The sequence below is a fragment of the Balaenoptera musculus genome, chromosome 1 (assembly GCF_009873245.2).
Source record: "Balaenoptera musculus isolate JJ_BM4_2016_0621 chromosome 1, mBalMus1.pri.v3, whole genome shotgun sequence".
Taxonomy (NCBI): domain Eukaryota; kingdom Metazoa; phylum Chordata; class Mammalia; order Artiodactyla; family Balaenopteridae; genus Balaenoptera; species Balaenoptera musculus.
Window position 1 is genome coordinate 181,186,443 of NC_045785.1, and position 72,089 is coordinate 181,258,531.

Consider the following 72,089-nt stretch of genomic DNA (forward strand, 5'->3'; position numbering starts at 1 on the left):
GCCTTGAGATGCCCCATTTCTTGGCCTTTTATTCCAGTTGGTGGGCTGCATGGTAGCCTTTTTTCCTCTTAAGTTATACCTGCGTGCAGTATATAGGTAATCTCTAGAAAGTACTTAAACAGTTATCAGCACATGCTAACAGCTAAATAAAATAAGATCTATTAGTATTACTTCCAATCTTGCTCTCCAATTTTGAGTCTCGTTTTTTAATTTCTTGTTGGATATTTCGACTTGGTTGTTTTGAGATGACTTCACTTTCGGTATGTGTAAAATAAAACTGTTTATCTTCCTCACAAGCTGTATTTTTAGGTTCCCCTTTCTCTGATAATTACATTATTTTCTTATTTAAGCTTCATTTGACTCATCTTTAACTTAATTCTTTTTTTTGTTTGTTTGTTTGCAGTGTTTGAGTACACCACTTCTCTTGTTATTAAGCTTTCCTTATGTATTTCCTTGGCTTTCTCAGCATTAATACCTGTTGATGCCCATATGGTAATCTGCATATCTTTTTTTTTTAATTGTTTTTTTAATTGAGGTATAGTTTTTTTTGTTGTTTTGTTTCCTTTTTTCTTTTTTTTTTTTTGGCTGAGCCATGCGGCTTGTGGGATCTTAGTTCCCCGACCAGGGATGGAACCTGGGCTCTGACAGTGAAAGCCCATAGTCCTAACCACTGGACCACCAGGGAATTCCCCTAAATTGAGGTATAGTAGACTTACGATATTATATTGATTTCAGGTGATCTTTAACTTATTTCTATCTATCATGACTAATAACCTACTAAAGCCATGTAATATTATTCAGAACTCCTCAACAGTTTTTCTTTTTTTCCCCAATACTCAGCCTAGTTCCGACTCACAATTGTTCATACTGAGATTATTGACAAATGTTAGCTGAATGTAAGATTTTTCTCCACCTCATATTTAGAATTCAGACTCCTGAAGATAAGTCTTTCTTAAATACAGTTTTTATTCACAATATTTTTCCACTAAAAATTATAATTCCACTTATCTAACAATAGAAAAATACCAAAATCCGCAAAAGCGCATGTAAAATAATTTGTCAAAATTATGGTACAAATTAGAAATAGTTTAAATTTTATGCAAGTCTTCTTCAAACTCCTTCTCCAGTGTTTTATTTAAGCTTTAATACTTGCTGCCAAATTCAAAGAAACTATTATTAAATGATAAATACTAGAAAGCTTTTCATGTTCAATTTCTGTTTTTTAATATGTAATCTTTTTAAAAGATTAGCACATCAAAAATTACTATATTATCACCTATAATTGTCACAGAATAATACTGGTTTTGGGAGGTCACATTTACATCTATGCAATTCACCACAATATCAAGAAACATTTGAGATGAGATAGAAAACCCAGGAAATTTTACTCTAAAATGAGCTTATTGGAAAAGAAATTCTCTCTCAGAAATAATAAAGATCGCTTTTAACTGGACAAAGTTCAATTTCCATATTTTAATTTCTATGCTGTTGTCTTTCCTCTTTTTTTCTTTCAGTGTTAGGATGATACTAGAGACTCCATATTGATGAGTCATGATTCTCGGTTCAGATCTTTTTTATTTTCTGTGACAGCCAAGTCCTGAGGGATACAGGGTACCTGACAAAAAAATAAAAAATAAAAAAGAAGGGATGCTGGACGGTGCAGCATCTCTGCCAGGCAGAATGTGGTTGAGACCAGAGGCCCCAGCAGGAAAGCAGGGTCTCCAAAGCAGGATGAAGCAATTCTCAGCGGATCTTATTCTGGACCGCAGAGACCATTTGGCCAGCCATTTCCTCTTTTAGACTTCAAAAACTCCAAGATTGATTTAATCCATTAACATATAGCTATTATCAGCTGTAACATAGGACTATGGATGGACGTTTTGCAGCAGGAGTGCAAGTCTGAGAATATAGAAAATTTTATCACCACCTGGGGTACTTGGTGTGTTGGGAACCTGGGAGTGAAAGCATCCAGAGGAAGGAGGTCTCGAAAAAGAGAGAAAGGAGGAGGAATTCCCCGGCGGTCCAGTGGTTAGGACTCTGCGCTTTCACTGCTGAGGGCATGGGTTCAATCCCTGGTCGGGGAACTAAGATCCCGCAAGATGCACAAAAAAAAAAAAAAAAAAAAAAAAAAAAAAAAAAAAGAAAAAAAAAAAGAGAAAGAAGGGAAGGAACAACAGCCCAGGGGAGGAATTGGGGCAGCCCCGAGTAGCTGATTATAGGTAACTTTCCAGGTAAGAAAAAGAAGAGCTCTGCCTTGTATAGGGTGAGTGAGGGAGGTGGTCATCCTTGGGTTGCTCTGCTGTCAGGGGTTCTTGGGTATAAGGGGAACAGGACATCATAGAGTCCCTTGTCAAAGTGACACTGCTTTTAACCTTTATGGTGAAGAAGGATGCATTTCCCCATAGCTTGTTATCCTAAAAGGGATTCAGAAGCAGCTGTGCCCTCTTCAGGCTCTGGGATGAAAGGGTAGAAAATACTGGAGCAAGTCCTATCCACCCACCTGAACGCAGGGGGCTCCCGGGGCTGTGACGGGGGAAGAAAGCACAGGAAGAAGAAGCTTTGTGCAGTGAGGGAGGAAAATGGTATAGAATCTGGCTGGCGTGGGAAAACAGAGAGAAGCAGACACAATAGCGGAAGGTAAATAAGAGGTTGTTCCCGAGAGCAGCGAGGAGAAGAGGGATGGAGAGCCCTTCAGGAGATGGAGCTTTTTGTCTGAGGCCAGGACGCAAGCACAGGGGCAGCATCATCGTTGTAGGACTGAACTGAGGAGAGCAAAGCAAGTGGGAATAATAGGTCTGTAGATGGGACCCAGGCACGGGCAGAGAGGAAGGGAGTGGGTGCACCTCCCCTCAACCCGGGGAGACCCTCATGCCTAAGAAGTAGAAAGGAAATGAGCCTTCAGAGAATTGGACCCAACATTTTATCAATATGGAGCTAGGACAGCATAAAGTAGAAATATAATCTAATACTTCAGAAGATGGCAACCAGTGATAACAGCCTCTGAAATTCTAGAAGCAGAAAAACATGGTCTTAATGTAATACCAATCCAAAGGCTGGATATGAGGAGTAAGATTTATTTTAAACTGAGGTCTTGATTTAGGATTTCTAAGTGGCCAAAAAATAAGAGGTCCCTTCTGGGCAGGATTACCGGCTGAAGAGGGATTTTTCGGGATGTGCATGCAGAAGACGTGTAAGGGCTGGCAGAGTGGACATCCTGGTGTCCAACACTGAATCCTCCCAACCGTGGAGAGCAGGAGGGAAGCACCTCTAGTTGTTGCAGTTTTCTAAAGGAGCAAAGTGAAATTGCAAGGTCATGGAGCACGTAGAGCCGTTTTGGTGACGTTTTGCAGAATTACACACATTCAGGCTTACATCCCAGTTCCTGGCTCTGTGACTTTGAACAAATTGCTCAGCCTCTCTGAGGTTTAGTTTTGTCACCTCTAAAATGGGGAGACTGGCACTTTCGAGCTATGTTTGTGACAAAGACTGAAAATACTGCTGTGTAGAAAGAACCAGGTTCTGTGCCTGCAAATGCTCAGTGCTGCGTGGGAGGGTGATTTTTGTTGCTGCTGCTTTATGTGTTGTTGAGAATGTGCGGTCAGTCCAGGACTGGAACCCGACTCCACTCCAGAGGGCTTCCTTCCACACCGGACAGCTAAATATGAGAGTGGGACTGAAAATGCATTTGTGGGTGTGATCTAGATGAGCGAACGTAGGACTCTGGGATGTGGGACGTCGTGTTTGGAAAAGCGTGGGAAGGTTTTTCAACTGGACGCAGGAGACAGTGATAGGAAGAGTCCAGAAGTAGTCAAACGTGATCCGTGGATTTAAATATTTCCAAGGGTGTGAAGCAGGGTTGGTCACTACTTATTTACACACAATCTGGTGCTGTAATTGTTCCAAATCATTCAGCCTATTTCATGTTTGTGTTTATTAAAACAAGCCAAAGCTTTTGTGTGTGTGTGTGTGTCTGTAGTGTGTGTGTCTCTGTGTTGTGTGTGTCTCTGTGTGTCTGTATGTGTTGTGTGTCTCTGTGTGTGTTGATGGGGACATTTGCAAAGTGCAACCTAATTGTTATAAATAGGCAATGCAGTTTTGCCCAAATTGTCAAAATTTTAAGAACAAAGCAAAACCCAACCACTATTTAAGATGTGAGCAGTTATGACAGGGTAGATGTAGATTTTTAACCTCTAAGCACCTCCGCATGTCAGGAAGTTAATAATATTAACTTTGTTTTAACACTCAGAGTATTTGGAACCTCCAGCATTTTTCTAATTCATCTCAACCTTCTTCTGGACAAGCTTCACATTTTCAAAATGCGCCTTTTAATCCTGAATCTAAACATCCCTAATTCGTCGTTTTAGTTATGTTTGTAGGAAGACCTAAAAGACAAGACAACCTCTGACATCCCTGTATCCCAGATCATAGAAATCACAGTTGAACACTCAGAGCCAAACTTGTGATGCATCATGGGACTTCCCTGGTGGCCCAGTGGTAAAGAATTCACCTTGCAATTCAGGGGATGTGGGTTTGACCCCTGGTCGGGGAACTAAGATCCCACATACGGTGGGGCAAGTAAGCCCGTGTGCCTCAACTAGAGAAGAGAAAATCCGCATGCCACAACAAGAGAGAAGCCCTCGCGCCCCAATGAAAAGCCCGCACATTGCAGCAAAAATCCCACATGCCTCAGCCAAGATCCTGTGTGCGGCAACTAAGACCTGACCCAGCAAACAAAATAAAAAAATAAATAATAAATATTAAAAAGAAAACAAACTTGTGATGCATCAGATGTACACAGCACCACCCATGTTATTAGTTTCATTGTAATTTACCAGAGACTTTAAGGGAATGTTTAGGTTAAACCATTGCACAAAAATGAAACCATATTTGAGGACATTTTGAATAAAATATTATTTTATTTTATTTTATTTTTTTAACATCTTTATTGGAGTATAATTACTTTACAATGGTGTGTTAGTTTCTGCTGTATAACAAAGTGAATCAGCTATACATATACATATATCCTCATATCTCTTCCCCCTTGTGTCTCCCTCCCACCCTCCCTATCCCACCCCTCTAGGTGGTCACAAAGCACCGAGCTGATCTCCCTATGCTATGCGGCTGCTTCCCACTAGCTATCTATTTTACATTTGGTAGTGTGTGTATGTCCATGCCACTCTCTCACTTTGTCCCAATTTACCCTTCCCCTCCCTGGGTCCTCAAGTCCATTCTCTATTAAAACATTATTTTAAAGTGAAACGTTCAGATTAAAGGAAAACTTGACATGATGGTGTCCTGAAGAAATACTGACCATGAGTTTTACAAGGCCAGGCTATGACCGATTCTTCTTACTAAAGAGAAAAGGGGGCTGTTGAACGGGTAGAGATGGTAACAATAGTGGAAGAGTCTTTCTCCCCTAAAATTAATGTTTCAAAAGCTTGAAACCCTGGCAGACACCTATGGAAGATGAGCAAATCCTTGTTAAAACGGGAAGACATCAAGAATAATCCAGAGATGAGAAGTCTTCCTAAGACACCAGAGAAGATTGGAGGCGGGGGGAGCAGGAAATACTACGCTGTAAAATAAGAAGCTAGAGAACATTCTAGAAAGGAGGTAGGGACATCGCTGGTGGTCCAGTGGTTAAGAGTCCACACTTCCAATGCAGGAAGCATGGGTTCAATCCCTGGTCAGGGAACTAATATCCCACATGCCACGTGGCAAAAAAAAAAAAAAAAAAAAAGAGAGAGAGGAGGGAAGTTAATGATTAAAGAGCAAAATAGACACGAATAGCTGCTGAAGGGATTATAGGAGGCAGTCCATGTGTAAGTTGGATCAGAGATAGCAAAATGCAATAAATGCTTGTAGGATAGAGTTAAGGTCACATATGGAGTTACAGTGTTCAAACAGGGATTCAGACACAGCCTCCAGGCACCCGGAAGTATTTGCGGTGGTCAGTTTATGGGATTAAAACTGATAGACTAAGAAAGAGAAATTGTGGATAATGGAAAAGTTCTCTAGAGCCTTGTTCAAGAGCAAGAAAAAGAGGCTCAGACAGGAAAGAAGGTGGCTTAATGCCTCTTCGAAGCATCGAGAAGCAAATGAATGGACAGAAGGTCAGGACAGGGGGCTTTGATGGAGACGGGATGTTTGCTGGTCCCAAGTTCTCACTTTCAATTCTACGCACTTTCTAGCACCAACAGGGGCAGCTTTTTTGGTTGAATTTTTCATGGAAGATAAACGGGGAAAGGTGAAGTTGATTGGCAGAAGTAATAGTTCATGATATCTCTAAAAGGCAGGGTAGAGAACATAAAAATTGAATGTTCGAATGTCAATGAAATAACAAACTATTCTGTTGGATCTTGCTTATAAAAAAACAAAGAAGCGCTAACATGATAAAGAGGCCTGCCCTTGTTGGACATACCTTCCCTGCTCATAGCAGCAAATCCCTCCTTAATCTTCGAGGGCTGCTCCAACCTTCTCTGAGATGCCTTTCTTTCCTTGCTGGGGCCTCTCCCCACTGCACCGCCGCAGCATTGCACCCATGATGCTGAAAACTCGGCCTCTGTGCACCGCTGCCGCATCAAATCTCAGAGACAGAGTTTTGAGTGAAGTAGAAAAGAGTAGCTTTATTGCTTTGCCAGGCAAAGGGGGACACAGCGGACTCGTGCATCTCAACACTGTGTGTCCGGACCCGGGAGGAGTTGGTGAGGAGTTTTATAGCAATGGTTCAAGGGCGGGGTTGCTGATAAGATTGGGGTGTGTGCGTACAACACTGAAGTTATATGACTTCACTCTTCTACTCAAATCTGGCAATGACTCAGCAGTTAATTCAGCGTAAAGAGCTGGATTTCCTACGATAGACTGTAGGGCCCTACATGATGTGCCCCCTTCTTGAACACTTCTCCTACTAATCTCTCACTTGCTAGCTGTGCTCCTACTTTTCTGCCCTCTTACTGTTCCTCAGAGGGACCAGGTATGCTCCAGGCTCAGGGCCTTTGCTTAAGTTTTTTCTTCTTCCTGAAAGCCCTTTATTATATATCAGTCAGAGGAGAACACCAAAAATCAGTGGCATACAAAAACAAAGATTTGTACTTTCTAAAATGTTCGTTGTCCAGTGCTTACTCTGAGTTGTGTTATTCTCAGATCCAGTTGGAAAGATCACCTCTTATCTGAACATTACTGATACTGTGACAAAGGAAAAGGAAATATGGGAAGAACATTCAAGAACATGGCTCCCAAGCCTTCTTCTTAGAAATGGGGACATAATTGCACTCACATTTCTTTAGTTAAAGAGAGTCATGGCCACTCCTGATGTCAATTGGTCAGTGATTTATAATCTCAAAAAGAGAGGCAAGATGTATTTGGACAAGGATGCAATCTATCTATCACTCTCCACATATCACCCTGACCAATTCCCTCACCTTCCTCAGGTTTTGCTTAAATCTTATCTTCACAATTAGACTCATCATTTTAATAATACAATCTGGTCTATCTTATTCTACTTGTTTATAGTACTTACACCTTCTAGTTAAACCCATTCCAGCTGCTTCTCAAAAGTATCAACAGGAAAAGTATCCTGATAATCTCTAGGTCCATCCATGTTGAAAGAATGGCATTATTTCATTCTTTTTTATGGCTGAGTAATATTCCATTATATATATATACATTTTATATATATATATATATATATATATATATACACACACACTCCACATCTTCTTTATCCACTCATCTGTCAATGGACATTTGGTTGTTTTCTTCTCTTGGCTATTGTGAATAGTGTTGCTATGAACATAAGGGTGCATGTATATTTTCTTTTCTTTTTTTTTTTTTTAAACATCTTTATTGAAGTATAATTGCCTTACAATGGTGTGTTAGCTTCTGCTTTATAACAAAGTGAATCAGTTATACACAGACAATATGTTCCCATGTCTCTTCCCTCTTGCATCTCCCTCCCTCCCACCCTCCCCATCCCACCCCTCTAGGTGGTCACAAAGCACCGAGCTGATCTCCCTGTGCTATGCGGCTGCTTCCCACTAGCTATCTATTTTACATTTGGTAGTGTATATATGTCCATGACACTCTCTTACCCTGTCACATCTCACCCCACCCCCTCCCCATATCCTTAAGTCCATTCTCTAGTAGGTCTGTGTCTTTATTCCCGTCTTGCCACTAGGTTCTTCGTGGCCTTTTTTTTTTTTTTTTTCCTTAGATTCCATATATATGTGTTAGCATACTGTATTTGTTTTTCTCTTTCTGACTTACTTCACTCTGTATGACAGACTCTAACTCCATCCACCTCATTACAAATACCTCCATTTCATTTCTTTTTATGGCTGAGTAATATTCCATTGTATATATGTGCCACATCTTCTTTATCCATTCATCTGTCGATGGACATTTAGGTTGCTTCCATGTCCTGGCTATTGTAAATAGAGCTGCAATGAACATTTTGGTACATGACTCTTTTTGAACTATGGTTTTCTCAGGGTATATGCCCAGTAGTGGGATTGCTGGGTCGTATGGTAGTTCTATTTGTAGTTTTTTAAGGAACCTCCATACTGTTCTCCATAGTGGCTGTATCAATTTACATTCCCACCAACAGTGCAAGAGTGTTCCCTTTCCTCCACACCCTCTCCAGCATTTATTGTTTCTAGATTTTTTGATGATGGCCATTCTGATTGGTGTGAGATGATATCTCATTGTAGTTTTGATTTGCATTTCTCTAATGATTAATGATGTTGAGCATTCTTTCATGTGTCTGTTGGCAATCTGTATATCTTCTTTGGAGAAATGTCTATTTAGGTCTTCTGCCCATTTTTGGATTGGGGTGTTCGTTTTTTTGTTATTGAGCTGCATGAGCTGCTTGTAAATCTTGGAGATTAATCCTTTGTCAGTTGCTTCATTTGCAAATATTTTCTCCCATTCTGAGGGTTGTCTTTTGGTCTTGTTTATGGTTTCCTTTGCTGTGCAAAAGCTTTTAAGTTTCATTAGGTCCCATTTGTTTATTTGTGTTCTTATTTCCATTTCTCTGGGAGCTGGGTCAAAAAGAATCTTGCTGTGATGTATGTCATAGAGTGTTCTGCCTATGTTTTCCTCTAAGAGTTTGATAGTGTCTGGCCTTACACTTAGGTCTTTAATCCATTTTGAGTTTATTTTTGTGCATGGTGTCAGGGAGTGTTCTAATTTCATACTTTTACATGTATCTGTCCAATTTTCCCAGCACCACTTATTGAAGAGGCTGTCTTTTCTCCACTGTATATGCTTGCCTCCTTTATCAAAGATAAGGTGACCATATGTGTGTGGGTTTATCTCTGGGCTTTCTATCCTGTTCCATTGATCTATATTTCTGTTTTTGTGCCAGTACCAAACTGTCTTGATTACTGTAGCTTTGTAATATAGTCTGAAGTCAGGGAGCCTGATTCCCCCAGCTCCATTTTTCGTTCTCAAGATTGCTTTGGCTATTCGGGGTCTTTTGTGTTTCCATACAAATTGTGAAATTTTTTGTTCTAGTTCTGTGAAAAATGCCAGTGGTAGTTTGATAGGGATTGCATTGAATCTGTAGATTGCTTTGGGTAGTAGAGTCATTTTCACAATGTTGTTTCTTGCAATCCAGGAACATGGTATATCTCTCCATCTATTTGTATCATCTTTAATTTCTTTCATCAGTGTCTTATAATTTTCTGCATACAGGTCTTTTGTCTCCTTAGGTAGGTTTATTCCTAGATATTTTATTCTTTTTGTTGCAATGGTAAACGGGAGTGTTTTCTTAATTTCACTTTCAGATTTTTCGTCATTAGTGTATAGAAATGCAAGAGATTTCTGTGCATTAATTTTGTATCCTGCTACTTTACCAGATTCATTGATTAGCTCTAGGAGTTTTCTGGTAGCATCTTTAGGATTCTCTATGTATAGTATCATGTCATCTGCAAATAGTGACAGCTTTACTTCTTCTTATCCGATTTGGATTCCTTTTATTTCTTTGTCTTCTCTGATTGCTGTGGCTAACACTTCCAAAACTATGTTGAATAATAGTGGTGAGAGTGGGCAACCTTGTCTTGTTCCTGATCTTAGTGGAAATGGTTTCAGTTTTTCACCATTGAGGACAATGTTGGCTGTGGGTTTGTCATATATGGCCTTTATTATGTTGAGGAAAGTTCCCTCTATGCCTACTTTCTGCAGGGCTTTTATCATAAATGGGTGTTGAATTTTGTCGAAAGCTTTCTCTGCATCTATTGAGATGATCATATGGTTTTTCTCCTTCAATTTGTTAATATGGTGTATCACATTGATTGATTTGCGTATATTGAAGAATCCTTGCATTCCTGGGATAAAACCCACTTGATCATGGTGTATGATCCTTTTAATGTGCTGTTGGATTCTGTTTGCTAGTATTTTGTTGAGGATTTTTGCATCTATGTTCATCAGTGATATTGGCCTGTAGTTTTCTTTCTTTGTGACATCTTTGTCTGGTTTTGGTATCAGGGTGATGGTGGCCTCGTAGAATGAGTTTGGGAGTGTTCCTCTCTCTGCAATATTTTGGAAGAGTTTGAGAAGGATAGGTCTTAGCTCTTCTCTAAATGTTTGATAGAATTCACCTGTGAAGCCATCTGGTCCTGGGTTTTTGTTTGTTGGAAAGTTTTTAATCACAGTTTCAATTTCAGTGCTTGTGATTGGTCTGTTCATATTTTCTATTTCTTCCTGGTTCAGTCTCGGCAGTTTGTGCATTTCTAAGAATCTGTCCATTTCTTCCAGGTTGTCCATTTTATTGGCATAGTGTTGCTTGTAGTAATCTCTCATGATCTTTTGTATTTCTGCAGTGTCAGTGGTTACTTCTCCTTTTTCATTTCTAATTCTATTGATTTGAGTCTTCTCCCTTTTTCTCTTGATGAGTCTGGCTAATGGTTTATCAATTTTGTTTATCTTCTCAAAGAACCAGCTTTTAGTTTCATTGATTTTTGCTATTGTTTCCTTCATTTCTTTTTCATTTATTTCTGACCTGATCTTTATAATTTCTTTCCTTCTGCTGGCTTTGGGGTTTTTTTGTTCTTCTTTCTCTAATTGCTTTAGGTGCAAGGTTAGGTTGTTTATTCGAGATGTTTCCTGTTTCTTGAGGTAGGCTTGTATTGCTATAAACTTCCCTCTTAGCACTGCTTTTGCTGCGTCCCATAGGTTTTGGGTCGTCGTATCTCCATTGTCATTTGTTTCTAGGTATTTTTTGATTTCCCCTTTGATTTCTTCAGTGATCACTTCGTTATTAAGTAGTGTATTGTGTAGCCTCCATGTGTTTGTATTTTTTACAGATCTTTTCCTGTAATTGATATCTAGTCTCATAGCGTTGTGGTCAGAAAAGATACTTGATACGATTTCAATTTTCTTAAATTTACCAAGGCTTGATTTGTGACCCAAGATATGATCTATCCTGGAGAATGTTCCATGAGCACTTGAGAAAAATGTGTACTCTGTTGTTTTTGGGTGGAATGTCCTATAAATATCAATTAAGTCCATCTTGTTTAATGTATCATTTAAAGCTTGTGTTTCCTTATTTATTTTCATTTTGGATGATCTGTCCATTGGTAAAAGTGGGGTGTTAAAGTCCCCTACTATGATTGTGTTGCTGTCGATTTCCCCTTTTATGGCTGTTAGTATTTGCCTTATGTATTGAGGTGCTCCTATGTTGGGTGCATAAATATTTACAATTGTTATACCTTCCTCTTGGATCGATCCCTTGATCATTATATAGTGTCCTTCTTTGTCTCTTGTAATAGTCTTTATTTTAAAGTCTATTTTGTCTGATATGAGAATTGCTACTCCAGCTTTCTTTTGATTTCCATTTGCATGGAATATATTTTTCCATCCCCTCACTTTCAGTCTGTATGTGCCTCTAGGTCTGACGTGGGTCTCTTGTAGACAGCATATATATGGGTCTTGTTTTTGTATCCATTCAGCCAGCCTGTGTCTTTTGGTGGGAGCATTTAATCCAGTTACATTCAAGGTAATTATCGATATGTATGTTCCTATTCCCATTTTCTTAAATGTTTTGGGTTTGTTATTGTAGGTGTTTTCCTTCTCTTGTGTTTCTTGCCTAGAGAAGTTCCTTTAGCATTTGTTATAAAGCTGGTTTGGTGGTGCTGAACTCTCTCAGCTTTTGCTTGTCTGTAAAGGTTTTAATTTCTCCATCGAATCTGAATGAGATCCTTGCTGGGTAGAGTAATCTTGGTTGTAGGTTTTTCTCCTTCATCACTTTAAGTATATCCTGCCACTCCCTTCTGGCTTGCAGAGTTTCTGCTGAAAGATCAGATGTTAACCTTATGGGGATTCCCTTGTGTGTTATTTGTTGTTTTTCCCTTGCTGCTTTTAATATGTTTTCCTTATATTTAATTTTTGACAGTTTGATTAATATGTGTCTTGGCGTGTTTCTCCTTGGGTTTATCCTGTATGGGACTCCCTGTGCTTCCAGGACTTGATTAACTATTTCCTTTCCCATATTAGGGAAGTTTTCAACTATAATCTCTTCAAATATTTTCTCAGTCCCTTTCTTTTTCTCTTCTTCTTCTGGGACCCCTATAATTCGAATGTTGGTGCATTTAATGTTGTCCCAGAGGTCTCTGAGACTGTCCTCAGTTCTTTTCATTCTTTTTTCTTTATCCTGCTCTGCAGTAGTTATTTCCACCATTTTATCTTCCAGGTCACTTATCCTTTCTTCTGCCTCAGTTATTCTGCTATTGATCCCATCTAGAGTATTTTTAATTTCATTTATTGTGTTTTTCATCATTGCTTGGTTCCTCTTTAGTTCTTCTACGTCCTTGTTAAATGTTTCTTGCATTTTGTCTATTCTATTTCCAAGATTTTGGATCATCCTTACTATCATTATTCTGAATTCTTTTTCAGGTAGACTACCTATTTCCTCTTCATTTGTTAAGTCTGGTGTGTTTTGACCCTGCTCCTTCATCTGCTGTGTGTTTTTCTGTCGTCTCATTTTGCTTATCTTACTGTGTTTGGGGTGTCCTTTTCACAGGCTGCAGGTTCGTAGTTCCCGTTGTTTTTGGTATCTGTCCCCAGTGGCTAAGGTTGGTTCAGTGGGTTGTGTAGGCTTCCTGGTGGAGGGAACTAGTGCCTGAGCTCTGGTGGATGAGGCTGGATCTTGTCTTTCTGGTGGGCACGTCCACGTCTGGTGGTGTATTTTGGGGTGTCTGTGGCCTTATTATGATTTTAGGCACCCTCTCTGCTAATGGATGGGGCTGTGTTCCTGTCTTGCTAGTTTTTTGGCATAGGGTGTCCAGCACTGTAGCTTGCTGGTCGTTGAGTGAAGCTGGGTCTTGATGTTGAGATGGAGACCTCTGAGAGATTTTTGCCGTTTGATATTACGTGGAGCTGGGAGGTCTCTTGTGGACCAGTGTCCTGAAGTTGGCTCTCCCACCTCAGAGGCACGGCCCTGATGCCTGGCTGGAGCACCAAGAGCCTTTCGTCCACATGGCTCAGAGTAAAAGGGAGAAAAAATAGAGAGAAAGAAAGAAAGAGGCTATAATATAGTGAAGTAAAATAAAGCTATTATAAAGCAAAGCTATACAGACAAAATCTCACCCAGAAGCATATACATATACACTCACAAAAAAAAGGAAAAGGGGAAAAATTAATATATCCTGCTCCCAAAGTCCACCTCCTGAATTTGGGATGATTCGTTGTCTATTCAGGTATTCAACAGATGCAGGCACATCAAGTTGTTTGTGGAGCTTTAATCCGCTGCTCCTGAGGCTGCTGGGAGAGATTTCCCTTCCTCTTCTTTGTTCGCACAGCTCCTGGGGTTCAGCTATGGATTTGGACCCGCCTCTGCGTGTAGGTCACCTGAGGGCGTCTGTTCCCCGCCCAGACAGAACGGGGTTAAAGGAGCCGCTGCTTCGGGGGCTCTGGCTCACTCAGGCGGGGGGAGGGAGGTGTACGGAGGAGGCGGGGCGAGCCTGCGGCGTCAGAGGCGTCGTGACGTTGCACCAGCCCGAGGCACGCCGTGCGTTCTCCCGGGGAAGTTGTCCCTGGATCACGGGAGCCTGGCCGTGGCGGCTGCACAGGCTCCCAGGAGGGGCGGTGTGGAGAGTGACCTGGGCTCGCACACAGGCTTCTTGGTGGCGGCAGCAGCAGCCTTAGCGTCTCATGCCCGTCTCTGGGGTCCGTGCTGATAGCCGCGGCTCGCGCCCGTTTCTGGAGCTCCTTTAAGCGACGCTCTGAATCCCCTCTCCTCGCGCACCAGGAAACAAAGAGGCAAGAAAACGTCTCTTGCCTCTTCGGCAGCTGCAGACTTTTTCCCGGACTCCCTCCCGGCTAGCTGTGGTGCGCTAACCCCTTCAGGCTGTGTTCGCGCCGCCAACCCCAGTCCTCTCCCTGCGACCGCAGCCCGAGCCTCAGCTCCCAGCCCCGCCCGCCCCGGCGGGGGAGCAGACAAGCCTCTCGGGCTGGTGAGTGCTGCTCGGCGCCGAGCCTCTGTGCGGGAATCTCTCCGCTTTGCCCTCCGCACCCCTGTGGCTGCGCTCTCCTCCGCGGCTCCGAAGCTCCCCCCTCTGCCACCCGCAGTCTCCGCCCGCGAAGGGGCTCCTAGTGCGTGGAAACCTTTCCTCCTTCACAGCTCCCTCCCACTGGTGCAGGTACCGTCCCTATTCTTTTGTCTCTGTCATTTCTTTTTTCTTTTGCCCTACCCAAGTACGGGGGGAGTTTCTTGCCTTTTTGGAGGTCGGACGTTTTCTGCCAGCATTCAGTGGGTGTTCTGTAGGAGCAGTTCCACGTGTAGATGTATTTCTACTGTATCTGTGGGAAGGAAGGTGATCTCCGTGTCTTACTTTTCCGCCATCTTCTCTCCTCTATATTTTCAAATTATGGTTTTCTCAGGAGATATGCCCAGGAGTGGAATTGTAGGATCATATGGTAGATCTGTTTTTAGTTTTTTAAGGAACCTCCATACTGTTTTCCATAGTGGCTGTATCAATTTACATTCCCACCAACAGGGCAGGAAGGTTCCCTTTTCTCCACACCCTGTGAAGTAAGACAGACAGAGAAAGACAAATATCATATGATATTGCTCATATGTGGAATATTAAAAAAAAGAAGGTACAAATGAACCTATTTCCAAAACAGAAAGAGACTCACAGACATAGAAAACAAACTTATGGTTACTAAAGCGGAAAGGGGAGGAAGAGGGATAAATTAGGAGTTTGGAATTAACATATACACACTGCTATATGTAAAACAGATAATCAACATGAACCTACTGTATAGCACAGGGAACTATACTTGATATTTTGTAATAACCTATAAAGGAAAAGACTCTGAAAAGAATATGTATATATATACTTATATATAACTGAATCACTGTGCTGTACACCTGAAACTAACATGGTATTATAAATCAACTATACTTCCATTTAAAAAAATATATTGCTTTAAAAAAAAAAAGAAAAAGAAAAGTATCCTGGCTCTCAGACTGAACTCAGTAAATGAATGACCTTTAAGATAAGGTGAAGGACACTCTTCCCTGTGCCACAGATGCCTTAGGAACTCTCCTGGGAGCAGCTTCCTCTTTCCTGCACCCCAGGCTTGCTGCAGGTGGAGCTCCGTGTCTGAAGCTGTCTGCATCATGGGCACTGGGTTATGAAATCAATAGGTGTGCATTTAAATTCTTCCTCTGCAAATCAAACAGTTATATAACCTTGTGTGCAATATTTAATCTTTTGGAGCCTCAATTTCTTCATCTGTAAAATAGAGAGACTAATCACTTCCTGAATAAAAGATGGCGTTTCTTCAGCAAAAATAGGAGATGAGGAACAAACATGTAAAGCTGTCAAGGGGAATACAAATTCAGTAAAAGTATAAAAAAGTGAAATGAATGATGAAAAATGAAATATTATTAAAGTTATGCTTGGTTATTAAAGTTATCTATTACATTATTACAGCCATAAAAATGAGAAGAAATAGAAGTATGATGCTATTAAATAAATCAGTAGAGGCTTTTAGTGAGACTGTTCAAATTAGGGAGGAATAAGATGCAAAAGGAAATTAGGAAATTAACATAAGGGAAGAATATATTACTTTTGTTAACAGAGATTTAAGAACAATATCGGATGAATACAATAAAAAAAAGAAGAAGAAATAAGAAGAAAACAAGACGAACCAAAAACAGAGACTTTCATTTATCATAAGAAAATAAAATGAGTGTTCTTTTTTTAAAAACAAATTTCCCTGCACATTTCTTTGTAGCTGGCTTCTGCTATTGTTCTGTATTGTGTACTGACGGGGACATGTTGGTGGTCCAACGGGGCACACGTGTGGCAGGGATGCTGAGAGTGACTAATATACAACTGCTTTATAGTATAATGGGATTCATCTCTAAGAAAAGACAGAATCCCAACAATCCAAGGTCAAGTTTTGCATTCCATTTCCTACGTAATCAGACGTTGGAAATAGAATACTCTACTCAGAAGAAAAGAATGTTTTGAAAAGAAAAGGGCACTTGGCGACCCAAGAAAAAGACATGGCAAAGAAGATGGCAGAGTGGAGGATAAAAGTCAACAACTTGAAAAAGAAGACCTGGATCGCTACAGAGGATGATCAAGGAACTTGATACTGTAAAAACAAAATGTATGTAAGACTTGAGGATAAGGACATTTAGAAGAGATTTGAAAAGTTTGCAGAAATAGAACTCAGAGAAAGCAGAGATGTCATGTGGGATGTCCTACATAAACTGCTGGTTAAAACCAGCAGAGTCCTGAGGTAGGAGAGGGGCTGCCCCCCTTCTCCCCCAACAGAAGGTGAGATCCAGGGAAGTCATCTCTCCTTGGAGCTTCTACTGTGAACCAGGTTCTGGAAGAGGATCTTTATTCCCTTTTCACTTTAATGTTTACAGCAAATTTGTGAGTTGGGCATCATGCGTTCTTCAGATGAGCACGCTGAGCCTTGGAGAACTTGCAGAGGGCTAATCTGGTGGGACAGAGCTGGGTTTCAACTAAGAAGTGTCCAACTTAGTGTCTACTTTGCTGCCTGGTCCTCGGCCATGCCCTGTCAGAGACCACAGCAAAGGCGGCTGGAGCCACTGGGAACGGAAAGAAAAACTATTGGCAAATATATCACAAGGAAAGATGTAAAGGATCTGTGAAGGGGGAGAAAATGAGAAAGACTGAGAATATTAACAATAAAGAAATGGCAAAAAAAAAAAAAAATATACATACATCCTCACATATAAATGAATAACAGACCAAAGAATAAAAACTTACTGTGGAAGAAGAAGAGAAATCAAAAAGTAGGCAAGTCCTGTGAAAATTTTATTGGTTTTGTTTGGTGAGGAAAGAAATACATACTAATATATTTTATAATAAATCTTGGCAGGACACTTTTTTAATAATAGAAAGAGTTCAAGCCCTAAAAAATCAACATGGGCTAGGTATTTTATAATTAATAATTCAGTACATTATTAATAAAGAATATACGACCAAGCATCATCTCAATTTCTTCCTTATTCAATTTTCCCTTCTCAATGTCCCACATTTAACACACTCACACCTGGATTGAATCACATGTACTTTTTTTCTCTCTCTAAATCTACCAAAAGTATCATCCTTCACAAAAGTGTCTTAGGTTGTTGTTGTTGTTTTTTATTGTGGTAAAAATACACATAACATGAAATCTATCCTCAGCAAAAATTTAAGTGTATTAGTATTGTTACCTACATGCACATTGGTGTACAGCAAAGCTCTAGAACATTTTCAGCTTAATGACTGACACTCTACCCATTAAACAATAACACCCATTTACCTCCACCCCAGCTGCTGGCAGCCATGATTCTACTTTCTGCTTTCGAGTTTGACTACTTCAGATGCCTCATGTAAGCAAAATCACACAGTGTCTGTCCTTCTGTGACTGGCTTATTTCATTTAGCATAGTTTTCTCAAGGTTCATCCATGTTGCAGCATATGACTGGATTTTCTTCTTTTTTAAGACTGAATAATATTTCATTGTATGTATATATCACACTTTCTTTATCCATTTATCTATCTTTGGACATTTGGTTGTTTCTATGTCTTGGATATTGTGAATAATCCTGCAATGAACATGGGAGTGCAGATATCTCTTTGAGATACCATTGAATACCTTAAGATAAATACCCAGAAGTGGTGTTGTGGGATCATGTGGTAGTTCATATTTTATTTTTTTGAGGAACCTCTATATTGTTTTTCATATCAACTGCACCGTTTTACATTCCTACTAACAATGTATAAAGCTTCCAATTTCTCCACATCCTTGCTGACACCGTTTTTTTTTTTTTTTTTTATTAATGGCCATCCTAGTAAGTGTGAGATAAAAACTCATTGTGGATTTGATTTTTATTTCCCTAATGATTGGTGGTGTTGAACATCTTTTTCATATATTTGTTGACCATTTGTATATCTTCTTGGGAGAAATATCTATTCAATTTTTTCTCCATTTTTGAATTGGTTTGTTTGTGTTTCTGTTGTTGAGTTTTAGAAATTTTCTATATATTTTGGATATTAATCCTTATCACATATGTGATTTACAAATATTTTCTCCCATTCTGTGGATTGACTTTTTACTTCTTTGATAGTGTCTTTTGATGCACTAATTTTTCTAATTTTCATGAAGACCAATTAGTCTAATTTTTCTTTTGTTAATAGAGAAAGCCCATGTTTACAGAGTCCGTATATTCTATTGATCTAAAATGATACAGAATCCAAATATTCCATGGGTCTATATGTCTGTCTTTATGCCAGTACCACACTGTTTTGATAACTGTAATTTGGTAGTTAGTTTTGAGAGCAGAAATTGGGAGTCCTCCAATTTTATTCTTTTTCAGCATTGTTTTGGCTATTTGAGGTCCCTTGAGAGCTCATATACATTTTAATATGGGTTTTTCTATTTCTGCAAAAAACATCATTGAGATTTTGATAAGAATTGAATTAAATTTGTAGATCTTTGGGTAGAATTGACATCTTAACTATATTAAGTCTTCCAATTCATGCACATGCGATGTCTTTCCACTTATTTATATCTTTAATTTTTTTCATAAATGTTTGTTTCCATTGCACAAACCTCTTTCACCTCATTGGTTAAGGCAATTCCTAAGTATTTTATTCTTTTTGATGCTATTGTAAATGAGACTGTTTCCTTAACTTCTTTATTGGACTGTTCATTTTTAGTGTATAGAAAGACAATTTATTTTTGTATGTTGATTTCATGTCTTGCATCTTTATTGAATTTGCTTATTAGTTCCAAGTTTTTTTTCTGTGGGGTCTTTAGGGTTTGCTTACATATGAGATCATCTACAAACAGAGATAATTTTACTTCTTTCTTTCAGATTTGGATGACTTATATTCATTTTTCTTGCCTAATTTCTCTATCTAGGACTTCCGGTACTATGTTGAATAGAAGTGATAAGGGTGGACATCTTTGCCTTGTTCCTGATCATAGAGAAAAGGCTTTCAGTTTTTCAACATTAAGTATGATTTAGCTGTGGGCTTGTTACATATGGCCTTTATTAAACTGAGGTAATTTCCTTCTATTCCTAGTTTATTGAGTGTTTTTATCATAAAAGGAAACTGAATTTTGTCGAATGATTTTTCTGTACAGTACCTGTTGAGATGATTACATGATTTCTGTTCTTCATTTTGTTAATGTGGTGTGTCACATTTATTGATTTGCATATGTTGAACAATCCTTGCATTCCAGAGATAAATCCCACTTGATCATGTTGTATGATCCTTTTTCGTGTGCTATTGAATTCAGTTTGAAACTATTTTGTTGAGAATTTTTGCATCTATATTCATCAAGGATATTAGCCTATATTTTTCTTGCAGTATCCTTGTCTGACTTTGATATCACGGTGATGTTGGCTTCATAAAATGAGTTTGGGATTGTTCCCTTCCTCTTTAATTTTTTGGAAGAGTTTGAGAAGGATTGGCATTAATTCTTCTTTAAATATTTGGTGGAATTCATGTGTGAAGCCATCTGGTCCTGGGCTTTTTGCTGTTGTTGGCAGGATTTTGATTACTGATTCAATCTCCTTATTAGCTATAGGCTAATTCAGATTTTCTGTTTCTTCATGATTCAGTTGTAGTAGGTTGTATGTTTCTAGGAATTTATCCATTTCTTCTATGTTGTCCAATTTGTTGGTATATAATTGTTTATAGTAGTCTCTTATGATCCTTTGTATTTCTGTGGTATCAGTTGTAATGATTCCTCTTTCATTTATAATTTTATGTATTTGAGTCCTTTCTCTTTTTGTCTTGGTAAATCTAGCTAAAGATTTGTCAATTTATTTGTCTTTTCAAAAAACCAGCTTTTAGTTCAGTATCAAAAAAACAAACAACCCAATCCAAAAATGGGCAGAAGACCTAAATAGACATTTCTCCAAAGAAGATATACAGATTGCCAACGAACACATGAAAGGATGCTCAACATCACTAATCATTAGAGAAATGTAAATCAAAACTACAATGAGGTATCACCTCACACCAGCCAGAATGGCCATCATCAAAAAATCTACAAACAATAAATGCTGGAGAGGGTGTGGAGAAAAGGGAACACTCTTGCACTGTTGGTGGGAATGTAAATTGATACAGCTACTATGGAGAACAGTAAGGAGGTTCCTTAAAAAACCAAAAATAGAACTACTATATGACCCAACAATCCCACTACTGGGCATATACCCAGAGAAAACCATAATTCAAAAAGAGTCATGTACCACAATGTTCATTGTAGCTCTATTTACAATAGCCAGGACATGGAAGCAACCTAAGTGTCCATTGACGGATGAATGGATAAAGAAGATGTGGCACATATATACAACGGAATATTACTCAGTCATAAAAAGAAACGAAATTGAGTTATTTGTCGTGACGTGGATGGACCTAGAGTCTGTCATACAGAGTGAAGTAAGTCAAAAAGAGAAAAACAAATACTGTATGCTAACACAAATATATGGAATCTAAAAAATAAAAAAAAAGGTTCTGCAGAACCTAGCGTCAGGACAGGAATAAAGATGCAGATGTAGAGAATGGACTTGAGGACATGGGGAAGGGGAAGTGTAAGCTGGGATGTAGTAAGAGAGTGGCATGGACATATATACACTACCAAATATAAAATAGGTAGCTAGTGGGAAGCAGCCACATAGCACAGGGTGATCAGCTTGGTGCTTTGGGACCACCTAGAGGGGTGGGGTAGGGAGGGTGGGAGGGAGACGTAGAGGGAGGAGATATAGGGATATGTATATATATGTATAGCTGATTCACTTTGTTATAAAGCAGAAACTAACACACCATTGTAAAGCAATTATACTCCAATAAAGATGTTAAAAAAGTAAACAAAATATAAAAAAATAATAAAGTTTGAAATAAAAATAAAGCAGATATAATTTTATAAAACCCAGCTTTTAGTTTTGTTGGTCTTTTCTATTGTTTTTTATTATCTATTTCATTTATTTCTGCTTTGATCTTTGTTATTTCCTTCCTTCTGCTAATTTTGGGCTTAGTTTGTTCTTTTTACAGTTCCTTGAGATGTAAAGTTAGGTTGTTTGTTTGAAATCTTTCTCTTTTTTAAAAAAATGTAAGCATTTATTTCTGTAAACTTCTCTCTTAGGACTTCTTTTGCTACATCTTATAAGTTTTGGTATGTTGTGTTTCTATTTTCACTTATTTCAAGGTATTTTTAAATTTCCCTTTTGATTTCTTCTTTGAACCATTGGATGTTCAGGAGTGTGTTGTTTAATTTCCACATATTTGTGAATTTTCCAGATTTTCTTCTGCTCTTGATTTCTAGTTTCATTCTGTCGTGGTCAGAAAAGATACTTGGTGTGATTTCAGTCTTACATATTTTAGGGCTTGTTTTGTGACCTAACATGTTATCTATCCTAGAGAATGTTTTATGTGCACTTGAGAAGAACGTGCATTCTACTGCTATTGGGTGGAATGTTTTGTATATGTTAGGTCCATTTGATCTATAGTGTTGCTCAAGTTCTCTGTTTCCTTACTGATATTCTTTTTGGATGTTCTATGCATTATTTAAAATGGGGTATTGAGATTTCCTGTTAATTTTTGTTGCTGTCCATTTCTCCCTTCATTTCTGTTGATGCTTGCTTCATATATTTGGGTGCTTTGATCATGGGTGCATATGTATTTATATTTGTAACATCCTCCTGATGAATTTACTCTTTTATCATTATATAATGTTTTTCTTTGTTTCTTGTGATCATTTTTGACCTAAAGTCTATTTTGTCTGACATAAGTATGGCCACTTCTGCTCTCTTTTGGTTACTATTTGCATGGAATATCTTTTTTCCATACTTTTATTCTCAGCCTGTGTGTGTCCTTTTGTCTAAAGTGAATCTCTTGCAGACAGTGCAGCATCGGAATCACCAAGCGTGCTTGTTAAACAAGCAGATTCTTGGATTTCATCCCAGACCTACTGAATTAAACTCTCTATGATGGTATTGCCATATTAACATTTTTAAGAAGATAAATTTAAAACCCAGTATTCCCATTTCTTCCTGAAATTTAAGATTAGCTGTGTCTACCAGAAGGAGTTTTGTGGATTATCTGGGAAATTGTGTACTGTAACTACCTTAAGATTGGAGTTTGTTATTTAAACTTTCCCATTGCCTTATTAGAGGTTGGATCCTGGTAGCTGGATGATTCTTTGTTTGCCAAGCAAAGTGACGGATGTGGGAATATCCATTTTGGAGATAGAAGCTGATGCTGGATTTAGTTATTCTTTTTTCCCCCAGGGATTATATAAGGGAGTGTGCAGGGAAAGAGAGAAAGGAAGACAATGTAAGAAAGAAAACTTCAGGAGGAAAGAGACTAGGTGGCTGGTTTCCATGTTTTTGAGGTTGGCGAAGCATGACTGTTTGAAAGAATGGCTGGAGAGACCTTGGGGGAGAGGCAGGAGCAAAAGAAAATTTTCAAGAGAAATGCTGCATGCTAGGGCATGGACAATCCCTTTGACCCCATCAATGTTCAGGAAAAGTATAAAACCCATAATATGCTTGGAGAGATGAGCTTGGAGAGATGAGCTCTCTTGAGAAAGCCTATGATGGCATGAGATTGACTCCAGGTCATCACGACTCAGAATAGAGTGCACTTGCCTGCATGAACAGCTGTACATCCTGCACAACGATGAATGCATAGTAGCTACTAGGATATTTCACACACCCACCAATCCTCCCAGATCTCCATGCTCTCTATATTGTTTTGTGTTGTTATTGGGAGGGAGGAGAAGGAGGCAATGGTGGGGGCTGGATGATATAAGGGGATTGAGATGGAGAGAGCTGGACAAAATCTGAGAGTCAAGATTATGGTGGGGCGAAGGGGTGTCAGTAGTGGCAAGTAGATGTACAGACAATGTAGAATTCAACAGGATTTCAGGCATGTTATTTTGATTTAACCTTGGTTTCTGCATAGGATGACAACTGTGAGAATGAAAGAGGGAACTCTCTGTAGTCTACCAGGAAAACAGGTATAAACTGAGTCTGTCTGTCTGTCTGGCAGGAACTAGCCAGGATATGTGCTCAGTCTCCTTCTGCAGGACTGTTAACATCTGGGTTTCCCCTTTGTCCTCAGGACTGTTTCTTCTCAGTGTCCGCAGTCTTTTTTTCCCTTGAATTCCCCTTAAATTTCTTTTTTTTTTTTTAGAACTCTATCATGTTTTCTTTTCATATCTATTGAGTTCTCAGGTCAGTTCTACCTCTTTATTGTCTCTCTTTCTATCCTCTTGTCTCTTTTCCTGCTATGGATAAGGACCTACTTATCACCTACTTGGATTCCAACAATAGCCTCCTAACAGATGCCTTGGTGTCCAGTCCGGTCTCCCTTTCTAATCCGCTGGAGGTACTCTGATCAATACACGTGCAGTTCTCATTATTTTACTTTGCTGCTTACAGCTGCTCAGTGGCTCCTGATCCATTTCAGGTAAAGAACAAACTTCTTAGCATGGCCTCGAAGGCCCTTCATAAGCCACCCTTCTAGCCTCTCCAACAGCCATTTAAGCCTTCTCCCAAATGCAGTTCTCTAGCTTTCTACATCTCCTTGCCTTTGTGGGTGCTCTTCTCCCTAGCTGTACCATTCTCCCACCCTCCCACATTTACCAGGCTACCTCCTAATCAACTTTGTGTTTGTTTTTTTTTTTTTCTTTTCCTAGCAGAAAAATAGATTCTAAGAAATGTTCTAAGTTCTAATTCTGTGAAATTCCTGTTGCAGTGTTCGTGAGGATCTATTCTCATATCATAATAAGAACTATGGATTACTATGAACTTTAAATTTATTAATTAATCACTAACCAATCCAGGGCCAAACACTGAGTTAGGCCTTAGGAGATGAAGATTAGTAAGACATAGCTTTTGACCTGGAGGAATTACAGTTAGGGGATGGGGAGAGACCAATAGACTATGTCCTACAACATGGGAAGTGTTATAATAGAGCTATAAAATCACCAAGGTGGTAATGGCCACCTTTCCTAGGGGAGTTGAGTAAGACTTCACAAATGAAACAAACCTTTAACCCTAGTGAAACCGAGCTGGACCCTGTGGGGCTCCTGGACATGGAAGCCTTTCTGTACCCCATTTTCTTGTTTGTAGGGAATGGACCTCAGATTCCATGACCTTCCCTGAGTTACAAAGGGCATATTCGAATAGCTGTTAATCAGGGAAGGGAGGGGATGCAAAGACAAGGGAGTAGCAGCCAAGAAACCATCTGAGGCTACATTAAAGGAACCAGAGAAGACCATTCAAGAAGATTACCTTAGACCAGATTAAAGGAATGCAGGCCCCGCATACACCCTAATCTTATCAGCAACCCCACCCTTGAATTATTGCTATAAAACTCCTCATCAAGTCCTCCCAGTTGGGACACATAGTTTTTCAGGGCAGGAGCCCACTGTGTCCCCCTTCACCTGGCAAAGCAATAAAGCTATTCTTTCCTACTTCACCCAAAACTCTGTCTCTGAGATTCTGTTTGGCACGGGTACACAGAGGCCAAGCTTTCGGCATCACTGCCTTGAAGAACCAGTAGAATTTTCCAGATAGAGGAAGAAAGAAAAGAAACTCTAGGCAAAGAGAATGGCAAGTTATTATAATAACTGGCCTTAATATTTTTCATTTGCTAATATTGCTGCTAAGACTGTTGTTTTGACTTTCTCACCATTAGCAAGGCCTTAACTTGAATGAAAGAGAGAGGTATAGGTTACTATCGACTATCGATGCGATTACTCATTTCACAGCTGGGGTGGGGAGTGGTATTGTGTTGGTGTATATATATTGCCTGAGGGTTTCTCTTTCCCTTCTGTGTGATCACAGATGATTTGGAAACTTCTTTCACGAATGGTGGGCTATCCAATGTTCAATCAGCAAAATCACAGCTCTTTCAAACTTTGCTGACTCTGATAGGGTCACTGTGGGAAACTTCTTGCCTCTTGTGTAGACTGATATGTACATCACATTCGGTGCTGGTGGTTTTATTTGGGGTGTTTGGGCATATTTACACTTCTGCTTAGGAAAGCATCTTTCTAAACTGTGACTACAAACTGTGAATTCACTAGGAAACAGGTCTTTAGAATATTGGCAAGGTTCTCATATTCACTGTAAGCTCTATTGAAATATCTCTGGGGTTGGTCTGTGGAACACATATGTTCTTATTAATTGATTACACATTAATAAAAATGATAACAAGTTAACACTTGTAGATGCTTTTTCAGTGGTAGTGCTAGCATGATAAAACAGGCTCCATTAAACTTCTGTGCTACTCGATTCTACTTCACCGAAGATAAACAGCTTACTCTAAAAATGAGATAATTTCATAATAATCTATTTAAACTGGCTGCAGAAGTAAATTACAAGGGTTTTCTGCCATTCCCCACCTCACCACCCCATACCACAATCGTTCTGTCCTTAAATCAGTTGATGTGGCTTAGTTCTTTTTCTACTATAATAATAATAATAATGATAATTATTATTATAAACTCTTATATATCTCACATCATGTGCCAGGTAACATTCTGAGCATTTTCTGGGTATCTAGTTATTTAATATTTACAAGAACTCTCTGTGGTAACACCATTACTATTTTGTTCGAGGAATGAGGGAGCTAAAACACAGAGAGGTTAGTAACATGCTCAAAGTCACAGAGTCAGTAACTGCTGGTGTTGGGATATGAGTCCACACAGTCTAGATGCAGGGATGGTGCCCTTTAATACTGTGCTACACGATCTCTCTAGCCACGGTCATAGTCAATATGCTTCTCTTCACAGTGTCATAGCAGGAGTTTAACTGACTTGAGGACATAGGAACCCCATGCCCTCCAAGTACCCCCTCTTACACTGGAAGTGAGCACTTGGGTCACTGGAGGTGGGAGAAGTAAGAACATGGACTTGTCAATTACTGTAATGGCCCTGGATATATTTCCCATCTCCAATGTGTGATTTAATGGAATTCAGCAATGTTGGTTGAATTAATGAATGAGGGGATGAATGATTACTATTGCACAGGATGTAAGATCTCCATTATGTCATTGGCAAGAAGCTCCTTCAGGCACTCTGTGAAGTGAGTGAAGAAATTCCCTACACCAGTAACTCCCTGCAATGCCAGGATCCCACCGTCCCAGGAGGATGGAGATGGGAGAATGGGAAACAGGACAACCAGCTAGAAACAGCAGCAGTTGCGTTCCCTCTCGCTGATAAAATAGAGCCATAACATTTTCCATGACCTCTAGATTCCTGCCTTTAGGGAATTCCCAGGCCATCCAGTGGTTAGGACTTGGCACTTTCACTGCCATGGCTCGGGTTCAATCCCTGGTGGGGGAACTAAGATCCTACAAGCCACGTGGCATGGCAAAAAAAAAAAGGATATATTCCTATGTTTATTTTTAGTGCTTTTCTTTCAGCGATCTTGTTTTCTTTAAGTCTAGGGCTACAATAACCATTTTGAGGAGAATTTTCCCAGTGCAACTTTTGAGCTGAAGGAAGCAGGACAAGAGTGCTGATCTCAGGTCTTTGTTGATGAACCTAGAGGTGGAACGAGACCATCTACCCACCCTCTGCCCACTCCTGAATCCCGCTATCACCAGAGAAAAGCACATGACTGGCGTCATCTCATTCTAAAAGGATGGCAATGTACTATATCTCATTTTGACCCTCAACACTGTTGGCAATCCTATTACACTTCCCTAGCATAGCCATCTTCATACTTTCCAAAATGATCATTTCCCCCCTTGTTTTGTCTTGCTAAGTCTCCTAAAATTTCTCATTCAGCTAATCATTTTCCTCCTATTTATTAAAACAAACAGCAGCAGCAGCAGTAGATCAGACAGGAACTTTCTCATCTTCCTAGCATTAAATCTACCTACCCATTTGTATGGCAATCCCACTGCCATCTTCCTGTTCATACAAGAGTCCCTACTTTTATCTAAGGCCAACTCTTCTGCTTTAATCAGAATCCTATGCTTCTTGCCCTCTCAGGGACGTGGCTTCTGCAATAGTTTTCTTCTATTCTGCATCACCATCTTTTCCTCTTTAGTGGAATTTCAGTCAATGTATGAATATGCTCTAACGTGTCCTGTCCCAAAAAAAGAACACATGTTTGATACACACTGAAACCAAGCAGGACCCCGTGGGGCTCCTGGGCATGGAAGCCTTTCTGTGTCCCCTGTTTCTTGTTTGTAGGAAATAGGCTTCAGCCTCCAAGACCTGCCCCGAATTCCAAAGGGCAGGTTCAAACAGTTGCTAAGCAGGGAAGGGAGGGGATGCAGAGACAACAGGTGTAGCAGCCAAAAAACAATAGTGCAGCCTTGGGGCAGGGTCCTGGTTCCGCCTCAAGGGATACACATAACAATATCTTTGAGCTCTTCTGCAGAACTAAAACCCCCAACAAATGAGAGATATTAACTACTTGATGAAGCATTCTTCATTCCAGAGAGAAGATCACAGTTTGATAACTTCGAGAACCATGGAAGCTCATCAAGAGACCGCCTGAGGCCAGATTAAAGGAATGCAGGCCCTGCACACACCCTGATCCTTATCAGCAACTCCAACCTTGAACCATTGTTATAAAACCCTTCACCAAATCCCCCCAGGTTGGGACACACAGTTTCTGAGGGCACAAGCCTTCTATGTGCCCCTTTTCCTGGCAAAGCAATAAAGCTATTCTTTCCTGCTTTACCCAAAACTCTGTCTCTGAGATTTGATTAGGCACCAGTGCATAGATGTGAGTTTTCCACATCAACATCTCCCTCAAGCTGCATTTCCATGTCTCTGGTGGTGTTTGCAGTTTTAGGGTTATCTGTAGCTGGTATCTGTCCCTTGCTCACCACACATTCTCCCCTTAAACTCCTCCTCCTCATGCCTGAATCTAACAGTCTCACCTCTGTATTATTTCACTGGAGCTCCCAGCAGCATTCAAGACAGATGATTACCCTCTCCTTTTCAAAAGCAATACCAAATGGGTCTATCCGTTAGCTATCGCTTCCCAAAGCATCACACCAAAACTCAGTGGCTTAAAATAACAATTTACTGTTGCTCGTGAGTCTATGGGTCTTCTGGGCAGTTTATGTGGTCTCTTCTTTTCTCACTCAAGTGTGATGGTCAAGTGCAGGTAATGTGGTTCTGCTGATCTAGGCTAGGTTCTTACACGCTGTGGGTTGGCTGGTTCTAGGATGGCCTCAGCTGCAAATTTCAACATTGGCAGCTTTGCATACTCTGGCCAGCTCTATTCTAGCTCAGTCCCTCTGTAAGGTAATAAGGCTGATTTACTGGTGGCAATTTGTGATTTTGTGTGTGTCTGTGTGCTAATATAGAGGAAAAGAATCTGAAATATTTTTATCCCTCTACATTGCTGTAAATGGCATGGTTTTGTTTTCAGATACAATGGAAATGAGTAAGAACTTAATGGAGTCATTTTTCATGCTGCAAAGGAGCAAAACAAAAATAAAGGAGGATTCAAAGCATCCTTAGGTTATTCCATTTCTGTATGAAGACCTGTGGGAACAGAAAAAACATTTTAGGATAAGGACATGTGCAAAAAGGTTAATTTTTTTTTGTGACTGAGAAAGCTATCAGAGATAGGCGAGTTATCTCTGAAATATGTAAAACCTTCTTCACATGTAAATAAAATAAACCCTGGTGGCTCTACCTTCTGTGAGAGTATAAGAGTTCTAGGACAATGACTCATTCAGTTAGGCAAAGACATGAAACCATATTTGAATGTAAAACTGTGTGAGTTACAGAGAATCTAGAAAGCTGGGTATCAGCACATACTACTGCCAATATAGCATGTAGGGTAGATATGGGGTCAAGGAAAAATTAGCAAATACTACAGAGGTAGATGAGAAAATGCCATGTAGTGGGTACTGCTCTTTGAAATTGGTTTGATTTGATTGGTGGAATTAAATGTTGAAGGCCTATAGGGATCGTTTAGTTCAACACCATTTTGTCTATTAAGCCATTAAAAAAGAATCTGAAGCCCAACAGGACATAGAGAGGACATAGACTGGACATAGACATAGACAGGACATAGAAAGCTTGGGGCACAGCCAGGACCAGACTCACCCAATCTTCATCCTTGTCTTCTGGCTTTGGGCGCTACTTTACTGCTGAGAAAACTCTTGTACTGATTTTAGTGTGTTTCCGTCGTGCTTAAGGCTTAAAAAATTATCCTATCTCCTCTGCAGGAATTTATTAACTTGGGTGTTCTGGACACTATATGAGCTTTTTACATCCAGAAAATTGACATCTTGATGGTTTTCATGAGGCAGGGTATTTAAGATATTTTTCATGAGATTAGATATTCAAGGCAAATCACAAGGCTGTGGTTTTCAAAATGATCTTTTCACATGATAACTTTTCAAACGTGCTGTTTTACTCATTGTTTTACATGTCTTGATCTGTAGGATAGAGTAATTGAATTCTCCAAATCTGTGTTGAGCTGGAAATCCTCCATGGTTACCCTCATTTTATGTAGGTAACTTTACTTGCTGCCTTCACCTCCTTCTCCAATCTTCTCCTCCCCCTGAAAAAATGAGGGGCAGTGTCCTAGGAAAGGTTGATACCTTTCTGGTCATTAATTGGGGAATCAGTTTTCTTTCTGGTAAATGGAGAAATCTTCCACATAAAACCAGTAAGCTAACCTGTTTGGTTTTCATGGCCCCCAAAGTTGGGAATACAAATGGAATTCAAATTTTCTTCTATTAACCTAATGTGAATGTACGATTGAATATTTCTGAGATCTAAAACTATGGTAAAATTTTAACTTTGTCTGTTAAAAGGAAACAGTGATGCTAGTAATCTAAAACAATGATCAGTTAGAATCATTACAGTTTGTATTTGGAATTGATTATACACATAATTTGGTAACAACGAAAATTTCCTAATTAAATTTTGTTTGCAGCGGAATTAAAATTTGTCTGCATATATTATTGGAAAATCAGAGTACCTAGGATTCTTAATGATATAAATGTAGAAACTTTTCAGAGAGGCAGCAGGGCCGGTACTGAAGCATGGGGACACTGGAGTCATATTTCCAGATTGAAGCCCCAAATTGTCAGTGTTTCTCAAGCAACTCTAGGCAAGTTTCCTAATCTCTGTTTCCCATTGTGTAAAATGGGGATGCTAATACTGCCCACCACAATGGGATCAAGATAATTTATACATTGCACTTAAAGTACCTGGTACTTAACAAGAAATTAGCTGTGACTCTCTAGGCAACTGGGCTAATGGCACACTGTCTTAGCCCATTGGAGTTGGTGGGGAGGCTCCTGTAACAAAGTACCACAGACTGCGTGGCTTATGAATAACAGGAATTTCTTTTTCATAGTCCTAGAGGCTGGAAGTCTGAGATGAAGGTGCCAAGGTGGTCAGGTTCTGATGCGGGCCCTCTTCCAGGCCACGGGCAGAGGGCTTATTGGATCCTAACATGGCAGAAAGAGGGTGAGCGCCCTCTGGCCTCCTTCAATAGGGCACTAATGAATCCCATTCACAAGGGTGCCACCCTCATGACTTAATTATCTCCCAGAGGCCCTACCTCCAAATGCCATGACATTGGGGATTAGATTTCAGCCTGTGGATTCTGGGGCAATACAAACATTCAGTTCATAATACGTACTAACCTACTATTTCTCCTGGGAGGTTTTGTTGCTGTTATTTTGTTTTTTTGTTTGTTTGTTTTTGGTTTTTTTAGCCTAAACATGTATGCTAGCAACTTATTTAACTGTCATTTAATTTTTTTTAACATTTCTGCTAGAAAGAGAAGAATATTTGGTTTGTTGAGGTTAGACGGAGAGGATGTTTATATAACCCATTACTCTTTAAGTATCTATGTATCTATCTGTCTATTTATCTATCATCTCTCTTTCTATCTATGAAGTTCTTATTCTTCTTTGAACTAGTGATAACATCTTACTGGTTTCCTCATTGATTATTGAATTAAATAAAATCCTTAACATATATTCATTTTATATCTGTATCAGAGTCATGGTTATATCTCCCTTAACAATGATCTTTTAACAACTGCAACTAAGAACACATTTTCTATACTGATAAAAAGGAGAGGAAATTAAAAAAAAAAAACCTACACCCACTAAAAAATGGTCAAGTCCATGTTTTTTCTTCAAGTGTCAAAAAATATGTTGCCCTGCATTCCTGACTTACTCCGAGTTAAAAGACAAGGTCATAAGTATTACCAGGAAAGCTGTAACAACTTTTTTGTTGGTTTGCTTTTAAATTCAGTATTCATGTATGAATTATGTCACATTATAATCTGTAGATGTCTAGTAAATTTAAGATGTACAGTTCAAATCTCTTAATATAAACATGAAACCATAAGCAACCAGGGGGCATGCAGACGCAGTTTATTGAACAATGGGGTGCACATTTAGTTGGCGATTCTGTAGTTCGCATGGATTTCTGGTTTCACGTCACAGACGATGCTCAAAAGCTGGTTGATCACACTTTCCATGGACTTGTTGTAGCTTCCATTCAGTTCTTTAATCTTCTCTAGCGTTTGCGCTTCTATTTCTTCCGAGATATTACTCTGAGAGCCCATTATCTGCCAAAATAAAACAGATAATTCACTACACTATACATCATATTAAAATTCAGTTGTTTTGTAAGAGTAGCATCGACATATTTACACTACTGAATGTGAAATAGATAGCTAGTGGGAAGCAGCCACATAGCACAGGGAGATCAGCTCGGTGCTTTGTGACCACCTAGAGGGGTGGGATAGGGAGGGTGGGAGGGAGACGCAAGAGGGAGGGGATATGGGGACATATGTATGCATACGGCTGATTCACTTTGGTGTACAACAGAAGCTAACACAGTATTGTGAAGCAATTATACTCCAATAAAGATCTATTAAAAATTTTAATTGTTTTGTAAGTTAAATTCATTTTGGCTTGTTTGTCACTTACATTATGCATTATTTTTCCAGAATTTTTTCAGAGAATGGGTAAGATCACCAGTGCTATGAGTGGGATGGATACACTTTTCTAAAAGAATATTCTCTGCAAAAAAAAAGTAAAACCTGAATCACTATGCTGTACACCTGAAACTATATTGTAAACCAACTACTAAAAAAAAAGGAAGCTGGCCACAACAGGTGACTTCTACTTCTAAATTGACCTTCACACAGTGCAAATTGAATGCAAGTTCACGATCATTATACCATGCTCAGAAATTTTTTCATGTATTGATATTTATAATAGTTTCCATTGAGTTCCTGTATCTTACCTATTGCTTACTTTCTGTATTAAAAGTCTGGAAAATAAAGTTGAAAGACATCATTAAACCCATTTTGCTGGTCTTTAAAGAGCAAATACCTGGTTTGTCAATTTTTAAAATACATTATCTGAACTCATTAAATCTTTTAATTTTTTTTAGAAAGATACAGCCACAGTATGCTCAATAAGATACTTTCACATGCACAGGTGTATCTTTTTTTAGGTATTAGATATAATCTTGAAAATTTTGGTATAAATTGGGATGTACAGACATTTGGTCCCTAATTTTTATGGCTCGAGTTACAATTTTTTGATGGTGTGAAAGTGATACAAATTCAGTAGAAACTGTACTTTGAATTTTGATCTTTTCCTGGGCTAGTGATATTCTATACGATACTCTCTTGTGTTGCTGAGCAGTGGAGACCACAGCTCCCAGTGAGCCCAGCGATCTCAAGGGTCAACAACCCTTATACTCACAGCCATTCTGTACCCAAACAACCATTTGGTTTTTCACTTTCGGTACAGTATTCAATCAATTACATGAGATATTCACTTTATTACAAGATCAGCTGTGTTAGATGACTTTGCCTAACTGTACATTAATGACAGTGTTTCAATCACATTTAAGGCAGGCTGGGCTAAGCTATGATATGGGTGGATTAGGTGTATTCAATGCATTTTCGACTTTGATAGTTTCAACCTACCATGGGTTTATCAGGAGGTAACCCCACCATAAACTGAGGAAGATCTGTACTTGTCCATTTAGTTCCATTGTAATTTTAGACTCTGTTTAACTTATCTTTCTGATTGGTCTTTCATGGGCAGTGATTCCCAGTATTTCCCAGTACCTCCTCTATCTCTTAGCCTCTCTGTCAAGTAATGATATGACTGAAATATAATTTTACCAGGGGAGTTACCAATTTAAAGGGATTCTTCAGAGAAACCCTTTGTAAGGTTATCCTTTGCTAAAGCAAACAGACAAGTCCTAATTTTATCTCTGTTGTAAACTCAGCCTTTCTTGAACAGGACATGGCGAAGGCAACACAGCTGGTTTTTGTTTGTTTGTTTTTCTCTTCCATGAGTGTTTATGGAAAGTATGCATTTAATTTAGTCCAAGAGACCTCACTAATGCTTGATTTTTTACTTCAGGGTAAAGAAGGCTATCCTAAATTCTAGAATCCACATGATCTTTCTGGGTCCCAAACTTGAAATCAAATGCAATTGAGGCGATCAGGTTCAAGTTCTTTTCTGTTTATAGTCCAGGCAACTGGGGCTTCCTAGTTCAAAGAAAATCATTTTGAGGTGATATAGCTCCTAAGACATCAAATAACTTTTATAAAACAACATTTTGATGAGTGAGTATACAAGAAGCACAGACATGTGGATGAAAATTCCCTTGCTACAAAGATATGAAAAATAGAAGAGAACTACTTACCAAAATAGTTCTACCAAAATAAAATTTTTCCTCTAAATCCAATATTGGATTTTTTTTTGTGAGTTTGTTAGAGTCTACCAAACTCAAAAAAAAAAATTATTGTTTCTAAATTCAATGTCTTAAGCAGTGAAAAATTTAAAAGACACACAGTTATGAAACTATTACCTACTTTTCTTTGGAGTAGTGTTAAAAATAGTTATTATTAGGCTAAGTTACTGCAGCTGTCTTGAAGGACTTTGGAAAAGTTCATCTCAACCTTAGGCTCTTTATTTTTTATTGGAGTGTATTTGCTTTACAATGTTGTGTTAGTGTCCACTGTACAACAAAATGAATCAACTATATGTATACATATATGCCTTCCCTCTTAAACCTCCCTCCCACCACCCCCATCCCACCCATCTAGGTCATCACAGAGCCCTGAGCTGAGCTCCCTGTGCTATACAGCAGCTTCCCACTAGCTATTTATTTTACACATGGTAGTGTATATATGTCAGTGCTACTCTCTCAACCTTAAGCTCTTTATTTTTTAAATGGGGATAACATCACCCATTTGATGGGATCATTTTAAAAAGTCAGCCAGGTTCATGAGTGCAAAGTGGTGCTGTCCAACAGAAAAGTAATAGCCCCAAAGTGAGCCATGTAAGTAATTTTAAATCTTCTAGAGTTGTATTTAAAAAATTGGTAAAATTAACTTGAATAATATTTTTATTTAACCCAATATAATCATACTATTATTTTAATATACAGTGTAATATTATTGCATTATTGTTTGTCATACTAAGTCTTTGTAATCTGGTATGTATTTTACATTTATAGAATGTCTTAATTTGGACTAGCTACATTTCAAGTGCTTGGTAGCTACATGAGAATTACCATCATTTTTGACAGTGCAGGTCTAGGGTGGCAGATGACAGCCACTAGTATTAGTTATATTCTTAAGGCGCTTTGTTAAGGCAACATGATAATTTTCTGAAGATATTTATTATGAAGACGGTGTTTAGCACAGAAGCTTAGCACTGAGCAAGTAATCAGTAAATGTCAGTAATGATTATTATGATTTCTCACTGTGTTGCTTGTACTTTAAAATTTGTATAATCCATCTTAAACTTTCAGAAACATTGGAATACCCTTGTCAATAACCCATACTCCTATGTCTCATCCTGCATAATTATATCACATTATTTCTGAGTTTATTTGATCTGCAATAATTTGAGTTTCTGCACTGTTTCCTAGATGGTACGTACCGTGACTCACCATGCACCATTTTAAATGGTCTTCCTTGGGAAGAATTGCATTTGTATCTGAAGACAGTGCTGCTTTAAGCCATGTAGGAGTTTAAATGAATGAATGTAAGCTCCACAAAGGGAGGGATAAGTGTCATCTCGTCCACTGATGAGTTGTAACTACCTCAAACATTGCCAGGCACATAGTAGATGCTCAATACATATTTGTTGAACAGAATAGAATGAGCAGATCACCAGGTGTTACAGAGAACTTATTACCTGTTCTACTGCTCTTCTTGGCCAAAGCCTGCTGCTTGAATATTTGGGACACTGTATAAATTAGAAGTTGATAATTAAGTGACACGTAATGGTACATTTGGTCAAAGGGTACAATTTAAAGACTTCTCTATGTGTATTTTCAAACCTTCAGTGTTGAGACTGATGTGTATAGCTTTACAGCTTAATGACCAATGGTGTTGGTGAAATCTTTCAGCATTCAATAAGTTTCTTTTTAAGTTGTTTACATGTTCCAGTTTAAGGGCAATCAGAGGTTCAGATCCCACACACAGTTTTGCGTTCTCAATTTGTGGTTGCTTCAAGGAAACAAAAATGTTTTCATGATATGAATTTAGGAAGAAAGATTAAAGACAAAAATCTTCAATATGCCCAGGGCAACCATTTTCAGGTCTTTGGTTTAGATGAATGGTGCATCTAACTTTTACTTGCATTAACAGTAGATTTAATTTTTCCCCTGTAGTAGTCCAGATTTCTTTTTATCTTCTTCGGTAGAAGATGTTATTTTGTAGGACTTTTCCAAAGTTCTACAGGATGGTTGCAGTAACTCCATCACTATAGTTTTGTCTTTTTGAGACTATCGTATAAATGGAATCATACAGTATATACTTCGTATCCAATATAAATGGAATCATACAGTATAAATGATGGCCTTCTCTCGCTCAGCATAGCACCTTTTTTAGAGTCACCCAAGCTGTTGCATATATTTTTAGTTTGGTCTTTTTCATTGCTGAGTGGTATGAAATTCTAGCAAGGGATAAAGTGAAACAAGGAATAAGTAAATAAACAAGTGATCAGTAAATCTTTGTTATAAAAATATTCTTTAATATACAGCCCACATTGGGATGCTCACTTCTATTGACAACTCAGGGGAGTTGGATAAACCCAGACATTAACAAGAGCTAAAAAGCAACCAAAAAAGTAGCATCAAGGAGCAACACCCACAGCAGGCAGAAAACTGGTTTCTTGGGTCTCCTCCCAGACCTCCCACATGCTCTGGGTTAACGATGATGCGCTTTAACTGGAATAGCGCTGTGTCTGACATATGGAGGTCATGCCAGGAAAGAAGATCTATGCTCATGGTTGACAATATGCTTGAGGTAGCAGAGGCCTAAACATGCTGACCTTTTTATGTAAGCTTTTGATCAACTAGCTGTAAGATTGGCTTAGAGCTCTAATTATGAGAGTAATGAGGAATTTTAATTATTCTCCGATGCAGAGAACAAATATCCTGAACCAGATTTACATTTTAGCAGATTCTTCTGGAGAAATAATATTTCAAGAGATTAAACCCAGCCACTTTCTAAAATGATGGTCAGTTTTGTAATTACTTAAAAATGCATATATTAGAAATATCCAACACAGGATCAAAAGAGCTGATTGGTGTGAAGAATGATTATTTTTTCAGGTCCTAATATGGCATGGCTATGACAGAACTCAATAGGAAAGATAAAGGCATGGAAGAGATGTTTAGTTATTCATTCTTACTGGATACTTATTGGATACTTACTGTGGAGCAGACTCCATACCAATGTCAAGGAAAGCAACAGAGAACAAAACAAAGAACCTGCATTTTGGTGTTTATAGTCCAGAAGGAAAGATAAACAATAAGCAAAATATGTAAATATATAATATATCCAGTAGTGATAAATGCTATGACTACAATGGGTACTTACTTTCTTTTTTTATGAGAGACACAGTTTTAGATAAGGTGATCAGGAAGAAGAGCTAACAACTAAACAGAGCTCAAGGAGAGATGAATGTGTGTAAAAGAAGAAGATCCTTGGAATGGATAGAGCATATGCAAAGGCCCTGTGGCAGCAGCCTGTTTCGTTCTTCTGGGGAAAAACAGGGAGACATATGGCGAGAACAGAACAAGTAGGGACAAAAGTAGTAAAAAATGTTACAAATGACCAAAGTAGATATTGTTGTCTATTGCTGAAAAGTCTTCTGGTATTTCCTTATGATTTCCTTTTCAATTAGCTGGCTTCATTCCATAAATCTTTCATGAAAATATAAAGCAATGCTGTGTCCTACCCTAACATTTAAAAAATATCTGCAGTTCAGAGTAAAAGGTAAGCGCATGACATTTTCAGAGCTGACAGTTTAGAGAGATAGCCAAGGGCCAATCATAGAGGGCATATATGCATGTGTGGACTTGGGACTTTATGATTCCTTTTCCCAAATATCGATAAGAAGAATTTATTTTTGCTGAGTGGTCCACTTTGTCCTAGAAATGGCTTTTTATTTTAAGAAACAGCCCATTGGAAAAGTTTTTCCTACCGTGTAATCCAATTTACCTGATCCCACGTGAGCTCTGCACCTACTGCCACTAAAGTCAAAGCTGTAAACAGAGAGATTTACAAACTGCTTGTAGTTCATCTTGCAATGTCAGGCTTCTGCACAGAGCTTTATTTGTATTTTTGCTGAGGCAAAAAGAAAATATATAAACTTTAGTTATGGCACATGGAATTTAAGCCATATTGCAATCAGCTCTGAAAAATTCATGCACTTATATATTTTTTTACTGTAAACTGCAGATATTTTTTAAGTGCTAGCGTAAGAAAAAGCATTTCTTTATATTTTCCTAAAAGATTTGTTGAATGAAGCCAGCCAGTTGAAAAGGAAATCGTAAGGAAATACCAGAAGACTTTTCAGCAATAGATGACAACATCTACTTGGGTCATTCCTAAATCTTGAATCCACCAAAGGAAATTTGGCCTAACAAGTTCATTGTAGAACATTGTACAACACTTTTTATTGATTCTATTAGTAAACGTTAACAGACAACAGCAACAAAAATGTTCTCTGATGTTTCTTTCTTTCTAAAATGTGTTAGTCAATAATCTGTTGTAGTTGTGGCTCGCGGGCTCTAGAGCGCAGGCTCAGTAGTTGTGGCACACGGGCTTAGTTGCTCCGCAGCATGTGGGATCTTCCCGGACCAGGGCTCCAACCGGTGCCCCCTGCATTGGCAGGCCACAACTACTGAAGCCTGTGAGCCTAGAGCCCAAACTCCGCAACAAGAGAAGCCACCTCAATGTGAAGCCTGCGCACCGCAGCGAAGAGTAGCCCCCGCTCGCCGCAACTAGAGAAAGCCCACGTGCAGCAACAAAGACCCAACGCAGCCAAAAATAAATGAATAAACAAATTAATTAAAAAAAATAATCTGTTGTAGGAATAATACTTTAACCAATTCCATCCACTTGTATGTTTGAGAATACGATTTTTAATCTACACTGTATTAGATAATAACTATAGATTGTCACTTTCTATGACAAATCAAAAAGCCTTGGAAGTGAAAATGTGAAATCAGTAATTCTGTAACGTTTAAGATTTTGCTTGCTATTCAGCCTTGGTTGAACTATATTCGCTCCATCCAGTGTATTTTTCTCTCCTGGTGGTGTGCATGACACCTTATGAGGATTAATATCTTATCATTATTAATGACTATTCATACCTTATAGTCTATGCTGCAAAAAATCAGTGCTGACTTTCTTACTTACCTTAGCGTGTTTCTGTCGAAATTCCTGATCTCTCTGCATTCTGTACTGGTCAATTTCTGCCATTGCTTCCTCCTTGGCTTGCCGCAAACGCTTGGCTTTTCCTGAAAATTAACAGTGGCATAGAAGGAGCGCTATTTCTTTTCAACCCTTCTGGAATTTCCAACTTGATTTTTAAAAATATGGGTGAGGTCTTACATTATTTTTTGATGCTTTTTTTTTTCCTAGAATGACATCCTGCATTAAAAAACGATAGATATTGAAAAATTCCTGTTTTTTTCAATTGGATTCTTTAGAACATGGAAATGACAACGTTCTTTCACACCTCCATGTTTCAATAAAATATCTGCCCATTTACTCACAGCAGTACCAGCCAGAGAACAGATTTTAGCTGTCACTGAGTCAAAAAGACATTATTTGGTCAGATTTTCTGTCCTGATTTGCTGCCAGGATCCTTCAGTCCATACCAACTGGATTCTATTTAATACTGGCAGATCTCCAAATGCACAAACATGCAGCTCAGACTCTATCAAACCAACTAACAATTTTTTAAAGCATTTTATTGGGTTTTTTCCTTGCCATTTGTTGACTCTAGAAAGTCTGATTAAGCCCCAGAGCACATCAAAGTAGATACTTTTTGTAGTAGCTTTCTCTGAGGGGGACTTGAAAGTGATTGTAAAACCAACTGTTTTTAATGGTTAGGAGATTTAGTTAAGTAGCTCTCTTTTCTTTTATTAAGAGCAAAGGTGTAAGCCTTAAGCCAGCAGAGAGCAATGCAGATGAAAGTTTCAGACAAACAAAGCTGTGGAGATCATTAGGTAAGCACATGACTTTTTTTGACAACCAGAGTAAGTTTGGGGGGTTATAGAGTAATAGTCATAGCTGCTAGGCACTCACCACCCACCACCTTCAGATACTAATGCTTTGTGATCATTAAAACTTTAAAGAAATTCTCAACTGTATTAAAATTAATTTGTCTTGGAATCTATCGTCTTTTTATTTTAGTTAAATGCCTTTATTCTTTTGCCCATTTAACATAGTTTCTTCTCTCTGATACGGTCTCAAGCTTTTGTTTTTAATTTTTGTCAAGGGTTTGTTATATAATGCAGACTTTGAACGAAATAAGTGTATTTTCAGACATAGGAAACAAACTTATGGTTACCAAAGGGGAAAGGGGGGAAGAGGGATAAATTAGGAGTTTGAGATTAACATATACACAGTACCATATATAAACGTAAATTAGATAAAATAGATAACCAACAAGGACTATATAGCATGGGAAACTATATTGAATATTTTATAATAACCTGTAAGGGAAAATAATCTGAAAAAGAATATATATATATATATATATATATATATATATATATATATATATATATAATATATATATGCAGATATATATATATACACAGATATATATAATATACACAGATAGATATATAGATATATATATATATATAACAGAATCACTTTGCTGTACACCTGAAACTAACACAACGTTGTAAATCAACTATACTTCAATAAAAATAAAAATAATGAATAAATAAATAAATATGTTCTCATTAAGTAGCATTAAAAAAATCTTAAATTTTTACCTATGTGTCAATCTAGATACAGGCTTTTACGTGGTTTCGTCTTTCTGTACCTTCGTTGTATTTGAGTGTAGATGGTGTCTAAATTTCTCTCCCTGCTGCGTATGAGTTGCTTTGCTAGTCACTGTATATAGATGGGATAAAGAGAGTCGCTGAGTTATAAATTGAGATGTGTCTCTTTGAATATGTATTACCCTTGAATGGGACTGAGCTGACCTCATTCAGAACGGAATCTGTCTACATTCTCTGTAAAATCCAAGGTCTCATATAAATTAATGGTCTTCTGATGCTTGAGGCTTAATGGAACATTCACAGCAATGCTTACCTTTTTGCTGCTTAATTAATGCTCCTTACCATTTTGCATATACAGATTTCTTTATTCTCTATAGTTCTAACCATTTTGCGGCAACCAAACACATGCTATCCGCAGAACAATTAGATATGTTGGCAAGGAAAGCTGTTGCTGGATCCCCAGCCCACTTTCTTATCACTGCTCATCATTCACATTAGGACAAAAATATATTTAAGATGTATTAACATTTTCTTAGCTATAATGGGTTATAGGATACATAATGATGGGTTGTAGGATACGATTTTATCCAATCAACCACATAAAACATCTTGACTTTCCACCTTAATTGCAAATTATGTAAAATATACTGGTTTCAAAGTCACGACTCTAGCACGCAAAAATAATAATAGAAAGAAGAAAATCTCCGTGTGCCTTGCTGCCGGGAAGAATCCAGTGCTTCACTTAAGAGGCTGCATATTAGCTCCATCACTCAGTGACAAGCTCAGAGTGTGTCTGATTCCCTCCTCATGGCACCAGTCACCTGCTGGTTCTCATTCAATTAAAGAGGAGAGCCACAGGGAAGTCGCTGCTGGCATAGCAATTTTCTGGAAGGACTGGGCAGCTGCCGCCTGTGAGAGCTTGCATATGTTCCACCTGATTTCATCCAGGGCAAGAAACTAGAGCCTCACGCTGGCTGTCTCGCTGGAGGTGAAGCAAAATGCATGCATCAAATCCACTTGTATTAACCTCTAGCTGGCTTCTCTGCCTGTGCGGGAGATTTCCAAATTTTAAAATTACACCTCTTTCGGAAAGACAAATGCCATTTGATATTGCTTATATGCGGAATCTAAAAAAAATGATGCAAATGAACCTATTTACAAAACAGAAACACAGTCTTAGAGAATGAACTTATAATTACCAGGGGCAGTCGTGTTGGGGTGTCGAGGGATAGATTGGGAGTTTGGGATTGGCATGTACACACTGTTATATTTTAAATAGATAACCAAAAAGGACCTACTGTATAACACAAGACACTCTGCTCAGTACTCTGTAATAACCTAAATGGGAAAAGAATTTGAAAAAGAATGGATACTTTATGGGTATAACTGAATCACTTTACACCTGTAACTAACACATCACTGTTAACCAACTATGGTCCAATATAAAGTAAAAATTAAAAGAAATAACAGCATAAAAAAATTACACCTCTTTCTTCTTAAGCATTAAAAACATGGCTGCTGTGAACCAAAAGGGGTTCATTTTCTTATTTCTCAATACTTTCTCTATCAAACACAAGGGTGACCCTATGGGACAGTCCAGATTTTAAATACAACAGTCAAATTTTTGTCCCAAATATCCTCCAAGATTACACAGGCTTATTAGGCTGAATGTTCTAATTTTTGTTTTAGAGAATGTGGTGATCTCACGTATCATGATTTTAAATACTGCTAAAGCAGGTGCTTCAGGGTGGTGCAGGAAAGGATGGTTTTCATTTATTCATCCATTATTCATTCAATATTTATTGAACATGTACTACTTATTATGCACAGGGCTAGAAACAGAAAAATATATGATATGGTCCTTGCCTCTAGCTGAGGTACATATGGTGTATTTTTGTTTTCTTGGCTGCGATGCGAGGCATGCAGGATCTTAGTTCCTTAACCAATCAGGGATCCAACCCGCACCCCTTGCATTGGGAGCACAGAGTCTTAACCATTGGACAGCCAGGGAAGTCCCAATATGGTGTATTTTGGAAACATGTACATGCTGCTTCAACGTCCAAGAGGAAAATTAGAAAATGCATAAAATTGTGAAGGATACACAAAATCAACTGTGAAAGCAATGAAACAGAAATCTTGGTTCTATTTGTTTTGTGACAGTTAAAAATGACAACATTTATGGAAACTTCTACTATGAAAATTCTAGAGCCTGTGCTTCCCCTTCATCCCAAGAGTCATGTTGCATCTTCTGGTAACAGAGGAAGTGAAAAATACAAACAAATAGACACACACATGTAGAGTAAGGGGCTCAGAAAATGCTGCTAGGGGAGGTCAGGGAAGACTTCTGAGGTGGAAATGTTAAGCTGAATAGACTTATTAGCCAGGACAGAAATGGGAATGAATTGTCTACTTTTGAGATTAGAAAAAATACAAAACAATCTTTTCTGAGATATTTTTGGGAAAACTGGACTACCAGGGAATTCTCTTATTTTTTAAAATTTATTTTATTGAAGTATAGTTGATTTACAATGTTGTGTTAATTTCTGCTGTAGAGCAAAATGCCTCAGTTATACATGTAGATACATTCCTTTTTTCATATTCTTTTTCGTTATGGTTTATCACAGGATACTGAATACAGTTCGCTGTGCTTTACAGTAGGACCTTGTGGTTTATCCATCCTCTATATAATAGTTTGCATCTGCTAATCCCAAACTCCAAATCCATCCTTCCCCCACCCCTCCTCCCCCTTGGCAACCACAAGTCTGGTCTCCATCTGTGAAGTCACTCATTTTTAGACATTTGGATTGTCACACAGAAATGTCCTACATTCAACAAGCCATTATTGGGATCTATTCCATAGGATGTTTTGTGGGAGGAAAAGTAGGAGAGAAAGATGTTTGGATTGATTTGTAGGTGATTTGTGGGGAAAGGATTAAGATATTGGGCAGGTTACACCTGAACTCTATGTGGGGACAGAGGGCAAGGCTCACAGCTGCATCCTGCCTGGCTTCTTGTCTTGAAGAGGCCAAGGGACTGACGCTGATGGGTCCTTGAGACACTCTGTTGGTTGTACGGCTAAACTGGTTCTGGAACTCGTTCTAGTGGGAAGACAAGATGCCACTGATCATTTCAGAAGGAAATCAGAATGATACAGTAGGCACTGATACAATAAGATGTTAGAAGCTTTGTAACCTTGAGCCACTTTATTTAGAGTTTCTGAACCTGAGTATTCTCATCTATAAAACAGATTTAAGAATCTACTGCAAAGAGTCATTGGAAGGATTTTAAAAATTGTATATGAAGTGATTGTAAGAATATGCAACAGTTTCTAATCATTGTTCGGAAAACAGATCCCAATTCCTGGGGGCCTTTTGCGAAGAAGGAAGGCAGAGAGTAAAGCATGAGCTGGAGGAAAGGTCCCTAGGATGTCACCAAAAAAGAAGCCTCTGTAGGCTTCCCTGAGGACACCTACTTGGGGATATGCAGAGGGTGGCTGGACAGACATCTTTGGAATTCAGGAGAAAGGTCTAAAATGGAGACAGAGATTTGCTTGTTAGTCATCTGAGTTTGTGCGTGTACTAGTCCTAGCAGCGGGTTTTCACTGAAATCAACACCAGGGGATGGGGTGGGGGGGCGTGTATGGAATGAGAAGAGAAGAGGGTTAAGGTCTCAACCTAGGGATCGCCAGCATTGGGGGATGAGGAAAGGAAGAGGAGCCTCAAGAGGGTCTGAGAGTAGCCGTCGGAGAAGTAGGGGAAACCAAGAGAGAGGACAGAGCAGTGCAAGGAGGAGGTGGCCAACGCACGTTCCACGGAGCGGAAATAAGAGACGTTTAACCAACCAATACTCCTGTCTATCTACCATGTCCCCCACTCTTCTAGGTCTGTGGATACAGCAGTGAGAACCCCAAACAGACAAAATTTCTGCTCTCGTGGAGCTCTGGATGTAAGAGGGAGAAGCAGAGATAGGAAACAGGCAGTAAGGATACGACCCGGCAGGGGTGATGAGCGCTGTGCTGACGAATCAAGGCACCTAAGGGACAGAGAGACGGCAGTGGGTGCTGACACAGCGCAAGCCTTTCAGAGGACAGGATACATGAGCAGAGACTTCAGGGAATGAGACAACTAGCCATGCAAATGCCTGAAAGGGAAGAGCATTCCAGGCAGAGGGAACAGCAGAGGCAAAGACCCTGAGGGGGAAGGGTATTTGACCGGTTCAAGGAACAGTAAAAGCATCCGCCTGGCTGGGTCACAGGTCAAAGAGAGCAGAACGGTTGAATGTTAGGAAATGATATCAGAGAGGCAGCAGTGGGACCAGGTCACAGAGACCTCATGGGGTTGATAAGGACTTGGATCCCTGAGGTGCTAAAGCCATGAAGGGTTTTTAGCCACACTGTGGCGTTATACTACTTCTGACTTAAAAGGATTTCTTGGGACTTCCCTGGTGGTCCAGTGGTTAAGACTCTAAGCTTCCAATGCAGGGGGCACAGGTTCGATCCCTGGTCAGGGAACTAAGATCTCACATGCCGTGCATAGTGACCAGAAAAGAAAAAAGAAAAAAAAAATACAAGAAAGGATTTCTTTGGCTAGTGTGGTGAAAATAGATTGTAAGGGCTAGGGAAAAACAGGAAGATCGATTTGAAATCTACTGCAATAGGTTAGACAAATGTTAATGGTGATTAGAAATAGTAAAGCAGCAGTGGAATTGACAAGAAGTTCTATATACTTTGAAGACAGAGTTGATGGATAAACAGGAGAGACAGATGAGTCAATGCTGGCTCCATCATTTTATTTTGGGGCAGAGTCAAGAGAGCAGTTTAATTGAGATGCCCATTAAACATCTAGTGGTGATGGGGAGAAGGCTGATGTTTATATAAATCTGGAGATCAGGGAAGCAAGTCGGGCTGGAAATATTAAGTTTGGGAATCATCCGCCTGGAGCCAGGATTTAAAGTCATGGAATTAGATGTAATCACTTAGGAAGTATCTGTGGATACAGAAGAGAGCAAGTCCCACCTGGGGCCCCAACCGTAGAGATTGGGAAGATGACAGAAAACCAAGCGTGAGAGCAGGGCTGCGTAGTCTAGTGAGGGAAGAGTTTCAGAGATGAAAGAGAAATTCAGTTGGGATTGGCATAGTTAATTAATTGGATTTAGCAACTTTGCTGGTCTTGACAAGGGGGGCTTTGGCAGAGTTGGAGGGACAAAAGTCTGATTAGAGTGGGTTCAGGAGAAAATGGAGTTTAAAAAAATGTAGACACGGGGAATACAGGCAACTTCTTTGAGACATTTTCACTAACAAAAACAGACTAAGAAGGTAAGGACTCAGGACAGCCAAGTGAATCTGACAATTAGAGGATGTTGGATTGTGTCCTTCAAAATATGTTTACATCTGGTACCTGTGAATGTGACCTTACTTGGAAAGAAGGTCTTCGCAGATGCAATCAAGTTAAAATGAGGTCATGCTGGATTGAGATGGGCCTACATCTGATGACTGGTGTCCTTCTAAGGAGAGGCAGATCCGGAGACAGAAGCATAGGGGCCCATAGCAGACACACAGGGAAGAAGGCCATGTGATTACAGAGGCAGAGATTAGAAGGATGCAGCTCCAAGCCAAGGAAAGCCAAGGATTGCCGGCAATCAGCAGAAGTTAGGAGAGAGGCACGGGACACCTTCTCCCTGAGGGTCTCCAGGAGGAAGCGACCCCGCCAGCACCTTGTGTCTGGACTTCTGGCCACCAGAACTGGAGGTTAATACATTTCTGATGTTGTAAGCCACGCTGTGTGTGGTGATTGGTTACAGTAGCCCTAGGAAGATAATATAGTGGCTTAGAGAATCAGAGAAACAATGTTAGCTGAACTTTGGAAACCAAGTCAGATACTTGAGTGTGGTACAAAGAGTAGGTATACAAATGAAAAAAAAATAGGCACAAACAGAGCAGAGGTCACCTTGATTTGGTATAAACACAAAGTGCACTTGAGGAATGCTTGGAGATTTCTATCTGTTGCTAATAACATTTTTATTCTGCTCTACCACGTAGAAGAAAAAAAGAAAAAAGCTTTCTTGGCTTTGGGGGGTTGTTAATATTATGATATAACCAACCTGGTTTGAAGAATGCTTTTATTTGGCTCACCTACTACAAACATTGGAAAAAGCGAAGTCGCCAAGGAAACAAAGAAGCTCCTCTCTTCTGGTGCCTACCCTCATCTCTACTTTCATTACTCTACCTCCTTGTAATTACTTTGCTTTTTCTTTTACTTGTTCTTTCCTTGTTAAAAAAAAAAAAAAAAAAAAAATATATATATATATATATATATATATATATATATATATATATATATATATCTCATAAGTAGTTTTGTGTAGATCCTGGACTGAATATAACCAAATGTTATTAAGAGATGAAAATGTTGTGTGGTTATTATTTTAACATGACCCGCTCAAAGAAATGAAAGTCCAATATACTTAAAAATACCCCATTAGTCTGTGGACTATAAAGAAAAAGGAAGAATTTACAAGCCTACAAAACGTACAAAACAGGGCCATGAATTTTTACTGTAACAATTTTTATTTTATTAGTTCAGTAGAAGTCGTATCTTCATGAATCAGAACACACACTTGCATAGTGAAAATTGATGAAATCAAGGTGCTTGTTTAAATAAACTTGGAATATCTGTATACTGGGAAACAAATAAACAATTTAAAATGTTGATTTACAAAAATATTGTTGGTAGGCCTCCTAGAGATCCAAACAAATCTGCATTATTGTATTCACTGATGTGTTATCTAAGTAAGAAGTAGAAATATTTAAATTATTTATTTTGCACTAAAGTATAATTCAATGGGGACTTCATCAAAGATGCTGAAGAGGTCAGGGGAACTCAGTTGAACTCAGAATCCTTGTTATTAAGTAGCGGAAGAATACTCATAGCTAATTCTTGTGCAGCCCCTTCTGGGTACCAAGGGGTGTTTTAAGTCCTTTATAAGCATTCGCTCAGTTGATTATGACATCAACTCCACGAGGTACATACTGTTCCTCCAATTTGAGGCTAAGGGGGCCAAAGCATCAGGATCCTAAGAGACGACCTGCCCAGTGCCACCCAGCCAGTTGGAGGCTCAGCCCACATTGTCTGGTTGCAACCCCTGTGGGTGTGTCCCTTTCCAAGATTGCAGTGGTATACGTGAAATAAATACTGCTCTCATAAAAGGTCATAACTTAAAGTAAAAAATCATATTCCAAAGAAACACAAGTCCTTATTCCTCCTGTTGATAATGGTACCTTGAATTTCTATTCTAATTCTGATCAAAGATGCAGTTCAGTTCCCCAAACCTGGGCTCCAGGATAGGTCCCAGTTCTGTTGCAAAAATGTATTTAGTTTGTCTTCGGCCAACACACCCACTTTGATGTTTGATTGATGAACAACTTTTAGGCAAAAGGTATTAACTTCAAGTAAGATTATTTAAAATAGTGTCAACCTACTGTGATTCCATCTAAATTCAACCAAACAGTGTCTCAAATAAAAATTTAGGTGAGGGTCTTAACTAATAAATACAATGGAATCCATAATCGGTGAATAGAGGCAAATATCTGAGTTCTTCAAATAAAAATTTAGGTAAATAGAGGTAAATATCTAGAAGCAGACCCAGTCTCCCCCATTATAAGAAAAATTGACCCAGAAGTTGCAGCAGTTGTAAAAAAGAATGAAATTAGACTGTGTATTCTATTCTTCTATTTCATTCTTCTATTGTTATTACTTATAGTAATATGCAATATGTATAGTATAAGTTAAAAACAACAATAACTATTTAGTTTGTACTCTACTGCCTTAAGCATCATTTTCTGATCCTTAAAAAAATTTGGCCATATATGTATTAAATATTTATATAAAATATAATATTTATATTTAATATTATAAACATAATATATAATATAAATATTATATATAATATTTTATTCTTATATATTTTTATATGTTAAGAAATATAAGAGATATTTATATATTTTAGAAAAGAAAAAACTGAAACTCAGAGATGCTCAATAACTTGTACAAAGAAACATAAGAAAAAGCCAATGTTTTTTCTATTTTGTTACCTCACTTTTTAAGTCTGTTCACTCACCCCCATCCCCGCACTCCCCCTCCCACAAAACAAAACAAAAAGACTCATCTGTCTCAGCAGCTGGTAAGTGGGGACCTGTGATCCTTATACACGGGGCTCCAACCCCTAATCTGTACCCCTTAAGGCAAAACCTTTATTTTTTTAACATTTATTTATACCATCTACTGGATTATGTAACAGCTTCACCAGGATCTGAGGCAGCCTCCTTAACGGAATAAATCAATATTTTTGCAACATAATATTAAACATTTCTACCTTATTAATCTTATATTTTTCTAAAAGGATTAACATGTAAATTGCTGTTTTTTTCTCTCTCTCTCCCTCCCTCTCTTTCTCCCTTTTAAAATGAATATTCCCAATTCTCTTTCTAGCAGAGACTCTATGTGTAAGTTTCTGAGGGACTGTCAAATAAATGGATTTAAGAAAGAGATGGTGATTCTAGACCTTCTACAATGGTGTTCACTATTGTGATCTGTTGGTTCTCATTCTGAATCTCTATTCTGCCTTCGTATGTCAGATTTTCAAATAAATCTCTTTATGGAAAAAAATAAAGTGAAACATATGGGTTTATAAAAATGATGGTTATCTGTATCTCTCATGTCGTTTACATTTATGTCACTGGGGAATTCTTTAAGGAAAGGTCTAGGTCTACTCATCAGCATATGTATTAGAGTGGCTTGGAAATGGTGGGTGCCCGATAAGTACTTACTGAATTAAATAAATGAATGAAATAAAACATAGTGAAATATGAGAGAAGCTACAAAATACCAGGTAGCAAAGGTATTATTTTATTTTGCCTTAGCATGCTTAAGAAGTATGATGCCCAATTATAGCTGGGCAAGAAAACAGCTTCTATCCAGTGAAAATGGTTCTCAAAGCTCTTTGAGGCAGAGGAGAGACATTCTCTGTAAAATTGAGTGCAGAGGTTGTTGGTTGAAATAACATTTGGAAACATATTTTCCAAAATGTTTTTAAGGTCTGGGTATTTACTATTACTGATTGATATTTGCTTGAATATTTAAGAACAAAGATGAAGAAAAAAAAAAAAAGTACACAAGTACTTTAAGTGACTGGCAAACAAAATGAACATTTTGTATACGAATAATACAGTATGGATTTTCTAGTACTTACTTCTGAGAAAAGATTGCCCAAGGACAGCATACGTACTTGAGGAAAGGAAAAGAAGTTTGGCTTTTATCTTTATTATGAAATCTGAGCTTAGATTGTTCTGACTGGTTCCCACTTTCAAACAACTTGTATGATTCACAGTACTTCTCTAATGATGTTGAAAAAGGAGAGGTAGTTGGTAAAAATCATTTGGATCCTATAATAATATTGATTCTTTTTTTTTCTTTTTTTGGTTTCTCATTTGTTGTTTACTTATTTTTTTATTGAAGTATAGTTGATTTACAATGCTGTGTTAATTTCTGCTGTATAAGCAAAGTGATTCAGTTATACATACATATATATATATATATATATATATATATATATACGAACATTCTTTTTTTTAATATTCTTTTCCATTATGGTTTATTATAAGATACTGAATATAGTTCTCTGTGCTGTATAGTAGGACCTTGCTGTTTATTGATAACATCAATTCTGTACGTGCTTTATCATTGTTTCATTTCTTCCATAATGGAAAACAAAGATAACATAATGATCACATCTTAAAATAAGTTGGTCTTCTGTTCTGGATATTTTAAATGTGGTAAAGAAATCTGAATAAAAAATAAGGGAGTTTTCTACACAGTTTCAGCTGGCAGGTCCTGGGCTGCTTTGTTTCCTGTACAAGTACTCTGCATTCATACCATTTTGCCATCCTTGGCATGGTTTCTTATAGAAAAAGAAATGGAGAAGTAGGTAAAGTTTTCTTTTTCATTATCTTTCGCCGTCCTGTTCTCTTCTAGTTCCCCCACATGGGGTCTTTTTCTTTTTTGTTTTTGGTGCCCACCTTGCTGAGTGTTCAGGAAATCAATTTATCTTAAGAAAGGAAAATGATTTTGCCTGCGGTAGAAAACCCCAGGGGACAGAGCAGTGCCTCAGCCCGACTTCCTCTCTCTCATTGTAATGTCCTGTGCCTGCATTTCATGCAATACACTGAAACTAGCTTCTGCCAGTATCACCCTATTCCTATCACTCCATGCATCCAACGACTTACATAAGCAACGATTTTAAGACATGATCCCTATCTCGCAGAGCTTTGAATCTAATTGCAGAGACAGGGCATGTGATCAGGGAGAAGGTAAACGACATACCTTGCTATAGATTAAGTCATCATGTGATATGAAATGGGACAGTGGGAAAAACAGAGGTCTTGGCCCAGGGAACCTGAATTTGGGTTGCAGATCTGCGATCTTAGTTTATTCATTATAAAAATCATGTACGTTTTGTACCATGCAGTTGTTAAGATCGTGGCTGGGTAATCAGACCCCATCCAAATCCAGTCTCTACCATTTACCCTCTGTGAGACCTTGGGAAAGGGGCATAATTTCTCTAAGCATCACTTTCCCCTTTTTGCAAAATAGATTTGTGTGAGGGGTAAATAAGATAAGCTTTGAGCATGGTGCTTGGATGATATTTTCTATTTTTAAAAAATATTATGGCAAATTATGGACTTTCAGTTTCTACATACGTGAAATGGAAATAATAGTAATACCTAATTCATATGGTTGTTGTTGTGAGTATCAAGGAGAACAGGAAGGGGGTTGAGGTTTATTGAGAACATCTTACCTGTTAAGTTAGTAGATGCAGGGCTAAATAGCAAGAATATTAGAAAATGAGAATAAGATGGAAATATTTTTAAAGATTAGAAATTAAAAGCTATCCAGAGAGGGAGGAGAATGAGACATTAACTGTTATGATCACAATTTTACAGAAACAGAAACCGATGCTTACAGAGGTTAAGTCACTTGCTTAAGTTCACTCCCTAGTAAGAAGATTCAATCTGGAAGTTGTTTATCTCTCTCTTTTTTTTTTTTCTTGGCCACACTGCACGGCTTGTGGGATCTTAGTTCCCCAACCAGGGATTGAACCCAGCCCTGGCAGTGAAAGCATCAGGTCCTAACCACTGGACAGCCAGGGAATTCCCAGTGGTCTGTCTCTGAACCATGTCACAATATTGAGACACTGAGGCTGGGCAATGTGAAGGAACTTGCAGAGGCAAAGCTTGAGCTTGTGTCTCCATAACTTCAATGTCCATTATCATTTCACTTAGCAGGTGGCCTGTCCAAAAGATCTGAGTTGGCAAAATCCATCCCCACTACAGTGATGGGAGACAGACAACTGGGTAGTTTCTATGAACTGGCCAAGGTCTCCCAGGGAGTGTGGTGGAACCAGGATTTCACCAGAGCCTGCCTGCCCCTGAGATCCGTGCTCCTCCTACTGCGCCCCCCTCGTCCCTTTTTGTGACAAAACCCTCACAAATCAGACAGAATGGAGACTTACTCTTCTTAGCTTCCTCGAGCTTGTCCTTGGCCCTTTTCTCTGCCTGGAGGAGCTGGTGGATCCCCTGAGACTGGCTGGTCATGGCGGCGGCTCCAAGTCAGGCGGCTTCTGTGACTCTGGGAAATGATGGATCTATTTATCCTTAGAGAAATCACCGCATAGCTCGAATTGTTGTGTCAACAGTGAGTTCTAAGCACAGCTGTGGGTTCCAAGATGGCCTGAGTGAGTAGGATAGCTGGGCTCCAAGGAGAGCCCAAGGGTGGAATCCAGAAGAACAAGTTAAGTCAAGGAAGTTGAGAACTTATTTCTGCCAACTTTAGCTCTTTTCTATGAAAGGGGTGTTGCATCTACTTACAAAGAGTGAGCAAGAGGTCTTTAGGGAGATCAGCGTCCCTTTCCTTCCTAGGAATATTGACTTATTTACTGAATTTTTCTTTCAAGTTACAACATCTTTCTTTGTTCTTTGTCCTGGTGGTTCTAGTTTCAGGTCTTTATTTGTTCCTAGTGATTCAATTATCTCCTCAGGACAAATTTATTAACATTTTGGGGAGGAAAGGGGATTTCCTGGGTTTATGATAGACATCTATTCTGTTCTCTCCCTAGGCCTCAGGTGATAGGAAAGAAAAGGATTCTTTGGGGCTTTGTGTTGTTCTGTAGCAGTGCTGTTTGCTAGAGTTCGATCTTAGTACAGTGACTAAATCAGCATTAAGGGAAATACTACTGAAGCTTTTGAGTTTAAATTAAAATCATCTAAACATGCATTTTATGTTAATTGCTTTGTGCTTGCATTGGGGGTTGTCCTAAGACAGTCCGATAAAATCTATCATATTTGATTTGATTCAGTCCACTAGTGATTGGACAAATCAGAACGTTCATCGCAGTAGAGGATCATAAAATATCATTCACACATATCTAAGAGTTTTATTTGAAGTGAAAAGTTAATCTTTTGACATATAGCCAAGGCTTTATAATCAGCAGAGTGGAGTGTCATGTACTATTGCTTTCATAAACTACACCTCTGTTGCCTCATCTGTAAATACCAGGTGCAATTTCTTTCAATAGATGAATGAATTTAAAGATAAGTAGAATACATTCTGAGAGCTAAATCTTTTAAGATTTTAGCTTCCTCCTAACAGTTTAAAAATATCTTATCGTCCATACCTGTATCAAAGCACCAGGTGTACATCATGTGTACAAATCTTTCCAAACAAAAAAAAAAAGGTCTTTTTCACAAGGGCGCCTTTCTTTCTTTTTGCATTCATATTTAATCATTTCATAAAATTTAATTTTTATTGCATAATTACAATCCAACTGGGATAAACAGATATGTGAACAAACACAGCTCTTGGTAAACGCAGATTTCAATTGTAAGAGCAGAAGACTGAAGGCGAACTAGAAGTTCATTGGCTTCAAGTTTGGTCTGTCTTAGGCATCAGTTTTAGTACTTTTTTACTAACTGAGAGAATGGAGATCATCAGTGATTTCAGTGAATGGTTAGGTGGAGGTCATTATAAGAAACTTGCTTTAATCTTATACCAACAGTGTTTATTGACTATCTCCTGAATGCATTGCACCAAATGAGGCCAATTCAGGAGAATCAGATCTTGAATTACAGAGAAAGGGTGATTCTGGAGGGAGATTACAGGAGAGGAATTAGGTAAGAAAGATGATTTTTTTATACTAGCATAGAAAAATACTAAAAGCTTGAAGAGACAGCTATGACTTTGTCATCATTTGAACAAGGTACTTAGCTAGATTCTCACCAGCAAAGGCATCTCTGGTCCACAATAAACACCTTCCTGGCCTGATTCTAAGACTCCTTTCCTGGGTGTTTCATTTTTTTTTTTTCATTCAAATCAGTTTGCCCAAATAATATAATATTAATGTGTGTGTGTTTTAAATCAACTTGGAGAACATTTTACTTTCAGAAACTTAGTACAGAAAATATGTATTATGTGAAATACAAAAGGTGTTCAACACCACTTCCTGCCACTAACACAAAGTGATGTCCATCAGTGATTTACATTGGGACTAATTGTAGAAATTCAAGCACTCAGAACTCATCAATGCCCTGATTGAATTTTGGTCTACAAAGTTCTCAAACACTTATCAGAATCCTGTATGTAAACTCTGATAGCAATAATGATAACTTCTTTTTAAAATTTTTATTGAAGTATAGTTGATTTACAATGTTGTGTTAGTTTCTGCTGTACAGCAAAGTGATTCGGTTATACATATATATATATTCTTTTCCATATTCTTTTACATTATGGTTTATCACAGGATATTGAACATAGTTCCCTGTGCTATATAGTAGGACTTTGCCATTTATCCATCCCTTATATAATAGTTTGCATCTGCTAATCCCAAACTCCAAACCCATCTCCCCATTCTTTGGCAACCACAAGTCTGTCCTTTATGTCTGTGATTCTGCTTCATAGAGAAGTTCATTTGTGTCATATTTTAGATTCCACGTATAGGTGATATCATATGGTATTTGTCTTTTCCTTTCTGAGTTACTTCACTTAGTATGATCATCTCTAAGTCCATCTACATTGCTGCAAATGGCATTACTTCATTCTTTATTATGGCTGAGTAATATTCCCTTGTATACACGTACCACATCTTCTTTATCCATTCCTCTGTCTATAGACATTTAGGTAGCTTCCATGTCTTGGCTATTGTAAATAGTGCTGCTATAAACACAGGGGTGGATGTATCTTTTGAATTATAGTTTTGTCTGGGTATATGCCCAGGATTGGGATTGCTGGATCATATGGCAACTGTATATGGTAGTAATGACAAGTTTTGAATAACCTAGATGTTCAGTCAGAACAGAGGAATCACCCATTGTTAGATGCTACTAACACAATAATACTGTCAGATACTTTTGAAATACCTGTAACTTACAGTGAACATATCCATGGCAGAAAATTGTATCATATTTCCTTTAAGATCTCACACATAATTTTAAATTTTATGACAGAAGTTTTCCTTCTCTTCATTTAATTAATAGAGGAGTCTTTCTCGGGACCAGAAATACCAACAGGACATTGCACGATCCTTCTTGACAAAAGGATGAAAAGTGGAATATTGGGAGAGGTGTCCACTTACACAGGAGAAAAGGGCTTTGAGTGTAGCTCAAAGTAGGGAGTTAGAATGATTCCATCTTGTCTTCCCCTGACTCTCAAAGGGTCACAGTCCCAGTTAGAAGGAGGGATAGAAAAATCTACCCATAAGCAAAGATCTCATCTCAGCCTGGGCTCTGGGTAAAAAAAAAAAGGAACTACAGGCCTACACTTGTGTAGATTTGACGGTATATTAACAGGATCTTCTGTAGAAATAAAACCATGCTGAACAGGAGCTTACAATCTAAACTGCAGAACAAATGGGAAGGTAAAGTCCAGGGGAAGTGGGCAGTGTGGAGGTGGGCAGCGCCGGAAGCCTGGGAGGGGAATCTGAACTTTATCATAAATGGAGGGGATTCGTTTTTATCATACGAATGGGTTACTTACTGTAACTGTGTTAGTCCCTTTTAAAATCAAAGTGAATTCCACATGTGACTTTTCATTTATAAAATTTAACATTTTGAGGATAATCATACTTTAAACATTTTATCTGTTAATAACCCAGATTTGAGTTGTTCTTTAAATATTGTGTGTTGTTGAGGCATTAATGGACAAGCATTTCTTTTTCTGTTCACCAGCAAAATACCAACAAAACTGGGTCTGAGACTTCACAATTCCAATGCATATTTCCTTACATTCACCCATTTGATTCTCTGGGTAGTCCTGGAAATGGGTATTGTTGTCACATATCACATCGATTTAATCAGTAAAGAGACTAGGGCGTCTATAAAATAAGCAAGACTAGTGTCAGGAAACTGTGGCTCAGAAAATCTGAGAGGCAGCCCCAAGGTCAGGGGCTCCTAAGTGGAAGGACTGAACTGATCTCAAGGTCAACTATCTCCCTCCCACCCCACCCACCAATCCTCTCTCTTCCCAGGAACAATTTCCTTCCGTATTTCTTTTTTCTTCATGAAAAAGATGAACAGAAAACAAGCCTATCAATTGGCATTTCCCTCTGTATAAAACACGATCAAAATATGGATCAAACAAAATGCTAGGTGCTCTAACAATTGAAAAAAATATCAAAACAAAGTGGGATTTGGCTTAATTTAGATCTCCTTGATTAGTGAAAATTTCCTCCTCAGAAATACTTGTTTTAGGCAGCTAGAGTTCTTCCTATCCTATTTATTTGGGACCACTTGTTCTGGTCTTATTGTTTATTCTATTCTATTTTATCTTTCCTTTTATGCCTAAAAATTAAACCAAATAATACAGTTTTCTTTAATTTGAGTGGTATGAATCATTTTTCATTTCTGTGTTAATGTTGATTTCTATGTGTAACCATATAAGAAACACAATTTACTGATACTATTACTTATTATTATGTATATTATTGATTATATATATGATGTTATTTTATTCTTATTTATTATTATTTTCAATAATAAATTGAATATTTAAGTTATATATTTTTATACAAATTCCAGAGTAGAAGTGATTTGGTTTCTCAGATGAGGTAGAGAAATCAGACATAGCACTCAGTAACTTTGTAAAAAGGAAGTGTAAGAATTAGTGTAGTGTAGATTTAGGTCTCTGTTCTTTGATTCTCTTTTCTAAATACTTTCATATTTCTTTTTTATTAGCGCAGAATGCAAAAAAAAAGGTACAAAAAATGACAAACTCTTAAAAACAAAACATGTGCCCTTTGAAAATGTTTCACTGTTGAATGTTGAAGGATTCCAGTGAAATACCTCTTAGTTTTGCTTGCACTTAGCTTGAAAAAAATGTAGCATTGAAAGTTTTGAATAGCTAAATTATACATTTAGCGAGTGTTCAGTCTATATTTTTTGGTTTCTCTCGTTTGAAGTTTCATTTCTGCTCAGACTTCCTCTCGCCATCCATCCATCCCCTGCATATTTCAGCTAATTATATGATCCTTCCTCCTTTTGCCCACGTTGGTTTAGTCCCTGAGTCTGAATAATAGTGAAAAGTAGCTTAATTCCTGGTTTCCTGTAGGCCTGGAGCTTCTAGGTATTTCAAAACTGTAAGCTGCAATTTTTTAGGCAAAGCGCCAAGACTTGGTCTGGAGGCTCCTACAGAACCCAGAATCATTATTCACATCACGTATTCATTATAGCTGAGCAGTGATACATAAAACAAATACCAATCCAATATGATCCTCTTCTCTTTCTTTATCTGTCACTCGATAGGGAGGCGGCCCTCCTGACTCCTGTCTCCCCTCCTCTGACCCTCTTCTTCCTCTAGCTCGTTCGCCCTACTACTCATCCTCTCTCCCACCCCCAGAAACCTTCCTCCACGCCTTTATGCAGACCCTTCTGCCTGGAATAGCTTTCTTGTATTGCCTGGAAAACAAAGCCTTCAAGGTCCATTTCCAACGTCAACTTGAAAGAACGAAACTTTCTGGATCCTCTCAGACCTCACTGATCCCTTCTCCACCTTGCAGGACCTTGTGCTGACCTGTCAGAGGGCATTTCTCAAGCTTCACTTGCCCTCACATATATATTTTCACTCCACATATATATATATTTTTATTACATTGACACTTTCGTTCATATGCAGTACAACAAATAACCCTATTTCCTGTGAGAAACGTACAATGCTGTCACTCATGTCTTTCCGTGTCTTTCGCAGTATTTAATGGCTTCCCCATCCCCTGTGAAGCTGATGTTGCTTCTTGGGATGGATTCTGTGAAAAATCTTGACGGTTCTAGTCTAAGGAAGTTGTCCTGAGAATGTTGTGTAACTGTCTACCACCGCCTCTACTCCCTGTTCTACCAACAACTGTTGGTACTGAAGTATCTGAGTGTTTATTCAAAAAGATGGAGGATACAGTCCTCAGTACCCCATGTTGCTTTGAAGGGTAGGCATGGGCATCTCTGGCCATGACTCCTGGTTGAATCACTTGAAAGCCTCCTTCTACATACCTTGAAGGACACCAACAATCTTGATCTTCCTTCCACCTCTCCGGCTGCTCCCTTTCTGTCTATTTCTCTGGTTCCTTCCCATTTTCTTGTAAGTTTTGGAGCTGCCCAGGATTTGGTCTTTGGACCACTTCCCTTTTTATCTATATTCCCTCCCTGTGTGATCTCATCCTGTCTCACGGGTTTAAATGCCATCTACATGCTGCTGACTCATAAATGAAATCTCCACTTTGCACCTCTGCCCTGAATACCATCCCCGTATTCACTTGGGTGTTTAAAAGTCATCTTGGATTTAACAAGTTCTAATCAGAGTTCCTGAAACCCAGCAAACTTGCTCCTCCTACATTTTCCCCCATTTAAGAAAATGGTCTTTCCCTTCACATATTTGATCAAGGCAGAGTCATTCTTTCTTTCCTTGCCCATATCCAGTTCTTCAGCAAACCTGTTGACTCTCCTTTCAAAATAAATTCAGAATCTGACTTCTCACCTGCTTCTCATCATCGTCTTGGGCAAAGCCACCATCATCTCAGATGGATGATGGGCCTTAGTCTACGAATTGTTCTTCTATGTCTGTTCTTGTTCCACTTAAATCTGTTTTCAGTGCAGCAGTGAGAGTGATCCTATTAAAACAGCCAGAACAATGTCATTCCTCTGCTCAAGGCCTTATAGCGGTTGCCCTTAGGGTAAAAATCAGATCCTTGGGACTTCCCTGTTGGTGCAGTGGTTAAGAATCCGCCTGCCAACACGGGGGACAGGGTTCCATCCTTGATCCGGGAAGATCCCACATGCCGTGGAGCAACTAAACCTGCATTCCAGAGCCTGAGAGCCACAACTACTGAGCCCACACGTGCTGCAACTACTGAAGCCCATGCGCCTAGAGCCCGTGCTCCGCAACAAGAGAAGCCACCGCAATGAGAAGCCCGCGCACCGCAATGAAGAGTAGCCCCCGCTCGCCGCAACTAGAGAAAGCCCGTGCGCAGCAACGAAGACCCAAAGCAGCCAAATAAATAAATAACTAAATATTTTAAAAAAGGACATACTTTGAAAAAAAAAAAAAATCAGATCCTTAACCAAGGTATCTGAAGGTTCCCGCTCCGGGCACGCTGCTGCCTCAGAACCCGTGCCCTTGCCCTTTCCTCTGTCTGCAGTGCTTCCCCTAGTATCTGCTGGCTTGGGTCCTCCCACTTCCTGTCTTGACTCACGGAGGGCTTCTCCGACCTTCCATCTGAATCTGCAGGCCCTGCTTCCTCCCTTTCCCAGACACTCACTACTCTGCTTCTCTGTTTATTTTACGCCATAGCTATTAGCACCATCTCACATTTTGTTTTTCTATTTCTCTTATTACCCATCTCCTCCCTCTAGAATAATACATTCCATGAAGGCACAGATCTCACCTGTTTAATTCATTCCTTTACACTTAGTTTCTATAACAGTGCAGTAAGTCCCCTACATACGCACCTTCAAGTTGTGAACTTTCAAAGATGAGAATGTGCGTTTGCATGTCCAATCACGTAAGTTAGTTCACGGGTCTGGCGTATGTTGTCACTTGCGTGCATCCTCTACAAGTGGTTGTGCTTTTGTGTACTTTACTGTAAAGTACTGTATAGAGTGCAGTAGTACAGTATCTTTATTTCAAGCCCAGGGTGTCCAGAAGCAAGCATAAAAGCAGCAGTGAAGTAGCTGATACTACTGTACTTTTCAAGGTACTGTACTGTAAGATTAAAAATGTTTATTTTTTGTGTTTGTTTGTCTTTTATGTATTATTTGTGTGAAAAGTATTATAAACCTATTACAGCACAGTACTATATAGCTGATTGTGTTAGTTGGGTACCTAGGCTAACTTAGTTGGATTTATGAACAAATTGGACTTATGAATGCACTCTCGGAATGGAACTTGTTCGTATGTAGGAGACTTACTGTATCTGCTAAACAGTATGTCCTCAAATATGGCTACAGGAGCAAAGGTATATGGGACTTCCAGGGAGAGTATGACGACTGCAACTGGTCTATCCCATAGTAAGTGTGAATGTTTCTGTGTAAGAGGTCTGTTCATAAAGTACATTCACCACCACGTTACCTCTTTACTCCCTGTCTTGTACATATTAATCAACCACAGACCTAAAGCATAATGAGGCAGAAAAGAGTGAGAGAAAGAAAGAAGGAAGAGAGAGAAAAGGAAAGAGAGAAGAGAGATTCTTTTTAATAAACTAAGTAGATCAAGGTTTCTATTACCAGGAGGAAAAGCAATGTTTTAAAAATTTACTGTACAATCTGTTCTTTGCGAAGACATTCAACTAGATTTAACCTGTACTATAATATATTCCAAAATTGTTGGTCAAGGCATTAAGTGACTATATCTTAGTTTCCACGCCCTCACTGTCTAGTTAGGAGTATGCGTCACCACTAATAAAACAGCGTAAAGCTGGTTAACAGCAGGGACTTGGGAGCAGAGAGCTTAGTCTGGGTCCCAGCTCAGATCTTTCTCTCACTGTGCCTCAGTTTCTTCAGCTGGAAAGTGAGAGATAAAGCCAGTACCTACCTTACAGGACTGTTGTGAACCTTAAACTGATCAATATTTATAAAGCACTTAGAATAGTATCTAGCACAAGTTACTGCTACATGTTTAAAAATTGAATAATTAAATAAAAAGTGTTCAAAATCTTACATTTAGTCCCTTTATCTCATCACCCACACAGCTCACATCCTTATGATTTTGCTATCTGCCCACCAAGAGAACTCACTTCCCTACTCTCCAGGACCTACTGTATTTATTTTTTAATCAAATTTATTATTTCAAGTAGAATCTTTGTTCTCAAGACAAACTTCTATGGCTAAAAGGAATTGTCTATGGAATAATGATCTAGAAACAGTGCTTCATTTTGTGACTGATAACAGTAAAAAGTCCTATCTTTTGGCCTAATTTTGCTGTGAGAACCTCTATCGATTTCTAATTATGAAAAACTAGGGTTTGGATTAGCTAAGATACATTGCTAAACTCTGTTTTCAAGCAAGAATTCTCACTATCAGATAGACAATTCAGAGATAAGATAAAAGGATTTAAATGGGAATCCAGGGAAGGGCTGAAAGAAAAGCAAGACACTTTTATTAAAGATATTTTCTAGTCCTCAACGTTTGAAATGTATCCCAACTAAAAGGGCAGATTTCAGTGCAGTTCTTCTTCAAAGATACGCTACATGTTTTTTGCTTCCGAATCCCTTGCTCCAGAGGCTGAACCCCTGGCAGCTGGACCCTGGCTTCTTAGGGTGTACAGTGGCTCAGAAATGCCACCCAAAGCTCAAGACACTAGGGCCACACCCCTGTCACTGATAAGGTTGGTAATCTTGGGCAAGTTATTTAGACTGATCCGTGAAACATTAGATAAATCAGTACCTGTGTCATGAGTATATCTTGAAGATTAAATTGGATCAAGTGTGAGAAATGCCTGTCATGGAGAAAGCACTCCATAAGTGTTGCTATTATTGGTAGCCCTTGGATAAAGCAGAAATAATGTGCAACCTTCCTGACTTTTACACGGCATGGGTTATCACAGTGACTCTGTCTAGCAGACTTCTGAACCAGGCAGTCCTTTTCAGGTCATCATTACTGTGGTACATCCTAGTGGAAAGAGCCATACACATTGGATCCACCTCAGGCTTAGGTTTTGACAACACAATTTTCTAGCCAAGGAACCTCCAAAGTGTTGCTTTCCTTAGCTGAACGTCTCTTTTTTCTTCTGTAAATGGTGATAGCTACATCCACCTTTTTCTGTCATTGTACATATCAGAGATAATCACAAAAGATGCCTATTGTAATGAATGGCATAGAGATGGTTCCCGGCAAATGGTAGTTATCAGTGTCAGCTGTTGGAGTGCTCAAATGAAGGAAATAGCAGTGGCAGAAGTAAAAAATAGTCTTACTGGGAGTCCTGGGGTCGACTTGCAGTTTATAAAGCCATTTTAGGTCCTAAAGTCTGTGGCTTGCCCATGTGAAGATACGAATGAAAACCTTTGAAGTCCTGTGAAGTTTGGTTTACTTGAATTTGCTTAGGGAAAAAAAACCTGTGTATAGTAATTCCTTGAATTCCAAAGTTTAAAAACCACTGACATAAACTGAAGGGAAGAACGAAAGGAGAGAGTATCTGGGTTTTCCAGTTTTTCTGGCTTTCGGACAACTATCAAATGGTTAATGGTGAGTGGAGTGGGTTGGACAATTGGGAACTGTTCCTGATTGCCTGGAATGTTGGCTTTACTCTGTTTTACTATTAATTTCTAACCATAACATATGCCATTAGATGTGCTTGGTTTTGCGAAGATCAAACAAGATAATGGAGGAGATAGTCACTGAGTTAGATTTTAATGTCAGGGCAGTAGACTTACATTGAGGCTTCACCCTTGATCTTCCAGAGGTAGCTCTAGATCAAAGGAAAATAAATAGTATAAAATGCATTTTTTTATTTGACCTATTTTGGACCAGCCTAGAGGTTACAGGTGTTGGAAAATCAATCAATCCTCCATCGAACCTTTTGTGATGCAAATTAGTTGACTTGAACTCCATAAATTTCACGGTGCTACTGGCAACCACAGTGGACTCTGCAGCAAAGGAGTACCCACGCTCACGTGATGTTAATGATAAGATAGAGGACTTGACACAGTCATAATATATACATAGTTCTTGACACTTTGCTGAGCACATTCGTATGTGTTACCTCGTTTGAATCTCACAATGACACCGTGAGGTAGGCACAACAAGCATTATTTTGCCCATTTTATAGATGAAGAAACTAAGATGCAGGGAATTCAGGAGATTGGTCCTAGTTATCTGGCTCCTGAAAGGTCAAGTGAGGACCAGGATTTGACATTGACTCTGACTTTTAATATTCTTTCTACTTAATATGCTGCCTTACTCTTAAGAGGTTTAGGAATAAAGTATGCCTGGGTTTGCATGGAAAAGACTGGGTATTCTGCAGATAAACTGGATTGTTTGTATGTGGCATGAGGTGGTTGGAGGTGGGCATGGTATCCAAAATTTTGTGGACGTCCATCATCGACAACCACTGGAGTTATCTTCTCCCTGTGCCTTTTGCCACCGTCAGCAAAGTGAAGAAAGCAGCAAGGAACAGGCTTCCCTGGCGGCGCAGTGGTTAAGAATCCACCTGCCAATGCGGGGGACATGGGTTCGAGCCCTGGTCCGGGATGATCCCACATGACATGGAGCATCTAAGCCCATGCAGCACAACTACTGAGCCTGCGCTCTAGAGCCCGCGAGCCACAACTACTGAGCCCGCGCGCCACAACTACTGAAGCCCGCGTGCCTAGAGCCCGTGCTCCTCAACAAGAGAAGCCACTGCAACGAGAAGCCCGTGCACTGCAAGGAAGAGTAGCCCCCCGCTCACTGCAACTAGAGAAAGCCCGTGTGCAGCACCAAAGACACAACGCAGCCAAAAAAAAAAAAAAAGAAGAAGAAAAAGAAAGCAGCAAGGAAGCTTGAGGTGGAATCTGAAGATGCAGAGCCTCTGAGGTGGTTCCTTGAGGTAAAATGGGGTTGAGTCACCCCTGGGCTGGAACCAAAGAAATTGATGAGGTAGCCCTTGGGGACCCCATGGTCTTGGTTGGGGTAAAAATTGCCCCTGGGTGACTTAGGACATCACAAGACTGGGGAGAAGAGGGTGTTTCCCAGCTTGTTTTATAGAGAACTGAGACCACACAACATCATCTTCACATGACCGCCTCACCAGAAACTCCACAGGGAGGCAAAGAGGGGGGCGGCCTCCCTCTTGCCTTTCACCCTCACTCCAGGCTGCCCTTTTTATCTTCTAAGACTGCCTAAATGCTCCTTTAACCTAATTCCTGCTTTATGGGTATATGGGAGAGGGAAACAAGGAACAACCACTGAGCTAAACTTTGGTGACCCTGAAGAATGTTCAGGAAACCTCAGCAAAAGGGAGGTAAGGTGTCAGGGAGAAAGTGCCCAGGAGTAACCCTATTACAAATGGAATTATTACTAGAAGAATTATTACTGACAAAACCAAACTGGTATTTGATGTGAATCCATAGGAGTTTAAGTAATCACATTAAAATAAAGGTTCCGTATTGCTTGGTAGTTAAAAATCATCATCATCATAATAATGCCCAGGAGCAGACCTAGAGAAGGGGCTGCCTGGTGCAGCGTTTCCCCTGGAATAGGTACTGTCCCCATGCACACCTTCTGGGTCCTGGGACAGTCCCAGTTCTGCAACGTTGGCTCCCAGGACCTCATGTCCCCTTGGCCAGTGAAGCACCCGACCATAGAGGATGAAAGAGAGCATCAGGAAGGAGAGTTCAAGGAGATTAGGGAGCTAGAGAAGTTCTTCTGCATTGGGAACTCACACAGAGAAAGAAGGGTTGGTTGGAAGAAGATCCCGGGGCAGAAGGAGCTGCACACCTATCAGAAGGAAATGGTAAGCTGTGACAAAGTGAGAGAGTGGCATGGACATATATACACTACCAAACGTAAAATAGATAGCTAGTGGGAAGCAGCTGCATAGCACAGGGAGATCAGCTCGGTGCTTTGTGACCACCTAGAGGGGTGGGATAGGGAGGGTGGGAGGGAGACGCAAGAGGGAGGAGATATGGGGATATATGTATATGTATAGCTGGTTCACTTTGTTATACAGCAGAAACTAACACACCATTGTAAAGCAATTATACTCCAATAAAGATGTTAAAAAAAAAAAAAAGAAGGAAATGGGTAACTGTGGGGGAAGGAGGAGGAGGGGGCTGGTGACGAGCAGTGGAACTGAAGTTTGTGGGGTGGATGGGAGCAGCGAGGGGAAGCCTGGGCTCATCTGCATGAAATAGGTTCCTATTCTCGTAAAAGGTAGGCGGTTCTTAACCCTCAGCTGTGCGCATCAGGCACCCTCTGAAGTCAAGACAGACATAAAGTACTTGGATTGTTATCTAGAACTGATGTTACGTACATGTAAGTTAAATCCACTAACCCAGTGGAAAGGTTCATCATTTTCAAAGGTTCATCATTTGACATTGATCGATGTCAAACATCAAAAAAAAAAAAAAAAAAAGCCCAGACTGTAGAGCTGCTTTGTGCAAAATGGTAGCCATCTGCCGTACCCACCCATTGAGATCACATATGTGGCTGGCTAGCCCACAAGGAGATGTGCTATAAATGCAAATACCTACTGGACTTTGAGAGTGTAGTGTGCATAAGAGAATGTAAAAACATCTCTTTGTAAAATTAATTGCATGCTGAAATAATATTTTGGATGTCCTGGGTGAAATAAAATGTATGAGAATTAATTTAATCCATCTCTTTGCTGTTTTTTTTTGTTTGTTTGTTTGTTTGTTTTTGTTTTTGTTTTTTTTTAAACATCTTTATTGAAGTATAATTGCTTTACAATGGTGTGTTAGTTTCTGCTTTATAACAAAGTGAATCAGTTATACATATACAATATGTTCCCATTTCTCTTCCCTCTTGCATCTCCCTCCCTCCCACCCTCCCCATCCCACCCCCCCAGGCGGTCACAAAGCACCGTGCTGATCTCCCTGTGCTATGCGTCTTTACTGTTTTTGATGTGACTACTAGAAAGTTTAAAATTACATATGTGGCTCATGTTATATTTGTATTGGACAGTGCTGCCCTTGAACCCAGTTCTGACATTTATTTGCTGTGTATTCTTGGGGAAGTTAGTTAACTTCTCTGTACCTGCAATGCCTCAACTATAAAGTAATTGAGTTCTGTAAAGATGAAATGATTTGATATACGAAAAGCACTTAGAAAAATATTTGCAATGTCGGAAATTTAGCTATTATCTATCAATCAGCTATAACAAATACATTTGTACTTGTATGTGTAGCACCAGAGTGACATACAAAAGCATTAACTATTATGAAGTGCTTTTATCACAGTTTTCTTTCTTTCTTCCTTTCTTTCTTTCTTTCTCTGTCTTTCCTGCTTCCTCCTTTCCTTCCTTGCTCTCTCCCTCCCTTCCTTCCTTTCTTCCTTTCTTTCTCTCTTTCTTTCACAAAAGAGTTTCAGTGAGCTATAGTTACAAATCAGAGATGAACCCTTAGAAAGGGGTTGAATTGGAATGCATTTCTGTATTTCCAGCCAACTGTTGTAGCTATGGAAAGCATCTAAAGTATATTGCTGATAATGGAATAATAATAACTCAATTAGCTCTCAAAATAGTTTCACAATCTTTTAAAAACGTGAACTCCCATAGAGCTTTGTTGTTTTGTGACTGCAATGACACTAAACACACAAAGCAGGGTCCAGCAGGTACAGCACCGCATTGTAGTATAAACAGACAAATGTTTCTGGTTGTTTACTGTAAATAAGAAAAAATTACATTGGAATTTGTGAGTTGTTTAATTAGAATCTGCAACTTATTTGTGTGTTTCCTTTTGCTGGTTCCTTCTCCTAAACTACTTTTAATTTGCTTAGAAGTGAGCCTAAAACCTATAACATGTGGACACTTCTAAGGACGGAAGATCCGAAAGCTCTGGTTGGATTGGAGGAGGGTGATTAAAAGAAAAAGGGGAAATAGAAAAATTGCAGTTGCTGTAATTTAAGGGACTTGACAGGATATCAAGAATATGATATGTGATTCAAGAATTGCTTGCACACGTAGAAATCTATGCACACACCCTGGGATATATAAACAGGAGTAGAATCATAGGAGAGTTTCTCTTTTATGTGATATGTATCGTTGCTCCAATGCTTTTTAGGAGGGACTGATTTTAATTTTTGACTCCATAATTTAAAACGAATGTGATGGGCATAGAGAAAAACAGCAAAAATGATGAAAGGATTAGCCAATAAAATACCTGAAAGCAAAGCATTTTAACACAAGAGTTTTTTAGCCCTTAAAATGAAAACCCACAGAGTTTTTAAACTGGGAAAGGGATGAGTGACAATTTACCAAAATTGGAAATGACAAATGAGACCGAGGCCATGAGTCTAACAAGTGAACACGGGCATTGTTACATGATTGTCTCAGGTGCATCACTGCCACCAGCTACGTGCTTTCAAGCTCATGCTTCTTATTTCTTCTCATGCATTTGACATTTTTGGAGGAAGGGGGGCACAGATCTCCCTCTTCCATGTGCCCTAATACCCTGTACCTCTCTCTAACATGATGCTCAACCCTCTGTATTGTGATTTTCCACTTTTGTGTGAGTCTCTCTAGATCTCCGAGGACAGAAACTCAAGCCTTCTTTGTCCATTTTCCCAGAACCTGGCAGTGTCCTTGTATGTTGCCTGAATGCATGAATAAATGTAGGGAAGTTAAATTTTCTGGAAAGGGTATTTTAGAATAATTTGAGATAATTAGTTTGTTGCCGTTAGGACCATTACAAATAGTTCCTTAATAATCCTTGATTTTTTTTTTTTTAATAAATTTATTTATTTATTTTTGGCTGTTTTGGGTCTTCGTTTCTGTGCGGGGGCTCTCCCTAGCTGCGGCGAGCGGGGGCCACTCTTCATAGCGGTGCGCGTGCCTCTCACTGTTGCGGCCTCTCTTGCTGCGGAGCACAGGCTCCAGACGCGCAGGCTCAGTAGTTGTGGCTCGCGGGCCCAGCTGCTCCGCGGCATGTGGGATCCTCCCAGACCAGGGCTCGAACCCGTGTCCCCTGCATTGGCAGGCAGATTCCCAACCACTGCGCCACCAGGGAAACCCAATAATCCTTGATTTTAAGACTGAGAATGAGATGAGTTGATGGTGCATTGTTACAGGAGTTTTAGAATCAAACAGCTCTTTTTCTAGGTTGGACAAGTTGCTTAACCTTTCTGAGGCTTATCTTTTTATCTGTAAAACTGGAACAGTCATACCTAATGCCCTGTAGGGTGAGTGTGAGCTTGTAATTAAAATGCAGTTGTGCACAAAAAGTAGTTAAGCTAAGTGTCTATCATCATATAAGCACTACATTCGTTCATTCATTCAGCAAGTATCTATTACTATGTGATAAGCACTAAGAACATAGCAGGTGTTAAGAATATAACAAGGTGATTATCATTATTATAAGATATGAAAGCTTTAGGTAAAATTACCTGTCCATGATGCTCTGTCTCTCATTGCCAGGAGGCCAATGCCAGGATTGCTGTTATGGACCAGTAAACCCCATCTAATGCAGAATGTTGGGAACACAGGTAACCCTGTCTACCGGTAATCTGCAATCTGAAGGATTCATGAGAACAGGTCGGTCTCAGGACTGACTCTCCCTGTTGGCCCTAAGCTTCCAACGTTGAAAAACCCATCTGACTCCAAAGACCTTCCAGACTATTCAGCCTGAGATTACCAGCATTAGATCTGGCAGAGAAACACTCAGAAAAATTTACCTTAGCCCTTCCTGGAATCTCCTGTGGCTTTCTAGAATTTAGATTTATTAAGGAAAGTTAAATATTTAATGAAAGGAAAGCAGACTTCTTGACTGTGGCACATGTGTTGAAGGTTTCGCTTTCACAACCCTAGTTCCTTCGCCACCGCTTGCTGGGTCTGTTGCCAGAATGGACCTCAATTTCTTTTTCCTCTTCCTGGTGTTTCCTGTGATCTCAGTAGGAACAAGGAGATAAACACATGACACCCCTCATCACTCAATCTGGAAAATTCAGCGTGCTCCAATTCAAAAGCCAAGTCCTAAAAGAAAATGGGGCATCCTCTAAACCAGCAAGTTAGAAAATGTAGCAGATCCAAAGACGAGATGATTATACTCTTAGTTAATTTTGATATCCCTCCTTGATTTCTTATTCAGAAGAGTCTATCTGGAGGGCTATTTCTGAGAGCATCTTCTCTGTCAGAGGCTTTCCTTTCTTAATTTAGGGAAAAGAAGATTTGGAGAGAGAAATGGGCACTGATAGAGAAGAGAGAGAGGTTACACTAAAAAAAATATGATCAAAGGCAGATTCTGATTTTTTAGGTCATTTAGAAAAGTTGATCACTTTGGAAGACTATTGAAGTCTAAATGAAGTCGTAGAAATGATTTATTTTGTCAGAGAGATTTGTGTCTCTACAGGTTGATGGTTTCATTGGATGTGTAAGACAGGATTACAGGGGTCCAGAAGGTGAACAGTAACAGAATGATTTTTTTTCTCTCTCCTCTAAGGAATTCAGCTAATTCTGTTTTCTTTCTTCTCTTCTTCATTTCTCCTTCTCCCACTCCTCCTCCTCTTCCCCCCCCCCTTTCTCCTCTTCCTTCTTCTTTTTGGGGGATTCTGTCCCAGGCTGGGAATGATTCCAGGAGTCTCTGCTGAGCTTGGCTTGTAAAGGACCTGGAGGAGGTTCTTTCTTACCCAAGAAAATCAGGTTGATTCTAGAACCAATTGGATGTTTGAATCTGCCCTTGAGTAGGCCTTAGATTGTTCCCAAGAAGTTGTGGTTCTGCTGGAATGGTGGTCATTCTCATCTGAATTCTTAGGCAGGACAATATTTCTCTCTCAAAAACGTTTGGTCCCTGGGGCGTGTTCTTTTTAAGTAAAGTTAAAGATGTGCTAATATTACGGCTGACGTCTGACGGATGAAAAGACTATCAGTCCCCGATGGAAGGCAAGGAAATGTCTGTGCATTGTTGCCAGTCTCTGTGCTGGGAGCTGTGTAGCCCCTCATAAGCTCCTTAAAACTTCAGAATGACCGTGTTAGATGATTAGAACCCCAGTTTTAGTTGAGGAAATTAGTGTTCAAATACTTGATTTTCTAAAGGTTGTACAGCTAAAAGTGACTAGAAGAATTTGGACACAGTCTGAGTCAGTGCAGATTATTCCTGTTCATGCAGACACCGCCTCAGCTACCAGGACTCCCTGTACACACTACCTTGGCTTCCTTTAAGGTCACAAGTGCTTCTTGAATTCATGTGTCCTGCGTTTTCCAGAATGAATAATGCAGGTCGCCACAGAATGGCAGCTGAAGGGTTTGGGAAAGAAAACCAACATTGTGTCAGGAAACTTCTGTGCCACAAACCTACAAGATCCCATCCGGCTGAGGAGAAGATACATTCTGCTTACATGAAATGGAAAATGGGACCTACTCCTTCAACCAAACAATTCTGCCTTTCCAAGGACCAACGTGGGACTAAAGCAAAAACGTAGCCCTTGGATGAGGAGAAATAAACCAGCCCAAAAGGAATGGAATTCCAAGAGGAGGATTCGAAGAGGCAAAGGAGATACCAAAAAAGAGTTCATAAAGAAGATTGAGTTGATGTACACATGGTTTGTATCTATTACTACTTGTTTGAGTTGAATTGAAGATAAAAATGTTTAAGTAGCCAATCTCATGTGCTGTACTGCCGTGGACATGGCCCTAGAACCACGGGTAGCAGGGATTGCCAGAGTATAAGGGAAAAGTCCATGGATTTCACCAGGATGATCTTTTGGAAAGAAATCTCCAGTTGCCTGGATCTTGGCACTGACAAATTACTCAGGGAAACAGGGAAGACAGGAGTGGAAAGATGGAGATAGGAGAGGGAAACAGCTTTACTTAATTTCCTTTACTTCAATTTTCCTGACTTACATCAACCTTCCCCCTACATGAACCTGTCCCAAAGCCTACCATGTGACACCAAAGGGCACAGTTGAAACCATCCAGAGCTGCGCAGAGAAGTGCAGAGATGCTCTGGGCATGGTCGCCTGTGTGAATGGTATTTCCGGCTTCCTGTCATCTTAAGAAAAAGGAAGTGCAGGAGTGAGTCTGTGTGTGTGTGTGTGTGTGTGTGCGCGCGTGAGCGCCGGCTTGTGAGTTTCTCACTGTGTGTGTGAGATTTCGTGTGTGTTTCCGGGTGAGTGAGGCGAGGCTGGCTGCAGGGTGGAGACAGTCAACGTGGCCCGTCCGTCCACCTCGGAGTCAGACTGGGTGCCCAGTGACACTCTCCATTTCCTCCGGTCTGGGAATGATTCTTTTTGATTACCTGTTTGGTTTTACTCCCATATTTCTGTGCTACTACATCTGCTTTTTATTTTCTCTCAATTACAAAAGCAATATTTGTTCAATGAAGACAATTTGGAAAATAAAGAAGACAGGGAAAATCACACTGGCTCCTAATTCTGTCACCCTGCAGTAGCTATTCACATTTGGTCATGCATCTTTCCGAGCATTTAGTTTTACAAAAATGGGTTGATACCCTACACACAGTTAAGTCCCCTACACATGAACAAGTTCCATTCCAAGAGTGCATTTGTAAGTCCAATTTGTTCGTTAAGTTCAACAAAGTTAGCCTAGGTACCCAACTAACACAATCGGCTATGTAGTACTGTATTGTAATAGGCTTATAATACTTTTCACAAAAATAATACATAAAAAACAAACACACAAAATAAACATTTTTAATCTTACAGTACAGTACTTTGAAAAGTACAGTAGTACCAGCTACATCACTGCTGCTTTTATGCTTGCTTCTGGACATCCTGGGCTTGAAATAAAGATACTGTACTACTGCACTCTATACAGTACTGTACAGTAAAGTACACAGAAGCACCACTTGTAGAGGATGCATGCACGTGACAACGTACGCCAGACACGTGATCTAACTTACGTGACTGGACATGTGAACGCATGTTCGCATCTTTGAAAGTTCGTGACTTGAAGGTTCATAGGTAGGGGACTTACTGTATTGCTTTGTAAGCTGTGTTTCCCTCTTGACTTTGAACTCTGTTTTTATGTGACGAATCCTCATGTGTTCTGGATGCTTCAGCATCTCACCCGGGGAATTCTCCACCCTCGTGCAGA

At 39.2% G+C, this 72,089-nt stretch overlaps 1 protein-coding gene across 1 annotated transcript; it reads right to left on the reverse strand.

The window, feature by feature from the left end:
- Positions 1-31,860: 31,860 nt before the first annotated feature.
- On the reverse strand, positions 31,861-52,475 carry ATP6V1G3 (ATPase H+ transporting V1 subunit G3). Its single transcript, XM_036826726.1, has 3 exons — positions 52,372-52,475; positions 39,203-39,303; positions 31,861-32,074 (listed from the first exon to the last, which is right to left on the reverse strand). The coding sequence occupies exons 1-3, from the start codon at positions 52,451-52,453 to the stop codon at positions 31,901-31,903; spliced, it is 357 nt and encodes a 118-aa protein (XP_036682621.1). The 5' UTR covers positions 52,454-52,475; the 3' UTR covers positions 31,861-31,900.
- Between the last annotated feature and the right edge of the window lie 19,614 nt (positions 52,476-72,089).

Bases quoted from the DNA above. Each gene is read 5' to 3' on its own strand.
- ATP6V1G3 (XM_036826726.1), bottom strand. From the start codon at position 52,453: ATGACCAGCCAGTCTCAGGGGATCCACCAGCTCCTCCAGGCAGAGAAA. The intron at 39,304-52,371 runs GTAAGTCTCCAT...GTTAATTTTCAG, and splicing joins GCTCGAGGAAGCTAAGAAGA to GAAAAGCCAAGCGTTTGCGG. The intron at 32,075-39,202 runs GTAAGTAAGAAA...TTATTTTGGCAG, and splicing joins TTCGACAGAAACACGCTAAG to ATAATGGGCTCTCAGAGTAA.